Below are 72089 nucleotides of genomic sequence, written 5' to 3' on the forward strand. Positions count from 1 at the left end.
GTTAGTCAATCAATAGGAAGAAGGAGTGCATAATATACAAATTTTGAGAGGAATCTAGACCACCCCATTTTATGAAAATGTATGACTCCAGTATTTTATGTTTTATGGTGTTTTGTGCCAAAATTTACTTGACACACACAATTTTGCTGTGATTAAATTCTGATGAATATTGTAAGGAAAATTAAATTTATTTTATTTAAAACTTTTGCAGATTACTTTTAAAAACTTAAAGTATTTTAAAAATTAAAGCATTCATTAGACCCAGATGGTAAATAGTTATGACTGTTTTCCCTAGGAAATTGAAGGTTAAGGTACATAGATTCTAAATGAGGGAGTTTACATATTCTAAAAGAAAACTTTCTGGCAAATCTAATAAAAGTGCACTTCCACGTCTTGCCTTCTAATGTTGGCTAAAGATAGAAAAAACTCATAGGCTGATTGCTGCTATCCTTGAACCTGCGGGATATGAGAAAAGACATGGCAAGGAGCCAAAAGGAGAGGGCAAAGATCCTCGAGTGACCTAAATTATCTCTAAATGTTTTTGTGTTTCACATATAGCTCTCCATATTTGTTTCATGTGGAGCATATTACTGTCCACTTTGGTACTGGAAAGACAAATGCTGCTGATCAAATTACCAACTAGTTTGGTTTAAGAAATTTTCAGTAACATTTTTTAGACCCTACTCCGCAGTTCATCCCAGGGCAGCAACATCAGCACTTATGACAGCAAAAGAAAATATAAAAGGATCCTTTGTTGTTTCATGAGCATGTGCCAAGCCAAAATTCCCACTGTGCACCTACACATCCAATTATCAAAATCATCATGTCAGTTCAAACATAGTGCACATATTTTTTTTTTAATTTGTTGACTTGCAATTACTTATATTTAGCTCATACTTTTATCTAAGGAAACAGCCACAGAAATTGTTGTGGGTTGTACACATGTTAGTAGGCCACAATTAATCTGTTAAATAAAATTTATCAATGTAATGAAATTAACCAGAAAGCCCTACCAAGTGACAGAGGTCTAGATAAACTAATCCTTTTTATTGTGTGGCAGCAAAACACATCCATCAAGTTCCTAGTCCCACTCACATGTGTCAAGGACATTCAGTCACACAGATAGCCCAGTTCCATTGCGTCTACTTGGTTTCTGTTCGTTAAGCTCTCTCAACTCTGAACCCTTAGTAGTATGAATCAATTTTAAGTTTTGGGGCTATATTACCTCCAGTCTGGCCCAATCTCTTAGTTCCTTTATACAGTTCTAACCTTATCCTTCATGGGTTCCCAACAATAAGCCCAATATTGAAAGCTAGATGTATCTTACTGCTCCTTCTTCTGGAGGAAAGTTAAAAGCCCAAGATCATGTATTTTGATTCTCTCCAATTCTCTAGGTTACTTAGCCAAATTATTACTGGATTTTACTTTGTATTTTCCAGTGAACTTCTATAAAAGAAAAGATACAGAAATAAAACTCATATGTAGGAATGTATACTATAGCAAACAGCACAGATGAACTTGACTATTCTAATTTAAGAAATGATTTAGAGAACCTATTATGTATTGAGTTCTATGCTAGTCTCTTGAAAAAGATGAAAAATAATGCCAATGTTCAAAACAATACAGCAGCGTATGATAATAGAAGTTGTTATCAGACTTCTTTAGCATTTGATGGGATCATGAAGGAGGAAACATCAAGCTTTCATGAGAGTCCAGTTAAGGATTCACAGGGAGGATGACTATTATTGTCACTTCTGTTCTAATCACCTATCTATCAAGTTGTTCAACTTTCCTTTTCACCTGGTAATAGTCCAGCGTCTTCTCTTAACTGGGCTCATGATGTTTCCCTTTGCTTTTAGACCAGAGCCGTCTTCTGTAAAAATCACTCGAATAGTTCTCTTGTCCCTTGGAACAAAAATCATTATTTCTTTGCAAGTTTACAATGTCTAGCCTCACACTTCCTTTTTAGGAAAAAAAAATGTCTATAATTTTGGACCTTTTTCTGACTAAACTGCTCTTGCTCAGTCCATCTAAATGTAATTGTTATTCACTGTAACTTTTCTCTTCCTTAAAGAAATCCACATGCCCTGTCATTCCCATTTCCTTTCAATGACCTCCTTTCACCTAAGCCTCCATCCCTTGCAGCAGTTTGTGGCCTGCCAGTTTATCATTAAGTAAATCTTCTAAACCCATTTTTGTGTTTTATAACTTTTGCAACACAAAAACATAATCCCCAATAATCCTAAGTAAAAGATGACTACTATTTATAAACTCTTCGAGGTTTATCCAAATAACTCTATTTTTTTTAAAACTTTCGTGCTTTTGATAGGCAAGTTGAATGAATGTTGATTCACAACCATTTGCATGAGTATTCGTTTCACTTTTCAAAGAAATGTAGTGCCATATGTAGGAAAAAAAAAAGTTGCACAAAAGCAGCTAATTAGTAAGAAATAACCCAGAGGAAACAAGCCTGGAATTAGTGATGGCTGCCAACCTAAAGAAGCAAATGTCATTCTACCATAAAATGCCAGAACATTCCTTTCTCTTTCTGAAAATCTCAGGATCGAAGGAAACAAATGCTGCAAAGGTAAATAGAAGTGCATGTAGCCACAGCATATGTTGTTTGCGGAGAACAGACCCAAACAACCACATTGGCATCAGACTTGAGCTTTTTAATTGGAGACCAATTGTGTCCAACTAAAGATGCCTTAATGAGACAGAGTCACAAAAGGGAAGGTACATGAACACAAAGCTTGTTTATGAGTCAGCTAAGGATCCTTATTTTCATAGGAAGGGTTCCATGTTTTGTCATTTTCTGCTAAAACTACATGACAACTGAGAAATTTGCAAATAGAAAAATAAGAATAAGTTACAGAACTGTCAACAGTGCAGAATTGCTTTCTGAAAACGTTATTTAAAAATTCAAGCAAAACCACTCACATATGTGAATATGCAAAAATACGTCTTCTCTTTCATTTGTGTCTTCTTGATATTAGGTTGTAAAATGGAAGATGAGAGGCTTCCTTCAACTAATGAAAGTCGTTAGCCCATCTTGTCAAGGCTGTATTAGCATTTAATTCACTAAAGGCATTTAGATAGATTTTGATATTTCCTCTTCAATACAAAGATTCAAAACCACTTTCATTCAGTAAAAGACAAGTATATAGTTTAAGAGACAAATTAAACACAACACCTTTATTCCAGTTACTGCTCAAAAATGCTTGCTCTAGTGTGGCCTCATTTGAACAAATAGCCTATTCAAGGGCTTTCACCTTACTTACTAAGCCTTGGAAATAAAGAGAAAGTAAGACTCTAAGAGGTAATGGGAATCACTATAAATGTTTTTGTCATTCCCTTTATCTTTGTCTTTCTCAACTTCAAGTACATTTCATCAAGGTTTTCTCCTTTACAGTACTATTTCTGCTGTACTTTTCTACTTTTCTATTCTGGGAAAGTCATCGTTCTAAAGGGAAAGGAAAACTGTTATTTTTTTTTTTTCACCTCAAAGTCCAGCTGAAACAAGTTTGGAACTCCAATGTCTTTAGGAAAGGAAGGTTTAGCAAATCCCTAAATTTTTCATTGAATTAACCCTAGGGTATATAATAGCAAAGGGTTTTCTTATTTTGGAGAATGTAGTTCTTAACCAGTTTGGTTGGGAAGTGGAAAGGGGAGTTCAGGGTGCTCACTTTGACTTTACAGCAGGCTCAATTTATGTAATTCAAGACAAAAAGACATTGGTCTGTTAGTTTCTGAGCCAACACACACACACACACCTGCAAGCACACATGTGTGCATGATGATAACAAGAAAGCAGTACGTCACATTACTCTTGGAAGGATCTACTTTAGAGTAGGACCATAGCAACTCTTATGATCTGCTTTTAATATATAATTTAACCATTTGTAGATACGTAGTGAGACAACATAGTTAATAATTTCATCTTGCATTTTGTATGTACTTCGGTTACATAGCACTAAATATTCTATTGTAAAAATTATTATTGTGTATAATAATATATAATCTTCATGCGAAATAGACCCCTATAGAAAAATATGATGCCATATACTTATTTGTGTATTCAATATAGCATAATGCCTTGTGATATATAGGTGTTTAATAAATGAGATGACATGGCTCTGAATTTAAGAGATCATGTTAAGGTTGGGTATAGACTTTTAAATGAATCCCCCAACCACTGCTTCCCTTAACAAATTGTGAAATCCTGCTTTAATTAGTAGTTTGATTTATATAGAACAAACACTGACTTGAATTCTATGATGCCACAACTTCTTGGCTATATTCAGCAATAAAATGCATCAAAGCAGATGTCTAATTTTTAACATGCACTAGTTGATATGTATATCACACAGTATAGTTTTAAAATGCTTTGTTTTTCTCTACTTAGACCTTTTTAATATCAAGCTATACTGTACTATAATTTACTGTGGAAAAAGTAAAGACCGAAATATAGGATGAAATCAAAATCAGCTGAACTGACTCTTGTTTAATTAGCTCTTAAACCTGCTCCCAAATGAAGATGCCTACAGAAATAGTAACATTTTCCTAAGAAATGAGAGGCCTCAAAATGAAACCACACGTCCTACTGAAGCTAGTTATTAAGCTCAGGAAATACCAATTATTTTTGTTGTTGTTTTTTTTTCTTTCATCTTCTAAAAATTTAGAGATGGTTTTGAATTCCAATTTGGCAACTACATGCAATTCCCCATCAATGTCACTTATTCCTATGCCTTTAATTTTTTTAAGTTACATTGGATGTTTCCTCAAATATTTTTTTCTGAATGGAAAAAAATGTGATTTTTCGTTGATAGTTTAGTTTTGTACCTTTTTTCACATACACAAGCTGATAATGCACAGAATAGAAATTCTTTTGTTTGCCTTATAAGCTCTTTTTTGACTGCTGATGTTTTGTTTTCTATTTTCAACTTTACTAGATTTTATGGACAAGAATGTGCTATTTTTTGAATAATAATTTATTACAAGTTATTTATATGTCAATTCTAATAAATAATTTTTAAAATTAGAAATAAAGAAATATACCACATTGCTATTTCTCATTGAAAGGTGAGAAACATAAAGTTTCTTCTTCTTCTTGCCAAAATACCATGTCTAACATTTCTAAAATTACTTTGTTCTGGCCTCTCTATGCATTTTTAAAAACTTTCTGAGCTATCTTTCATTTAGAAAAGATTTATTTGTCACAATATGGGATGAGGAAGACGGTAGTCAAGCATTTGTGTACAGACTCTCTAGCTTGTGCCTTACTATTATTAGACAGTGAAGAGCTTTTATATATTTCTCATTCACCCTTTCACTTTCACATAAACCAACAGGTGGCATATTTTAGAATTTCTTCTGCAAGCTACTCTTGTCATTATTACTGATTTTAGTATTTAGTTTTCAAGTATTTAAGTTTCATTTGTACATTTTCGAATTAATTGTTTAACAATGTAGAAGCAACAAAAGCTAATGGCAGTCACTAATATTGGTGTGGTTTTGTACAGGTTACTGTTTTCTCGTCACAAATACTAGTTGATTTAATTCTCACTGAAATTGTTGGGCAGTGGATTATTATTTCTTCTTGTCAAAGTTGAGTTAACGCATCCAGACAATGACATCCAATTACATATGATTCCACTGACCCAGTACAATCAACGTTAAATCCAGTACTTGTGATTTGTAACTATATTATTTAAATGTTTTCTCATGATCTCTTCTGTCTCTGAGTTACTACATCAAGACAATCCAGTAAATCTCAGAAAAGTAGGGAAAAATATATTTGATGTCTAACCTTTATTATCATACTTATAAGGTATGATAATACCTGCATGTATAATACTTTATAAGTATTCTTGGCTGGGCGCAGTGGCTTACATCTGTAATCCCAGCACTTTGGGAGGCCGAGGTGGGTGGATCACCTGAGGTTGGGAGTTTGAGACCAGCCTCACCAACATGGAGAAACCCTCTCTCTACTTAAAAAAATACAAAATTAGCCAGGTGTGGTGGGGCATGCCTGTAATACTGGCCACTAGGGAGGCTGAGGCAGGTTAACACTTGAATCTGGGAGGCAGAGGTTGCAGTGAGCCAAGATCGTGCCATTGCACCCCAGCCTGGGCAACAAGAGCAAAACTCCATCTCAAAGAAAAAAAAAAAATGGTCTTCTCATACTTTTAAGTACCAAAAGATGTAATTTTTTAGACGTTAATTTTTCAACATATGAGCATAATTATTTTGAACTTTCCTCTTTTATACTTCATTCATCATGTATCTGACCATGAGTTATAGAACATTTAAAAAAATTTTTTTTTATTTTACTTTAGGTTCTGGGGTACATGTGCAGGTCATGCAGGGTTGTTGCATAGGTGCATGCATAACCAGGTAGTTTGCTGCCTCTATTCCCCCTTTGACTATATCTGGCATTTCTCCCCATGTTATCCCTCCCCACCCCCTGCTGCCCCTCCCCTAGCCCCCAGTGTGTGATGCTCCTCTCTCTGAGTCCACCTGTTCTCATTGTTCAACACCCACCTATGAGTGAGAACATGCGATGTTTGGTTTTCTGTTCTTGTGTCAGTTTGCTGAGAATGATGGTTTCCAGATTCATCCAAATCCCTACAAAGGACACAAACTCATAGCCTTTTACGGCTGCATAGTATTCCAGGGTGTATATGTGCCACATTTTCTTTGTCCAATCTATCATTGATGGGCATTTGGGTTGGTTCCAGGTCTTTGCTATTGTACACAGGGCTGCAATGAACATACATGTGCATGTGTCTTTATAGTAGAACGATTTATAGTTCTTTGGGTACATACTTAGTAATGGGATTGCTGGGTCAAATGGAATTTCTGTTTCTAGATCCTTGAGAAATCGCCACACTGTCTTCCATAATTGTTGAACTAATTTACACTCCCACCAAGTGTGGAAGAGTGTTCCTATTTCTCTGCATCCTTTCCAGCATCTGTTGTCTCCTGATTTTTTAATGTTTGCCATTCTAACTGACATGAAATGATATCTCAATGTGGTTTTGATTTGCATTTCTTTAATGACGAGTGATGATGAGCATTTTTTCATATTCGTTGGCCTCATATATGTCTTCTTTTGAAAAGTGTCTGTCATATCCTTCTCTCACTTTTGGATGGGTTCGTTTGTTTTTTTCTTGTATATCTGCTTTAGTTTTTTGTAGATTCTGGATATTAGCCATTTGTCAGACGGGTAGACTGCAAAAATTTTTTCCCATTCTGTTGGTTGCCAGTTCACTCTAATGATGGTTTATTTTGCTATATAGAAGCTCTGGAGTTTAATTAGATCCCATTTGTCTATCTTGGCTTTTGTTGCCAATGCTTTTGGTGTTTTAGTCGTGAAGTCCTTGCCTATGCCTATGTCCTGAATGGTTTTGCCTATGTTTTCTTCTAGGGTTTTTATGGTGTTAGGTTTTATGTTTAAATCTTTAATCCATCTGGAGTTGATTTTAGTGTAAGGTGACAGGATGGGGTCCAGTTTCTGCTTTCTGCACATGGCTAGCCAGTTTTCCCACCACCATTTTTTAAACATGGAGTTCTTTCCTCTCCATTGGTAATTTTTGTCAGGTTTGTCAAAGATCAGATGGTTGTAGATGTGTGGTGTTGCCTCTGATGCCTCTGTTCTCCATTGGTCTATATCTCTGTTCTGCTACCAGTACTGTGCTGTTTTGATTACTCTATCCTTGTAGTATAGTTTGAAGTCAGGTAGCATGATGCCTCTGGCTTTGTTCTTTTTGCTTAGGATTGTCTTGGCTGTTATGCAGGCTCTCTTGTGATCTATATGAAGTTTAAAGTGGTTTTCTCCAGTTCTGTGAAGAAGGTCATTGATAGCTTGATGGGGATAGTGTTGAATCTATAAATTACTATGGGCAGTACGGCCATTTTCATGATATTGATTCTTCCTAACCATGAGCATGGAATGTTTTTCCATGTGTTTTTGTCCTCTCTTATTTCCTTGAGCAGTGGTTTGTAGTTCTCCTTGAAGAGGTCTTTTACATCCTTTGTTAGTTGTATTCCTAGGTATTTTATTCTCTTTGTAGCAATTGTGAATGGGAGTTCACTCTTGATTTGGCTGCTTGTCTGTTATTGGTGTATAGGAATGCTTGTGATTTCTGCACATTGATTTTTTATCCTGAGACTTTGATGAAATTGCTTATCAGTTTGAGAAGATTTTGGGCTGAGACAGTGGGGTCTTCTAAACATACAATCATGTCGTCTGCAAATAGAGACAATTTGACTTCCTCCTTTCCTAATTGAATACCCTTAATTTCTTTTTCTTGCCTGATTGCTCTGGCTGGAACTTCCAATACTATATTGAATAGGAGTGGTGAGAGAGGGCATCCTTGTCTAGTGCCAGATTTGTTAAAACATGAAGCCTAGTCCCACCTCTTTAATGGTCGACTGTGTCTTTCCTACACAGGGCTGGATCATTCAGGGTTCAGCTCAGGCTGAGGCACTGGCTGCGTAACCTGCTAGAGTTAGTGCCTCAGCCCTCTGGGGTTTGTGTGGGAGGGTAGGGACCAGCCCAGCCACACAATCTGTCTCCCTGCTTTCAGCTTCCTCTCTCTCCAGTCATGAGGTAGGGGCCCGCTGAGCTGCTCTGTCTGTCTTCCTGCTTTCAGCTCCTTCTCTCTCCAGGTGGGGGGAGAGGGGGTGGTAACTCGGTCCACAGGCTCTCCTGGCCGGCTTATGGTCTTATGCATTTGCTTAGATCTGTGAGCCAATCCGGGACACTAGTCTGGATTATTATTTAACTCTGTGTCTGTAATTTCCGGCACTTGACTGGCAAAGATCCCCTGTTCTGTGTATTGCTGAAGTTTTGGGGGAAGTGCTGTATCTGGACCAGACTGCCAGGGGGGAGCCTCCGACTCACTGGTCAGATGCACTTTCTGGGTGAAGCGGCACCCCCTCCCCACCTCAGTCTGCCCTGGCTGGGCTTTGCTCACCGTCCGACCAGACCTGTTGAAATGCACCTGGCACCTCGGTTGGTACTAGGAGTTCTCTCGATTTCTGCGTCTCTCTCGCTGAGTGTTGTGCACCTGAGCTGTGTCTATTTGGCCATCTTGACTCCTTCCCAAATTATAGAACTTTACAAATGCAAGAAGGATTAGAGATCATCATGCTTGTAACTCATTCTTAGAATAAAATTGTGCATAAAGCATTATCATATGTATATAGCACATAGAGGGCAATATGGTTTTGTTTCATAAAACCACACACTCATAGTGGTGTAAGGGAATCCCATGCTATTTCCACGAGCTTCAGTTTTTCTTTTATAAAATTTGTAGTAATGTCATCTGCTTTAGCATTTTTAGGTTTTTTTTGAGGATCTGATGTCCTGAACGGCATAAAATAACTTTGTAAATTGTAAAGTGTCATAAAAATATAATCTTGTATGGAGAATGTTTACAGTGAGAAATCTGAAGTATGTTATTTCTAGATAGCACATGCATTTCTGGAAATTTCACTCATAGATTAGAAAACATGATTTTTGTGTCAAAAGAAGGCAAACTGACATTTAGTAATCGGCAGAACTAGGAAAATAGTACCGTCTACTGCCCTCCTGAAGAAAACTTATTATATCTGTTAAATTTATTTTAAAAATTAATGAGAATGTTGGAGTTTATATCCCTCATTAGAACTCCAACTGGATAGACTAGAAAAGGGGCCAACTGTTATCTGTAAGCCTGTTTTTCAAATTTCTGTTTTATAAAACAGACTTGAATCCCTAGCTCTTAAGGAAAAAAAAAAAAAAAGAAAAGTCTTCCAAGCTGCCAGCCGCTCAGAGCTGTGTAAAATAAAATGGAGGTAGGAGGACAAAACCTTTCAAGATCGAGCAGAGGCCATGTAAACAGATGTGGGTGCAGTGAATAGAAAAGGTTGAATAGTTGCTTTGTTTCCTGCTTTCTGTTTGTACCACAGAGGGTTTTCTCTATTCAAGTCTTTCTGACAGATGATGTACCACGTAACTCTTACTGCTGTAGAAACGTGCAGAGTCTGATATTTGCTAAACACATGCACCCTTAGCTCTTGGTTTTTTTTATTTAATGAATGTTTATTTTCATGAATGTTTCATGTAAAACCAAACATTTATGGTAATTATGAAAGTATTTACAAAGAATATAACTGAAAAGCCAATGAAATTTTGCTTTTTCATCAACTGACAGATAACCATCAGTCTCAGACTGCATCATACAAAGAAAAGTAATTGCATGTGAATTTTTAAAAGTTGCATTTATTGTTGACAAGCATTAAATAACATTCTAGCTAAAAGAGAGGAAGGGTATCTTCATAGCAAAAATGTTCCTGAAGAGAAGCCCCATTATGAATGTAGACAATGTGAGCAACTGAGCTACATAACCTTCCCTTTCTTCTTAAAGATTGAAGTAAAAAATAGTACATAGCATTGTAGAAGTACTCTACATATGTCCATGGATTTATTTCACGAGGAACTATTATTGTTGCCTCCTTGTAATAGATCACAGACACCAGAATTTGGAAACCTGCCCAGGTTTCTTTAAATAACCACAGGGGCCTGGAATTTTGTGATCCAAGATACCTTGTTGGGTGGGTGGGTGGGTGGGCGATTGACTGGTGGGGGATGTCTGCTTTATTTTTTATTGAACTGTTATTTTGAATCAAATAAAATCAACATGAGCCTCTAAGGCCAGTAGTAGCCTACAGCAGTAAAGTATAAAATGTTCCTTCATAAATGCATATGGTCATATTCATCTCTTCCCCTGTAGTAGATTTTTATTTCATGTGGAACAGAATAAATGAGTCTCTTGAAAGCTGGTGAATTTGCAGCTTGAATTTACTATTATTCTAGCATGGTGTTAACTTCACTAATAAAAATGTTTGTCTGCTTTGCAGAAATTCTCCACTGAAACAAATCATGCATATCCAGGCATAGAAGAGGGGTAACAACTACAAGAAAAACAAGAAATAAGGAAGAAGGTAAACAGTGAGAAGATGCTCCTTTTCTTTAACGGCATAATAACAAATAATAAATGTTAAAAGACATAATCTTAGAAGCTGCAGTTAACTTGTTATTATCACAGAGAATTCTCACAGTCCTGCCTGTATCTTCTTGTATTATCCAGATTTTATTTTTCATGAGTTAATTTGTGTAAGTATGTACAATTATTCTTTAGAAGAAAGGGGAGAAAGCATATGGTCTTTGGCCACAAAAATGTAGTCAGGTAGAAGGAACAAGTTCTACCATTTGATAGCGCAGTAGGAAATTATAGGTAACAATAATTTATTATGTATTTTAAAGTAGCTAGAAGAGAAAAATCATAACGTTCTCAGCACAAAGAAAAGATAAATGTTTGAGGTGATGAATCGTTCCATTACCCTGATTTAATCATTACACATTGTATACATGTATCAACATATGACAGGTACCTCAAAACATGAACAGCTATGAAATATCAATAAAAATAAATAAATAAATAGTTTAAGGACACAGTCTCCTTGAAATTTATCAGTTTTCCCCTTATATCTTGAAATACTTGTGCAATTATTGATACGTTGTTTGGAGCTAGTTAGAAATGTATGAATAAGGTCACTTGCTTTAATTTCTTGTTCTGCCAGACACTCTGACTTTGTCATTCATAAACTAATCTGATTTGGGCACAGAAACAAGCCAAAAAAACACCAAAAATGGAGGGAAGCAGAGGAGGGAAAGGACATTGCGGAACAGAGTTTGCTGGTTTCTCTGCCTATCTGGAGGCAGCGCCATCACCCTTCCCTTTAGTCTCGCTGACAGGGCTGGAGGCCCTTCTATACATGACCGTGTCTCATGCATTCATGGGCCGCTGTGACACCACAGCGCCTTTTGTTCAGAGCCGGATAATTGCTCTCCCCTTCTCTCAGCTGCCATATGGTGCAATGGAGACCAACTTACAAAGCCAGACAGGGAGAGAAAGAGAGCGAAAGAGGAAGGGAAGAAAGAAACTCAAGAGACAGCAGATGAAACTGATTTATGCTCAGTGTTAATGGGGTAAGTGGGCAAGGTGGGGCTAAGAAGTGAGAGGGTTTAAGGGGGCAAAAGGAGGGCGTGTGAAACTTTTCACAGGCAGGCAACCAGGCTGCTTCCTGTGAGCCAGGCTCTGGTTCTCCAAATATAGGGCTTAACGTGGAACACTTACACTTGAGTTTCTTATCTTTTGTTATTAATATTAAAATTACATCCATGATTCCTAATGGTCAAGGGTTACATTCTTTTATCATCATGATAAATGTTAAAAAATATCAGACATACTTGTTTGTCTCTGTATATATAGTATGTGTTATAGTCAGTATTTTGTGGAGTCACTGTAAGAAAATCAAAATTCACATGTGCTTTTCTCTTCTCAATCATCAGATGAACTACCAAGTAGTTCTATTAACACTATATTAGTTTTGAGGATTTAGGAGACTACCTTTTCAGGAGTCTGCCATATCCTATCATGGCATAGTCTGAGCTTTCTTGATAAATCTCATGAACACTCCTAATTTATAGGTTTGTGTGTGAGGATTTTTAGATTTTATTTTATTTTATTTATTTTTTTGAGACAGAGTCTCGCTGTCACCGAGGCTGGAGTGCAATGGTGTGATCTCACCTCACTGCAACCTCTGTCCCCAGGGGTTCAAGTGATTCTCCCACCTCAGCCTTTGGAGTAGCCTGGATTACAGGTATGAGCCACTATCCCTGGCTAGTTTTTGTATTTTTAGTAGAGACGGGGTTTTGCCATGTTGTCCGGGCTGACGTCTAACTCCTGACCTCAGTGATCTGCCAGCCTCGGCCTCCCAAGGTGCTGGGATTACAATCATGAGCCACCGTGCCCAGATTTTTAGATTTTAAGGTTTCATTGGCCTGAATCCATAATGCAAATGCATTTTGGCACTTTCAAAAAAGTTTATATTAATCATGGCAAAGATATTGATTTTTTACTCCATTTATTTTCTATGTATTAATAATACAATATTCTGCCATATTGATCATGTTTTATAAGTCAAAAGGGGCAGAAGAACAGCACCTTTTAACATAAGAATAGCTTGACTGTTTTATTCATTTCTTCAGTGAAACCGAAATTAGCACAGCTGCCCAATATTTCATATTTAATCCTGACCTAATGTGTAATGATATGTTATATGAAAATATTAATTATTATTACACAAGCACAAATGTCCTTAAGTAACATAGGGAGATAAGTTATGATGTCTTTATTTCAGATATAACTATCCAACTTATTATAAAGTCTATAGTCTTGCCTTCTTGAATTCTGTTTTTCTCTTGACATCCAATATATGACACTCTGCTAATTTTACTCTTACTCATGGGTGATTGCTTCTCAGTTTATATTGCTGATTTTTTCTAAGCTATCTTACAGTGGGAGAGTACCAGTGCTTGAACTTTGTATTTCTTTTTATCTCTAGCTGTACTCTCATGACGTTACATATCACCTATGTGATGACAACACCCACATTCACATTGCCTGAACTATATCCACATATTTCTAGCTCCACCCCCACATATTCTTGTGTTTGTCTAATGGAACTCTTAAATTAGCATATCCAAAACTAAATTCTTGATCTGTAACAACTAAGCCCGCTTTTCCCATAGGCTTCCGCACCTCAATTAATAACAATTCTATCATGTTTGTCTCTCAGGCTAAAATTCTTTTTTTTTAAAAAAACAGTCTCACTCTGCCACCTAGGCTGCAGTGCAATGGCACAGTCTTGGCTCACTGCAACCTCTGGCTCCCAGGTTCAAGAAATTCTCCGGCCTCAGCCCCCACAGTAGCTGGGATTATAGGTGCCAACCACCACGCCTAGCTAATTTTTGTATTTTTAGTAGAGACAGGGTTTCACCATGTTGATCAGGCTGGTCTCAAACTCCTAACCTCAAGTGATCTGCTCACCTTGGCCTCCCAAAGCGCTGGAATTACAGGTATGAGCCACTGCACTCAGCTGAAAATTCTTGAAATCATGATTTTTTTTTTCTTTCTTTCATACCATATGTCCAAAGTATCAACAGTCCCTGCTGATTTTAATGCATTCAGAATCCAGTGTTTTTAACCACTTCCATTGCTATTACTTTGGGCCCAGTCACCATTGTGTCTTTGTTGAACTGTTTTAATATCTGCTTTCTGGTCTTCCTGATTCTATTCTTGCTGTTATGCTATACTCTCAATAAAGCATCCAGGGTAACCCTTATCATACTTTTTATGTAACTTCATGTCCTTATGTGTAAAAAACCTGTGAGCAATCCGGCCACCCATTACACCTCTAACCTTGTTCCTGCCATACTGGCTTCTTTCCTAGTCTGCAAATGCACTAATAACACTCCTGCCTGAAGACCTTTATATCAGCTTTTCTGTCTTTCTGGAGTGCTCTTTCCCAAGATTTACTCACTTCCTGCAAGGTTTTTCTTACATGCTGTCTTCTTGGTGAGACTTTCCCTGACTCTCCATTTAAAATTTTTGCCCATCACCAAGCATACATTTTCCCCTTCCTTGTTATATTATTTCCATAGCAATTTTTACTTTCTAACTTTCAAGTTTGGAAAGAGAAAAGAAGAAAAGAAAAATATTTATTCCTGTGAGAGTAGCAGCATGAGGCAATTGGAGTTATTGAAAATGCAAGATATGTCTTCATGTGAAGTCTAAATTATAGTTACCATGTCAAGTTACTGTCAGAAATAGATCACCTGGAGCAAAATAAATGGTTTTGTTTTCTTCCTGCCTAAATATATATGATTTATCAAAATGTATTGTACATTTACTACTCTTTTTTCTCAACCATTTCCAAATATTGAAGAATTGATATATGTTGGATGCCAGGATCAACTAGACAGTGTTTCCTAAACTGAACTGATACTAAGATAAAAGGAAAACTGCTAACAATGGACAAAAAAATAAAAATTAATATTCTATAAAGAAAAAGGTAACTGATAATAGATAAATAAAAGTAGCAACCTAAGTTTGCCTATTACCACTTTAAAACGGCAAGTTATATGAAAAACTTAGAAATAAAACACATCTGTCACTCTCATAACCAAAAACTATAGTATATTATGTGCATTTAATAAATGGTGAGAAGGTAATATTCCTCTGTTTAGAAGTAGACAGAGGTTCTAACTACCTGTTTTTTATCCTTAATTATTTTCTTTTCTAATCAACACATATCACAAGAACTTGCTATAAACAGCTCTCTAATGAGAAATTACCCAAAATATGGAAAGAAGCTCATTTGAAATCACTATAATCAAGTAAAATCATCAGAAGCTATTTTCAACAATTGGAGAGCATGGGGCCTGGAGTCAGTAGAGTCCCAGCTCCAATGTTTAGTTACCACAGTTTCTTAGTAAACATACTCAGTAACTCTGAGCCTCTGTTTCTTAATCTGTTATATGAGAATTTTAATATCTACCTCAATTCATTATGGTAATGGTATTATAAATGCTTCTGAGATTTGTTCTGGCATATATAAAATGCTCATAATAGGTGGCTGGCAAGATGGCTGAACAGGAACAGCTCCCGTCTGCAGCCCCCAGCAAGATCAACACAGAAGGCAGGTGATTTCTGCATTTCCACCTAAGGTACCTAGCTCATCTCATTGGTACTGGTTAGACAGTGGGTGCAGCCCACGGTGGCGAGCAGAAGCAGGGTGGGGCATGGCTTCACCCAGGAAGTACAAGGGATTGTACTTCCTTCCCCTAACCAAGGGAAGCCATGAGGGACTACACTGTGAGGAATGGTGCACTCCAGCCCAGATACTACACTTTTCCCAAGGTCTTTGCAACCCGCAACCCAGGAGATTCCCTCCAGTTCCTTTGCCACCAATGTCCTGGTTTCAAGCACAAAACTCAGCCAGACACCAACCTAGCTGCAAGGGTGTATTTTCATACCTGGTCTAGCCCAGTGGATCCCAACCCCATGGAGCCCGGCAAGCTAAGATCCGCTGGCTTGAAATTCTCACTGCCAGTACAGCAGTCTGAAGTCGACCTGGGATTCTCGAGCTTGGTGTGGGGAGGATTGTCTGCTGTTACTAAGGCTTGAGTAGGTGGGTAGGTGGTTTTCCCTCACAGTGTAAACAGAGCTGCTGGGATGTTTGAACTGGGCAGAACTCACTATAGCTCAGCAAAGCCCCTGAGGCCAGGCTACCTCTCTAGATTCCTCCTCTCTGGGAAGGACATCTCTGAAAGAAAGGCAGCAGCCATAGTCAGGGACTTATAGGTAAAACTACCATCTTCCTGTCACAGAGCGCCTGAGGGAAGGGGCGGCTGTGGGCGCAGCTTCAGCAGACTTACACATTCCTGCCTGCCAGCTGAAGAGGGGAGCAGATCTCCCAGCACTGTGCTTGAGCTCTGCTCAGGGAAAGACTGCCTCCTCAAGTGGGTTCCTGACCTCCATGTCTCCTGACGGGGAGATACTTATTACAGAAAAGCTCCAGCTGGCATCTGACGAGTGCCCTCTGGGATGAAGCTTCCAGAGGAAGAAAAAGGCAGCTATCGTTGCTGTTCTGCAGACTCCACTGGAGATACCCAGGCAAATAGGGTCTGGAGAGGACCTCCAGAAAACTCCAGCAGACTTGAAGCAGAGGGGATGACTCTTAGAAGGAAAATTAACAGAAAAGAATAGCATTGACATTAACAAAAAGGATATCCATGCAAAAAAACCATCCAAAGGTCACCAGTATCAAAGACCAAAGGTAGATAAATCCACAAAAATGAGGAAAAGCCAAGGCAAAAAGGTTGAAAATTCCAAAACCCAGAACGCCTGTTCTCTCCAAAGGATTACAACTTTTTTGCCAGCAAGGGAATAAAACTGGACAGAGAATAAGTTTGACAAATTGACAGAAGCAGGTCTCTGAAGGTGGGGAAGAACAAACTCCTCCAAGCTAAAGGAGCATATTCTAACCCAATGCAAGGAAGCTAAGAAACTTCAAAAAAGTTTAGAGGAATTGCTAATTAGAATAATCAGTTTAGAGAAGAACATAAATGACCTGATGGAGCAGAAAAACACAGCACACTTGTGTCGGCTTTCTGAAGCCTACACAAGTATCAATAGCCGAATTGATAAAGTGGAAGAAAGGATATCAGAGAATGAAGATCAAATTAATGAAATAAAGCATGAAGACAAGATTAGAGAAAAAGGAATGAAAAGGAATGAACAAAACCTCCAAGAAATGTGAAAAGACCAAACCTACACTTGATTGGCATACCTGAAAGTGACAGAGAGAATGGAACCAAGCTGGAAAATACTCTTCAGGATATTATCCAGGAGAACTTCCCCAACCTAGCAAGACAGGCCAACATTCAAATTTAGGAAATACAGAGACCACCACAAAGACACTCCTCGAGAAGAGCAACCCCAAGACACAAATCATCAGATTCACCAGGGTTGAAATGAAGGAAAAAATGGTAAGGGAAGCCGGAAAGAGAGGTTGAGTTACCCACAAAGTGAAGCCAATCAGACTAACAGCAGACTTCTTTGCAGAAACCCTACAATCCAGAAGTGAGTGGGGGCCAATATTCAACATTCTTAAAGAAAAGTATTTTCAACCCAGAATTTTACATCCAGCCAAACTAAGCTTCATAAATGAAAAAGAAATAAAATCTTTTGCAGATAAGCAAATGCTGAGAGCTTTTATCACCATCAGGCCTGCCTTGTAAGAGCCCCTGAAGGAAGCACTAAATATGGGAAAGAAAAACCAGTACCAGCCACTGCAAAAACATATCAAAGTGTAAAGACCATCAACACTATGTAGAAACTGCATCAACTAATGGGCAAAATAACCAGCTAGTATCATAAGGACAGGATCAAATTCACACATAACAATTTATCCTTAAATACAAATGGGCCAAATGCCCCAATTAAAAGACAAAGACCGGCAAATTGGTTAAAGAGTCAAAACCCATCAGCGTACGGTATTCAGAAGACCCAGCTCACATGCAAAGACACACATAGGCTCAAAACAGAGGGATGGAGGAATATCTACCAAGCAATGGAAAGCAAAAAAATGCAGGGGTTGCAATTACAGTCTCTGATAAAACAGACTTTAAACCAACAAAGATCAAAAAAGACAAACAAGGACATTGCATAATGGTAAAGGGACCAATGCAACAAGAAGAGCTAACTATCCTAAATATATAGGCACCCAATGCAGAAGCATGCAGATTCATAAAGCAAGTTCTTGACTTACAAAGAAAGCAGAACTGAAGGAGATACAGACATGAAATGCCCTTCAAGAAATAAATGAATCCAGGAGCTGGTTTTTGAAAAGAATAACAAAATACATAGACCACTAGCAAGACTAATGAAGAAAAAAGAGAATAGACACGCAAAAAAATTATAAAGGGGATATCACCATATATCCCAAAGAAATACAAACTACCATCAGAGACTACTATAAACACCTCTACCCAAATAAACTAGAAAATCTAGAAGAAATGGATAAATTCCTGGACACAAACCTATCCCAAGACTAAACCAGGAAGAAGTTGAATCCCTGAATAGACCAATAAGAAGTACTGAAATTGAGGCAGCAATTAATAGCCTACCAACCAAAAAAAAAAAAAAAAAAAAAAACTAGGACCAGATGAATTCACAGCTGAATTCTACCAGAGTTACAAAGAGGAGCTGGTACCATTCCTTCAGAAACTATTCCAAACAATAGAAAAAGAGGGACTCCTCCCTAACTCATTTTATGAGACCAGTATCATCCTGATACCAAAACCTGGTAGAGACACAACAACAAAAAAAAATTTCACACCAATATCCCTCATGAACATTGACGTGAAAATCCTCAATTAAATATTGGCAAACCAAATCCAGCAGCATATTAAAAAGCTTATCCATCATGATCAAGTCAGCTTCATCCCTGGGCTGCAAGGCTGGTTCAACAAATACAAATCAATAAACATAATCCATCACATAAACAAAACCAATGACAAAAACCACATGATTATCTCAGTAGATGTAGAAAAGGCCTTCAATAAAATTCAATGCCCCTTCATGCTAAAAACTCTCAATAAACTAAGTATTGATGGAATGTGTCTCAAAATAATATGAGCTATTTATGAAAAACACACCGCCAATATCATACTGAATGGGCAAAAACTGGAAGCATTCCTTTTGATAACAGGCACAAGACAAGGATGCCCTTTCTCACCACTCCCATTCAACATAGTATTGGAAGTCTTGGCCAGGGCATCCAGGAAAGAGAAAAAAATAAATTTGGATATTCAAATAGGAAGACAGCAAGTCAAATTGTCTCTGTTTGCAGATGACATGATTGTCTATTTAGAAAACCCCATCTTCTCCCCCCAAAATATCCTTAAACTGATAAACAACTTCAGCAAAATTTCAGGATACAAAATCAATGTGTGAAAATCACAAACATTCATATACACCAATAATAGAGAAACTGAGAGCCAAATCATGAGCAAACTCCCATTCACAATTGCTACAAAGAGAATGAAATACCTAGAAATACAACTTACAAAGGATGTGAAGGATCTCTTCAAGGAGAACTACAAGCCATAGCACAAGGATGTAAGAGAGGACACAAACAAATGGAAAAACATTCCATGCTCATTGATAGGAAGAATCAATATCATGAAAATAGCCACACTGTCCAAAGTAATTTATGGATTCAATTCTATCCCTATCAAACTACCATTGACTTTGTTTACAGAATTAGAAAAAAACTACTTTAAAGTTCATATTAAATCAAAAAAGAGCCTGTATAACTAAGAAAATCCTAAGCAACAACAACAAAAAAAGGTGGAGGTATATGCTACCTGATGTCAAACTATACTGCAAAGCTACAGTAACCAAAACAGCATGATAATGTCACCAAAACAGATATATAGACCAATGGAACAGAACAGAAGCCTCAGAAATAATGCCATATGTCTACATCCACCTGATCTTTGACAAACTTGGCACACAAAAAAAATGGGGAAATGATTCCTTACTTAATTAATGGTTCTGGGCTAACTGACTAGTTATATGCAGAAAACTGAAACTGGACCCTTTCCTTACAACTTGTGTAAAAATTAACTCAAGATCAATTAAAGACTTACATGTAAGATCTAAAAACATAATAACCCTAGAAAACCTAGGCAATACCATTCAGGACATAGGCATGGGCTAAGAGTTCATGACAAAAATACCAAAAGCAAAGGCAACAAAAGCCAAAATAGACAAATGGAATCTAAACTAAAGAACTTCTGCACAGCAAAAGAAACTGTCATCAGAGTGAACAGACAACCTTTAGAATGGGAGAAAATTTTTGCAATCTATCCATCTGACAAAGGTCTAATATTCAGAATCTGTAAGGAACCTAGATGCTTACAAGGAAAGAACAACTCCATCAAAAAGTGTGCAAAGGATATGAACAGACACTTCTCAAAAGAAGACATTTATGCAGCCAAAAAACATATGAAAAGAAGCTCATCCTCACTGATGATTAGAGAAAAGCAAATCAAAACCACATTGAGATACCATCTCACACCAGTTAGAATGGCGATCATTAAAAAGTCAGGAAACAGCAGATGTTGAAAAGGATGTGGAGAAATAAGAATGCTTTTACACTGTTGGTGGGAGTGTAAATTAGCTCAACCATTGTGGAAGACAGTGTGGCTATTCCTCAAGGATCTAGAAACAGAAATACCATTTGACTCAGCAAGCCCATTACTGGGTATATACCCAAAGGGATATAAATCATTCTTCTATAAAGAAACATGCACACATATGTTTATTGCAGCACTATTCACAATAGCAAAGACTTGGAACCAACCCAAATTCCCATGAATGATATACTGGATAAAGAAAATGTATAAATATTTGTGTATATACATATATACAAAGTATACATATATATAAAATATATTATGTATATATGTATATACACACATATCTATGGAAAAGTTTATATTTTTAAGAAAATTATTGTGAAAAATTTATTTAAAATAATTGAATAAAAATAAAGTATTGAGTAGAACAAAAAAATAAGTAAAATAAAATGCTCACAATAGTGTCCTTATTTATTTAGTTTTTGAGATGGAGTCTTTTCTGTCCCCAGGCTTGAGTGCAGTGGCATGATCCCAGCTCACTGTAACCTCTACTTCCCAGGTTCAAGCAATTCCCCTGCCTTAGTCTCCTGAGTATTTGGGACTATAGGTGCATGCCACCACACCCAACTAATTTTTGTATTTTTAGTTGAGACAGGATTTAGCCATGTTGGCCAGAATGGTCTTGATCTCTTGACCTCTTGATCCACCTGCCTCAGTCTCCCAAAGTGCTGGGATTACAGATGTGAGCCACCCTGCCTGGTCAATAGTATACTTATTGTCAGTATTAATCTAATAAAATATTGAATGATTCCTAAAAGTTAGAAATTTAAAAATTACTTTTAGCCATGTTTCTTCTTTAAATATGTAAAAGTTCATAATATTTTAATTCAAATTTATATAACTTGCCTTTTATAGCTTTAATTACAACAATAATATAGGTAGAAACTATTAACAGTGACACCTGGCACCTTGATTACTATGTTTCTTCCCAAATGAGCCTCAACATACACAATCTCTACCTGATAACATATAAGGACAGATTGTCTGATCCAAACCTAAGGTTTGTCTAATATCTACAACTTGATGTCTTTATGTTTTAAATATGATTGAAATCTATTTCACAGAAATGACCTCTAACTTGTTGAACTCAGACACACTGGCCAGCTTCATCTGATGAGAAGTTGAGGGAAGGCGTGGTTTTAAATGAATTCTTCCTTTTTGCCTCAGGCTGCTATAACAAAATACCATAGACTGGATGGCTTAAATAAGAGTCAATTATTTCTCCCAGTTCTGGAGCCTAGGAAGTCCAAAGTAAAAGTGCTGGCAGATTCACCTGTTGGTGAGGGTTCTCTTCCTGGCTTGCAGATGGCAGCCTTCCTATTGTACAATCACATGGTAGAAAGAGAGAGGGAGAGCTTTGGTCTCTTCCTCTTATTATAAGAATACTGATACCATATGGGCACCCCACCCTCCTAACCTCATCTAAATCTAATTACTTTCCAAAGCCACCATCTCCAAATATTATCGTGTTGCGGTTAAGGTTTGAAGGTATGAATGGTGGGAAGCACAGACTTTCCATCCCTAGCATGTTGTTAGCAGAAGACCTGAAATAAATTTATGAATTGGTGGCAATTATTGCTAACAACAATGTTGATGCTGACTTCAGACTGCAGACCTCATTCTTAGATGGATCCTTTCTTATATGTTTGCTCTTTATGCTTGTAGTTATCATAGCGATTTTGCTTAATGTGGCCACTACTTTTACCTCCTTGTTGAATTATTTTAAGTGCTGCTGTTATTTTTTTAGCACAGTGTTGTTTAAAGCAGATGGCACCAGTTGATGTGTGATTCTTCTTCTCTCTCTTCTTGTGATAGTTTTTGTTTAGCTCACTGAACTAAGCAGCCACAATCTAACCTGGGCAAAATGACCAGTAATATATTTCAAAGATGGCAGAAAGACTAAATTTCAAGGTCTTGTAATCAGAACAACTCACCCTAGTTTCATGTGAGTTCTACGTACGTACTAAGCCCTATGTACAAGGCAGTAGACTGGATATTTTTATTGACCTTCTGTTGTTTAATACTTGTATTAATTTTTTTTTTTTTTTTGACAGCATCTCACTCCATCACCCAGGCTGGAGTACAGTGGTGTGATCTCAACTCATTGCCACCTCTGCCTCCCAGGTTCAAGAGATTCTTGTGCCTCAGCTTCTCAAGGGGCTGGGATTACAGGGATGTGCCCACCACACCCATCTAATTTTTGTATTGTCAGCAGAGACAGTGTTTTGCCATGTTGGCTAGGCTGGTCTCAATCTTATGGCCTCAAGTCATCTGCCTGCTCAGCTTCCGAAAGTGATGGGATTATAGGGTGAGCCACCTTGCCCTGCCTAATATTTGTATTAACTTGTAAGACATGTATTTCAGCCACAGAACCTGAGATCAGCTGTGATTAAAATATCTTGTCCTAAATCACATACCTGACATAAAAAGAAAGCCACATACATCTTGTGACTGCAAGTCCAAGCAATTTCACTAAAATGAGTTTAATATCAAATAGCACTGATAGACAACACGAACCATGTTTTATCTTGATAAAATCAGAGCCGTTAGTCATCTGGAATGTTGGATGCTACCACTGCATTATAGGGTTTATATTTGGAGCTCTTGTTTCCTCTCTGCATATTGTTCTCCCACTGAGCATTCTAACCTTCTTGGCTTACTAAATATTCGTTTCAGCCATGCATTATTACATGACTGAAATAACAATGCAACAATAAATTGATAATAATAAGCCTTTGAATGCCTGGCTATCTCCAGTTTCACCTATCAGTAATTATAACTCAAAGAAAGGCTACTCGAGCTGTCTTATAAGAAGGGTTGGTTTTCTAGTGCAGATTAAAATTATATATAATTTTTTTGAAGACACTGTCCTTTCAATTTCATCTTGAACCCACAGGGATTCTATCTCTATTTGTTTTGTGCTATGTGAAAAATCAGCCCCTTTTATTCCCGATGTTACTGGGGACACTACAACCAGCTGTTGTGCAGTCTGAGTATTTCTTCATTAAAGAATGAATAGGTAGAATATGAGGAATGTGGCCAAGGAATTAAGTGGGGAAAAGAGTAGCAGAGGAGAGGGCTTTGGTATAGAACAAAGAACTATGTTGAGGATCAAATACCTGGTTCAAACCCTAGGTCTGGCATTTATTAGTAGTATGATCTTGGGCCTCTTTAAACTTTATTGTCTTTCTGTTCAAAATGCCTACCTTAATAACATTTAGAGCCCCAAACAATTTCACAATGCTCAGGTTCATGTAGTTTATGTGAAAATGTGTGTAAAATATAATAGGTGCTCAATAATAATTAGTTTCTTTTTTCATGTGTGTATGCTCATTTACCTATTTAGAGTGTAAATTCCTTCAGACCAAGGCCTCTACTTTAGCATTCTTTATTAAACAAGGGTTAGCCTGGTATCTCTCACATAATAGTGACTCAGTAAGTAAAATGACATAGAATTTAAAAAGAGAAGAACAGATGGGTATGGAGGCAAGAAGGGTTGGTATAGTAGGATAACTTTTGTAGATGGCTCTGAAATTTTGCTTAGTTGAAATAAAGAATAGTTGTAATTGCAAACTTTTCAATCAGTAAAATTTTTTTTCCCCACACCTGCTCAATAATAGGTCCAGTTCCAAACACTAGGCTTAAAGAACAAACAAACAAAAAAAAACCCCACATTTTTATTTTTAATGTAGTTAAAATAGGAAAATGGGAATTTGTGCTATTTACCAAAAGATAGGGATACCCATACTACATTATAAGTCACACATACAACATACACTTCAAACTTTGTGTTGGTAAATTCATTCCTCACAAAAATATTTGAAACCCAAGATTTATAGAGAAACTCTCAATTAACTAAGGTGAAATAATTGCTTTCATTTTCTTCTCTTTTTCTAAAAGGACTGACACATGCTGAGATGAGGAAATATGACCCCCTACAGGTGTTTTCCATGAGGAATATGTTAGCCATGCAGCCACTGAGTTAAAAGCAAGCTTCATTCCCTTGTGCACCAAGGTAATTTGGGAAACAAGCCAGAGAAGTCAGGACTACTATTTCTCAGTCTGATTTAACCATTGACAGACTCTTTTTACATCCACTGTGGAGATGTTCAGGTGAGGTAAACACCTCAGAGAACACTTACTTCCACACAGGCAATATATTATGATTACTCACACCTTCTAATAATATAATCTTGTTTTGAATTCAAACCACTTTCATACTATTTAGTATAGTGCCTGCATCTAATCTTATTTCTATCATCTAGCTTTCTCATACGGAATACCTAATGAAATTTGCCCTTCACTGTTACTTGAATTCAATTAAGGTGATGGTATCTCTGTTCTGTGTTCTGATAAACTCACTGAGGTATCACTTTTTCGGATAAATACCCAGGTATCTTAATGAGGTCAATGTCACTACTTGTTTAATTAACTTTTATTCTCTATAATTCACATACTGGTGGTCTCCATTGGGATGTCTTATTAAAATAAAGTGCTGTTATTAACAGTAAAAGTCATTCCTGTGTAACTTCATAGCCGAGAGTACTGAGATCTTATACAAGTCTTTCAATGAAATGTATTGTGAACTTATAAACTAATGCTCACTATTTCAGACATTAAGTAAGGTTGTATCTATGTTTTGAAAAAGAAATGATTTACTGTGCTTTACCTTAACTCTTTGCTAGAAGCTGTCTGCATATTCTGATTCAAAGCCTAGGCGGGTTGCAATTTAGTAACCATAATAGCTCTTTAAGCCTTGGATTATTCAAAATTGTTCCTAAAATTATTGAGCAATTTGGTGCATTGGAAAGAGAGCTTTAGCTTTAAAGGTGATAGTAGTGAAAATATAGAATCTATTGCTACTCTATGAAGAGAGGCAAATGTCCTCTGGGTGTGTATGGCAGATGTGCCTGACGGCAATACTTAACCATACCCTGAGAATGACCCTAATTCTAAGAAGAATGTGTGTTTGGAGTTCCAAGCAAGCAACCTGGGGGTAGCCAACTGGAGATTCATTCCTTATCTATGAAAGACATCTGAACCATTGACCTATTCCTTGGAATGCAGACCATACAGCGGATAGAAGCCCTTTGTTTGGGGTTAAATGGGGGTTGCTACATGTAGTGTGCTAGGTGAAAATTGCTATATAGACCCCATGGCTTTTTAAAATGGTACCATCTGTCCTGTTCAGACCATTACTACTGGACCATCCCACATGTAAGTCGTCAATAAACTTGACGTCTCGTTTGCAGGCTCTGGGTCTCTTCTCTGGCCTCTCAGACAAGTGGAGTCTGAGAGGTCCAGCATGACAGGGCCTTTAAATACTTTTTAAAAATCTAGCATTTATCCCTTTGATTATATATTTCTACATAAAACCTTTAAAATGGTTTAAATCCAAAAGAAGTAGCAAATATTTTCTTTTAAAATGATGTTAATAATCCCTTGAGTAGGTACTCACAGACAGGTGTTTATATGGCTACTTGTCAGTGCCTGAAATTTAAACATATTTTTACCTAATGGGGAAAGTCAGTCACACTAAGGAAATTTACAAGTGAAGGTAACGTTGTATGCTAACAGTCACATCAAGATTTTGTGCAATTTTTGTAGGCACACATTTTCACTCAACTAAAGTTCATACAGTGAGACATATCTGAGGATAATTTTTTTTAAATAGGTATTTTTCCTCTCCACTTTGTTTTCCCAAAGTGTTTACTACTTTAAATATGTTTAATGTCATTCTGCTCAAGCCACTTGGTTAATGGTGACAACTGTCTGAAATTGCATGCTGAAATGATTTGCTGGTATATGGCAATAGCAAATAACAAAAACTGCTATTTCATTAATTGCTTCTTAACATTAAAGCCTATTGTAGCCATATTCCTTAACGATGATTTTTATTTCTGAAAAGAATATCAATATTCTATGTTTGAATCTGTGTACTACAATTATAAACCTATACTTTTAAATCTCATCTTTAATGCATTGAAGCTAATCTTTCACTCTGGATTAGCAGATATTTGATCTCTTAATAATTGAAAAATTTTTATGCCTACTAGCCAAAAATTATTTTTCTCTTAGACATTGAGATAAGAAACAGACCAACTCCAGAGAATTGAAATTATTAAGTCATTTAGATCGTCAAACTTCCACCCAAGCCGCAGCCATTCTAGACGAACAACTTCCTCCCTCCTCCACAGCCCACTCCTGCCTCCTCTCAGTGACTCCAAACTAAAAACAGATTTTAAAAATATAAACCAATACTTTAGGATGAGGTTTGTTTCTCATATAAAATATAAGTCTTCTAGAAATGTTGGAAAGGGTAGTTCATGAGAAGGAGAATTGTTTTTTCCTAGGCTTATGGCTTTTCATGTTAAAACTGAAGAAGAGCAATTACATTCTTCGTAAAATTACAATTTAGTGACTTCTGACCTTTTCCTCATCCGGTCCTCAAGTATTCGTCATTCCAATAGTAATAGCATTGGGGGGAACAAAAGACCCACATTTACAAGAATTTAGCTTCTGGCAAGCATCATTTTAAAGAATTTACTTCCTGGCTCATGGTTTACATGACCTGTCTTTGGTTGCTTATTTCTTTCCCTCCACCCTTCCCCCTCTCCTCTTCAAAGCAAGCTGCATTTTAACTATTGCAGTCACTGCTGCTTCCTGCCTTTTTTGCTTTCTATTTTCATATCCATGGGAATGGAATCTGCTCAGCATTATCTGGCCAATATCTCCTCATTCCCCATCTTCGCCCACCACCGCTGTTACTGCTGGACCAGCCACTTTTGACCTAGAGAAAAGCTAGCATAACTAATTCAGAAGTAAAAATACATCATAAAATATTAGCTGATTAAATCCCTGTACTATGACTTTCAGTATCCCTTGTTTTTAGAAGCTGTTAGCTTCAAAGAAAAACTTTAATTATGTTCATATCTAATTTTGGGGGGGAATAAAAGGGAGCAACTACATAAAATATGTGGTCCTACTCTTAAATAAAAAATAACTCTATCTTATTATTTCTATTGCTAATTCATACTTCTTGTATGCCATTATTTTGATAACAAAAAAAAACTCACTCAAAAGTTATATGTATGAGGATTCAAATTTCCATTGTTTATCAGGAAATGAGAGAATGAACTTTCAGGCAAAAATTGAGGAAAAATAATTTGTTAGCGCAGGTAAATCTGAATATATACTATGCATCTTTAAAACTTGAAGAGAATTACACTGGAGAATGTGGAGAAACTTTTTAGTTGTTTTACTTTTAAATACATAGGAATCCTAGTTTTCTAGTTTAAGAAAATTTTGAATTAAATGTAAAATTACTACCTTTAAAAACATTCATTCAAAAGAAAAAGAGTAACAAAAATTTAGCTAGGAAATTATATTAATTACATGTTTTATGTTATCTGTATCAATTGTTTTTCAAATTAGATTTTTTAAAAAACACCTGTTTTTGATATGTTAAGTCAAATTGTGCCCCCACTTATTAGACAATTATGATCCTGGACTCTGTGGCTCAAAGGTAAAAGCAGACACAAGAGCCTGTGGCAGGGTGAGGGAGCAGTCATTCCCTCTGTATCCTTAGAAAGTCTTGCAAAATCTGTAACAGTTCCTGGAAACAACTGCAGCTGAGAATTCCCTGATTATCAAGAACCACATGGTACAAGCCAACCAACCACCACTCACCTGGAACCAGCCAATTAAGAGAAACCAGTGATTTGGGGCTTAAATGCCATCCAATCAAGACTCTGTTCCACACTCCCCTGACTCCCCCTGCAGCTTTTGCCTTTATCATCTCTAACTTTGGAATCCCTAACCTCAGAGTGCATTACTGGTTTGCAACAAAGACTCTCTCTCCTCAGCCTGCAGATTGTTTTAAAAAAGTAAATTTCTAGGGCTGCCCACAGTGGCTCATGCCTGTAATGCCAGCACTTTGGGAGGCCAAGGTGGCAGATCATGAGGTCAGGAGTTCAAGAGCAGCCTGACTAACATGGTGAAACCCTGTCTTTACTAAAAATACAAAAAAATTAGCCAGGTATAGTGGTGGGCGCCTGTAATCCCAGCTACTTGGGAGACTGAGGCAGTAGAACTGCTTGAACTCACGAGGCAGAGGTTGCAGTGAGCCGAGATCATGCCCCTGCAATCTAGCTCTGGTGACACAGTGAAACTCTGTCTCAGATAAAAAAGTCAAGTTCTCCTTTTTTCTCCAAAGATCTCATAGCCTTATTGTCTTCATTTTTTTTTAATGTCTGAAAAGAAAGTAATGCTTTTCCTATTTTAGTTTTGTTAATATGATCATCCTTCACTCTTGGTCTCTGCCATTTTATGGTCTATTTTCTTGTTTCTATTTCTGCTATTTCTGTGCAAGAGGCTACCAGATTTGCTGACTTAGATACCACTGTCTGATAAAATCGGCTGTCACTTTTCCAAGGGATATCCTAGGTTCTCCTTCTTTAGTAGGTTTTTCAGAAATGGAGTTTTCCTTAAAAGACTTGGTTGGAGATAGTAACTTCTTAAAATGACAGGTTTTGAACAGTGGAGAGTCCGTGGGGGGGCTGCAAATAGTTTTTTGAGCTGAAGTAAATGTGTCCTGAGAAGAATGTTGGAGATGAGGCTACAGAAGCCTCATCAAAGGCCTCACGTGTGATGATGTACGATGGAAAATTCATCCTAAACACTAAGGGAGAACTGTTCTCATTACCCTACATTTGCATTTAAAACCGGACATTCATACAAGTTAAATGTATTCTTTCAAGTTCACGCATGGAATAAATAAGTTTTAGAACCCGGAAAAGGAGCTCAATTGTCTTTCTATGACACCAAAATTTTGTCATTTCAGCCTGCATTCCGCAGAATCTAGTTGTTTTCTATGCTTCACTTAAATGGAAGTTTCTTACATCATTTTCTTTTTAGTGAATGATTTTTAAGATGTTAAAAATTGTCCCATATATTGTATTCTTAATCTTGCATTTTATTCATTCATTCATTTTTTTGCTTATAATTTTTTTTCATTTTTTTTCTTGACATTTTCTGACTTGACTTAGATTAATACCTTTTGTTCCTTGATGAATTTAAAATTCTACATCTATTTCTATTCTGAGTGGTTACTCAAAAATTAATAACTTTATTTTCCTATTGTTAGATATAGTGAATGCCAAGTTTCTCTTCAAAGAACCAGTATATCAGTATGTTCAGCTCTCTTATTCTTTAATTCTCCATTTTAAAGTTTAACCTCCTTGCAGTAAACAACCTTTTCCACCAGTTCTAATCAGTAGTTCACATCTGTTTCCCCTGTCCCCTGCTCTGTCCTGACTCATCTCAGTCATCTGCTCCAATCACCTGCTCCGGTCACTTGCTTTGACCTCTGGCTACTTGCTCTAACCTACCCATAACCGTCCTTCACACCCCACCACTCTGGCTCATACCCCTGCTCCATTTAAAATAGCTAGTTGGAATTAGACTAGACTGTGCAATCAAACTCTAGCCTTTGGGGAATGACACAGCAATAGGGGCAACCTCCGTCAGGCATAAGTACCCGTACCCCTCCCTTGTCCAGTTGTGGGCTCACCATTGTTCCACCTGTAAGCCACACCCTTCTATGGAAGTAAATTGCCTTGCTGAGGAAATTTATATTTGAGTGCTGCTACTTTTGTGGCAGTGAAAATTTTACATTTAATACTGTTGAGTGACCTTGTGGGTCCACGAGGGGTGTGGTTTCAAAGGCAGGAGCTTCCCAGCACCACACCTCCATCCACTGCTGCATCTGGGAACCTAGAGTTCTTTCTCTGACTTTCCGCCGGGCTAGGTGGAAAATCCAGGTGTGCTTCTTTGTTCAAAAAAGCTCTGGGAGGAGGGAACTCTGTTGTGGGCCAAATAGCCAATCTGATATTAGAATCAAAGATCAATCACTCCAGCAGAATTTTGAAAGAACTTCACTCATTGGACGAGAACATGAATGGGGCGGGAATAACTTCAGGGTTAAAACCCCACTGCTCCTTATCTGTGAGGATTCCTCCCTTGCATCCCCTCCCACAACAGTGTGGGAGCTATGTCTCTCTTTCCCTCTCTTTCTCTCTGCCTAATAAATAACTCTGTGCTAAACTCTTTGGGTCCACGATATTATTTGAACGGTAATCTCAGCATGCCTCCATGACCCCTTCCTCAATTCTTGAGGCAGGAGAGGCCAAGGACCTGGGTACATCGGGGAAAACATTGGATTGGAGAACTGGAAGCATCTTTGGGATGCCCCCCACAGCTCTGCTCCTGTCCCCTGGTTACATCTTTGGAGAGCACCGGGAGGAAGCTGAGCTCCTTCGCCCCGCTCGGGTTACGTCTTAGCAAGACTGCCAGGAGGACATTGAACTTCAGAGCAGTGAGTGGTATCAGACCTCTTTTACTTGTAATATGCCCTTTCGCTTCTTTTAAATATTGTTAAGGAGAAACCGGGTGGCCGGGCCTGCGTGGGACCTCTTGCAGTGACCGTGTGCAGCTGGCGGCTGGGCCCAGGCTGTTAAAGCTGCGGTTGCCTATGCAGGCCCTGCCCAGCCTTTCAATAGTGCAGCAGCCGCACTTAAAGACATGGCGCCAGGCTTTCTCTGAACCAGTTTCCTTTTCTTGCTATTCTTTGTTTCTCTGGGCCAAGCCGAGGGCCAGGTTTTGGTGGTGCGGGCGGGCCTGGGCATTGCACATGCTATGAGGCCCCGGTGGCTGGAGGAAAGCCGCCTATGCAGCCACGCACAGCCTTTCAATAGCACTGGGGCTGGGACTTAAAGACACAGGCGCGGCTGGCCCAGGCAGCTGGAGTCAAAGCAACCTTTGCAAGCCACGCTAGCCTTTCCAACCCCAACCTCCTGGGTCCAGATTTCCATAAGGCAAAGTTCATCCTGGCTCTTTCCTCTAAGATATTTCCTACACGTGAGGCAGTCCAGGGTGGCAGTGAGGGACCCATGCCCACAGTGCCCTCAGGCTTATGCCTATGATGACCTCCTATATAAATGCATAGGGCCATTTCCCTTAGTCCGCAGTGCTAGGTTATGTCCTAATGGAGACAAAGTATATCAGTGAGTATGGGAGGCTATAGGACATTGTGTTTTTTCGGTCACCCACAATTTCCCAATCCAGCTGAGTGGTGCCATAATCTAATGATGTACAATTTGTCTTGCCTGGGATCAGCTCCCCGTATGGCAGAACTTCTCCATCTAGAATATCATAGTCAGACCAGGTCTAAGGCTCAAATATTTAATTACAGGTCCCATAACCTTAGGGCATATTCTTATAATGAAAAGTGGGGTGGGGGGAGGAGGCCCTGGTCCTGAGGGTGTTGTTCCGGCCTTGGCCACGCAGCCATCCAGACTTCTTTAAGACTGTTGTGTTTAGAGGTCCCTCTAAAGGAGTCTATCCTCCTAGGGCAGCTTTATGATCAGGCCTTTGTTAATGGAACTCTTGCTAGGGAATATTGGCACCCATCGCTCAAGACTCACTGGCCTAGTTCTTCAAGGACATGCCGGTACAGGGCCACTAATCCTGGCAGTCCTAATGATCTTAAGGTGGCCATAAGGACATTTAGACAGTGAGGGTGTGCCCAGGACACTGGTAAGCATGATTAAACCCGGCACATGGGGGATGTGATCACGCATCTTGGGTCGGAAGATGATCAAGGATCTTGGGCCAAGGAAACTACAGGGTGCTATAACGGGGGATGCCTCAGGGCTAGCAGTTGCAAAAAAATAACCAGGGATGATTTCAGATGGGTGCTACTCTTCCCAAGACAAAATTGCCTTTAAAGTGTAACCTAAATAACTGGGACCAATTTGACGCATGATCTTTGAAGAAGTGGATCATTTCTCTCTGCCAAACAGCATGGCTGCAATACCCACTGCCAAGTGGAGAAACCTGGCCTCCTAAGAGAAGTATAAATTATAACACCCTTCTACAATTAGACCTGTTCTGTGAGAGTGAAGGTAGATGGATTGAGGTCCCCTATGTGCAAGTTTTTTTTTTTTTTTTTTCCTAAGGAATAATTTTCAGCTATGTAAAGACTGTAACCTATGCCCTACTCGTCCCTCCTTAGGACTGCCCTACATTTAAGACTCCCTGTGGCTCCTCCCTCCAGTGATGCTGACCAGATCTCAGCTTCTACAAACCAAGAAGAGTCAGGGAAGGCCCAAATGGCCAAGGCACCTCAGGCTACTAGGATGCCCCAACTCTGCCCCCTACAGGCAGTTGGGGGAGAATTTTGTCCATCCAAGGTACATACCGACTTTTCACTTTCTGATTTAAAGCAAATAGAGGCAGACTTAGCACAATTTTCAGATGACCTGGACAAGTACATAGATGTTCTGCAGGGCCTGGTTCAGTCCTTTCAATAAGATTGAAAAGATGTCATGTTATTGCTCAGTCAAACCCTAACCAGCAATGAGAGAGAGGCTGCTCTAGCAGCAGCTCAAGAGTTTGGGGACACCTGGTACCTTAGTCAAGTGCATGACCAAATGACGCCAGAGGAGAAGGACAGATATCCTACAGGTAGACAAGCAGTCTGTAGCATGGACCCTCACTGGGAGCCTGACTCAGAACAGGGGGACTGGAATCATAGGCACCTGTTAACCTGCATGCTTGATGGATTAAGGGGAACTAGGAAAAGGCCATGAACTATGCAGTGTTATCCACCATAACTCAGAGAAAGGAAGAAAACCCAACAGCCTTCCTTGAGCAGTTATGGTAAGCCTTAAGAAAGTATACTGCCCTGTCACCAGACTCCATCAAGGGTGAGTTAATATTAAAAGATAAATTTATTATGCAATCAGCAGCAGACATTAGGAAGAAGCTCCAGAAGCTGGCCCTGGGGCCAGAACAGAGTATAGAAGCATTGCTAAATCTACCTACCTCAGTGTGCTATGATAGAGACCAGGAGGAACAGGCTGAAAGGAACAGGAGAGGACAGAGAAAACCTGCAGCCTTAGTCATGGCCTTCAGGCAAGCAGACCCCAGGGGTTCAGAAGAGGGACAGCCTTGGGTTAGCTGCCAGTCTGGCAGAGCTGGGTACCACTGCAGCCTAACGGATCACTTTATTTTTATTTTTATTCTTTTGAGACAGAGTTTTGCTATTGTTGCCTGGGCTGGAGTGCAATGGCATGAATCTCGGCTCACTGCAACCTCTGCCTCCCAGATTCAAGCGATTCTCCTGCCTCAGCCTCCCGAGTAGCTGGGATTACAGGCTAATGTGCCACCGCACCTGGCTGATTTTTTTTTTTTTTTTTTTTGTATTTTTAGTAGAGACGGGGTTTCTCCATCTTGGTCAGACTGATCTAGAACTCCCAACCTCAGGTGATATACCCACCTCAGCCTCCCAGAATGCTGGGATTGCAGGCATGAGCCACTGTGCCTGGCTACAGGACACTTTAAGAGAGATTGTCCCCAGAGGAACAGACCACCTCCATGTCCTTGCCCACTGTGCCAAAGGGATCACTGGAAAACACACTGTCCCAGGAGCTGAAGGTTCCCAGGGCCTGAGATGGCTAACCAGATGAACCAACAGCAGGACTGAGGGTGCTTGGGGTAATCGCCCACACAAGCCATCGTCCTCACTGATCCCTGGATAAAGCTGACCATAGAGGGCCAGGAGGTCGATCTTCTCCTGGACACTGGTGCGGCCTTCTCAGTTTTGCTTTCCTGTCCTGAACTGTTGTCCTCCAAGTCTGTAACTGTCCGAGGAGTCCTATGACAAGCAGTCTCCCGATATTTCTCCCAGCACCTAAGGTATAACTGGGGAGATATACTCTTCTCCCATGCCTTCCTCATCATGCCAGAAAGTCCTACTCTCTTACTAGGTGGGACCCGATGGCCAGAGCAGGAGCCATTATCTATGAAGATCATCAGTGAGGAAATCCCTCTCTGCTGCTCATTATTTAAAGAAGGGATCAATCCTGAGATTTGGGCAATGGACGAACAATTTGGACTGGCAAAGAATGCATGCCCAATTAGAATAAGGCTATAGGATCCCACCTCTTTTCCTTACCAAAGACAGTACCCCCTAAGACCAGAAGCCAAAAAGGGACTACAGGATATTGTAAGGAATTTAAAAGCCCAGGGTCTAGTAAAGTCCTGTAACAATCCTCGTAATACTCCAATTTTGGGAGTACAAAAGCGTAATGGACAATGGCAGCTGGTGCAAGATCTCAGGCTTATTAATGAAGCTGTGGCCACTTTATACCCAGCTGTGCCCAACCCTTACACCTTGCTCTCTCAAATACCAGGAAAGGCACAATGGTTTACAGTCCTGAACCTTAAGGATACCTTTGTCTGTGTTCCATTGCATCCTGACTCCTAGTTTTTGTTCACCTCTGAAGACACTTTAGACCAGAATTCCCAGCTCACCTGGACAGTGAGCTTTTGAGATACCCCCAGGGCTTTTGAGATAGCCCCCACCTGTTCAGCCAGGCTCTAGCTCAGGACCTTAGTCATTTTTCACATACAGGCACCCTGGTTCTTCAATATATGGATGACTTGCTTTTAACTGCTAACTCAGAAACCCAGTGTCAACAGGCTACCCAGTACCTCCTGAACTTTCCAGCCACCTGTGGATATAAGATTTCCAAACCAAAAGCCCAACTTCGTAGGCAAGAGATAAAATTACTAGGGCTTGTCTTGTCTAAGAGCACTCAGAACCCTGATGGAGAATGTCTCCAACCCATACTGGCCTTCCCCTGTTCAAAAACCTTAAAACAGTTGTGGGGATTCTTAGGAATAACTGTTTTCTGCCAATTGTGGATACCCAGATATGGTGAAATGGCCAAACTCCTATATACTCTGATTAAGGAAACCCAAAAGGCTAACACCCATCTAATACAATGGGACACTGTAGCTGAGGCAGCCTTTCAGACCCTGAAGCAGGCACTGCTGCAGGCTCCAGCTCTAAGCCACCCTACAGGGAACAACTTCTCCCTATATGTTATGGAGAAGTCAGGAGTGGCACTGGGGGTTCTCACCCAGACTTAGGGGACCACACCACAACCAGTGGCATACCTACGTAAGAAAATTGATGCAGTAGCAAAAGGCTGGCCACACTGCTTGCAGGTCATAGCCGCGGTGGCTATATTGGTCTTAGAGGCAGTTAAAATAGCGCAAGAGAAAGATCTCACTGTATGGACTTCACATGATGTAGCTGGGATTCTGGCCTCTAAAGGAGGCTTGTGGCTGTCTGACAACTGCTTACTCAAATATCAGGCCTTAATGTGTGAAGGGCCTGTACTTCAGCTGCGCATATGCACAGCCCTGAATCCACCTACTTTTCTTCCTGAGGAAGTGGCAGACAAAGAACATGACTGTCAGCAGGTTATAGCCCAGAACTATGCTGCTTGAGAGGATCTCTTAGAAACTCCTCTAACCAATCCTGACCTTAACACCTACACTGATGGAAGTTCATTTATGGAAAGTGGAGTTTGAAAGGCAGGATATGCAGTAGTCAGTGATTAAATAGTGCTTGAAAGTAATTCCCTAAAATTAGGAAAAGAAAAGAGAATAAACATATACATAGATTCCAAATATGCTTAGCTGGTTCTGTATGCCCATGCTGCCATATGGAAGGAAAGAGAGTTTCTAACCTCTGCAGGAACTCCCATTACATATCATAAAGAAGTTTTAAACTTATTACAAGCTGTCCAAGAACTCAAAGTGGAAGTAGTCTTGTACTGCTGAGGAAAAGGAAGCAGAGAACAATCACCAAGCTGACCTAGAGGCAAAAAGGGCAGCTAGAGAAAAATTTATAGAAGGACCTTTAATATGGGAAAACCCACTCCACTCCAGGGAACTAGACCTCAATACTCATCAGAAGAAGTAGAGGGGGCAATCTCCCAGGGATATAATCTTCTCCCTTCAGGATGGCTAGTTACTGGGGAGAGAAAAGTACTCCTACCTGCTGCCAGCCAGTGAAAAGTACTTAAAACCCTACAACAAATCTTCCATATGGGTATAGAGAATACAGATCGAATGGCCAAATCCATGTTTACAGAAAAAGATCTCTTTGAGGCTGTCCAACAAATAGTCAAAGGATGTGAAGTATGCCAGAAAAATAATCCTTTGGCACATCACAAAACTCCTCCTGGGGAACAGCAAACCAGTCATCACCCAGCTGAGGACTGGCAAATGAACTTTACTCATATGCCTAAGTCTTGGGGATATTAATATCTGCTAATATGTGTAGATACCTACACAAACCGGGGTTGAGGCTTTCCCCTACAGAACAGGAAAAGCCCAAGAGGTAACAAAACTCCTGAATAATGAAATAATCCCTAGAATCGGACTCCCTCACTGTCTTCAAAGTGATAACAGCCTTTCCTTCAAAGTTGCAGTGACCCAAGGAATTTCCAAAGCTTTAGGAATACAATATCATCTCCACTGTGCTCGGAGGCCTCACTCCTCAGGGAAAGTGGAAAAAATGAATGAAATTCTTAAGAGACACCTAAAGAAACTGGCACAGGAAACCCACCTGCAGTGGCCTTCTCTATTATCAATAGCATTCTTAAGGGCTTGAAACTGTCCTCGGAAAATAGGACTCAGCCCCTATGAGATGCTTTATGGATGGCCCTTTCTTAATAATGATCTTGTATTAGATAAGGAAACAGCAAATCTAATCAACGATACAACCTCCTTGGCTAAGTACCAACCGGCTCTTAGGACCCGACCTGAAGGACACTCTAGGGAAACAGGGAGAGTTGTTCTGCCCTGGAGACTTGGTGCTTGTTAAGTCTATCCCTTCAGACTCTCTCTCTTGAGGCCCATCTTAGGAAGGACCATTTTCAGTTATTCTGTCTATCCCAATGACAGTTAAGGGGTGGGAATTGACTCGTGAATTCATCACAGTCAGCTGAAGCCTTGGACACCTCCTAAAGATCATAGGCCCTTCACTCCACAGCCTGAAGTTCCAGGAGACGACCCTTCAAACACCTGGTATCCTTTAGAGGATCTACATTTGCTCTTCCGATGAGATCCCCAGGAAAGTAACTACTCATGAGTCTAACTTACATTCTGGCATTCACAGGACTATCATTCTTAACTTTATTATCTGCGACCGGACTCTATGCGCTTGCCCCTACTGGGCCCAATAGCTCTCCTCCCCTCCTTGCTAGTGCCCCCTCCCCCATGACAATTTACACCGACTCCCAGGTGCAGAGTCTTCTCTTGCCAAGGCCATGCTGTACTCTAACAATTATTCCCTTCATGGGAGGTAGGCAGAGTAATAGGAGGACTTGGTACTGGCACTAGAAGCGTTACTACCTCTACTCAGTTTTACTATGAGCTATCTCAGGAGTTAAATGATAACATAGAAAAGGTTGCTAGTTCTCTCTGCAGAAGCAACTTAACTCTTTAGCTGCCGTAGCTCTTCCAAATAGAAGGACCCTAAATCTTTTAGGATTAGAGAGAAGGAACCTGTCTTTTTCTAGGAAAATAATGCTGGCTCTTTATAAACCAGTCTGATATTGTCTTAAACAAAGTTAAAGAACTCAGGGACCAAATAAAACACAGGGCTAAAGGGCTTCAAGAAACAGGATGGTGGAGCTTATTTAACAACTGGCTGTCCTGGCTGTACCCTCTTCTAGGCCGGTCTGTAACCATTCTATTATTGCTGGCCTTTGGGCCTCTCATCTTTAACCTTCTTGTCAAATTCATTTCATCTAGAATTAAAGCCATAAGGCCACAAATGGTCCTGCAAATGGAACCCCGGATGTCCTTGGCTCATAAGTTGTATTGTGGACCTCTGGATCAACCTGCACCCCCGGAAGACTCCCCTCTGGAAGAAACATCAACTGCAGGGTCCCTTCTATTCCCCAATTCAGCAGGAAGTAGTTAAGGAATGATCAATGCCCGTGTACCAACAGCAGTTCGACTTCCCTTTTCAGAGGGGGACTGAGGGACTGTGTGGGTCCATGAGGGGCGTGGTTTCAAAGGCAGGAGCTTCCCAGCACCTCCATCCACAGCCCTATCCAGGAACCTAGAGCTCTGTGTCTGACTTTCCTGCTTGTGGGCTAGGTGGAAAATCCAGGTGTGTTTCTTAGTTCAAAAAGCCTGAGAAAGGCTCTGGGAGGAGGGGGCTCTGTTGTGGACCAAATAGCCAATCCGGTATTAGAGTCAAAGATCAATCACTCTAGCAGAAGTTTGAAAGAGCTCCTCTCATTGGATGAGGACATGAATGGGGCAGTAATAACTTCAGGGTTAAAATCCCACAGCTACTTACCTGTGCAGATTCCTCCCTTGGATCCCCTCCCATGCAGCATGGGAGTTATTGCTCTCTCTCTCTCTTTTTTTCTCTCTCTCTGCTTAATCACTCTCTGCTAAGCTCTTTGGGTCTGCGATATTATTCAAATGGTAAGCTTATGGCGCCTCCAGGGCCCCTTCCCCTGTTCTTGGGGCAAGAGAGGCCAAGGACCTGGGCACATCAGGGAAAACATTGGATGGGAGAACTGGAAACATCTTTGGAACACCCCTACAGATCTGCTCCAGTCTACTGGTTACACCGTTGATGAGCACAGGGAGGGAGCTGAGCCGCTGCACCCCACCCCGGTTACACTATTGATGTCTAAAATTAATAATACTCTATAACCAAAAAGTTAAGCAAGGCTTATAATGAATCCTCTCTGTGTTATCCTCAATTCATCTGAAAATTTACCTGCAGGAAATTATTTTTAAGTGCTTTTAGAACTTCTAATAATGTTTTCTTTCCAGACAACTTTAAAGCCTCATTATTGCTAAAGTTTCATATGGTGTAGATTTTTAACACTATACAGTAATCCATTTGTAATAATAATACATCACTTATCTATCTTACATGTTACTATTGCAAACAATATAGAAACTGAAATAGAATTCCTATATCGTAAGCTATATGTTTTAGTTTCAATTGATGTGGCATATGTATTTACTCAATTAGTTATAGAAATGCAATATATGAGATTTTTCAAATGCTTACCATCTTTTAACATTTTATTTTTATTTTTCTGATTGATAGGAAATCCTTTTATAAGATGATAACCATTCAAATTTCTGTCTTCTGTGAATTGCCTAATCATATCCTTTTAAAATTTTGTTAGATTGTTGCCTTTTTCATGTTGACCTAGAAAATTTCTTTATATATTTGTGCTGTAATACATTCCTTCAGTCTAGAGTCTAATATTGTGTATGGTGTGATTTGTCAAGGTGAAGTTTTAATATTAACATGGTCATACTAGAGTACATTAATAGTAATAGAATTTTAATAATGTTAGCCTACCTATTTGCTTTATTTTTGTTTCTTCTCATGTGCTAAAGCTGTCCTTCTCTAGAAGATGACCACAAACACACATATAGAAGCATATATATATATGTACCCACATATACATTCTTTTACAAATTCTTGTTTTAAAATCATCTTAAATTTACATTTTTTAAAATTTGCATTTTGTTACTTTTCTTATTATATAATTTTAGAACCTAAGTACTTGTTTTTAACTATTCCTGGAAATTTTTCCTTGTCATGAGGACAGACGTATAGTTCAATACACCTACCAAAAAAGTTTTTAAAAAGAGAGAGTATTGCATTTCTTCTTAAGTATGAAAACAATCATTAAAAAAGCAATACACTAAGTAACCATAATATGAAGGAAAATTATTTATAGCTATGACAATTGAGATTCTTGATCAAAAATAATGATTTTCAAGTACTGTCTCTTTAAAGAGAGCATTTAGAACCTAAGTACTTGTTTTTTAACTATTCATGGAAAATTTTCAACTATTACTTTTCCAAATATTGCTTTGTCTTTATTTTCTCTTTTCTTCATTCTCAAATTCCTAATAAAAAATATGCGGATGAGGTGTGGTGGCTCACACCTATAATCCCAGCACTCTGGGAGGCCAAGGTGAGAGAATCGCTTGAGTCCAGGAGTTCAAGATCCACCTGGGCAATATAGGTAGACTGTGCCATCTCTACAAAAACTTAAAAAGAAAAATAAATTAGCCAGGCATAGTGGCCTGAGCCTATAGTCCCAACTACTTGGAGGCTGAGGTGGAAGTATCACTTGCTCATGAGCCTTGGAGGTTGAGATGCCACTGAGCTGATTGCACCACACACTCCAGCCTGGGCAACAGAGTGAAACTCTGTCGCAAAAAAAAAGAAATGCTGACTTCCCACTTTACCCTTTGTAGCTCTTAACTTTTGCTTCATATTTCTCATTTCCTTATGTCTTTTTGCAGCTTCTAGAGAGTTTCTTCAGGTCTTTATTGTAGCTTACGAGTATTCTTTTCCCATGTTCAGTTACTTGGCCTGTCTATACAGTATATATTTTTCATTTCTATATATTCAATTCTAAAAGATTGTTTGTTTCCCTTTTCATGTCTGCCTACTTTCATTCAGGATTTTTCAATATTGTTTAGCTTCGTTTTTGCAACACTTAACAATTACATTCATAAATTTGCAGAAGTATATTTTATATTGTTCTACTATCTCAGAATCTTGGAGAGCTAATGTTACTCTTGTCTGTTGACTTTACCTCATGGTACACTGCTTCTCCTGTGGTTCATGAGTATTTACAGAGATATCATTTCAAAGACTTTCCCTTTCCACCTGACAATCCTCATTGCTATGGATTGTGGAAGTGTTCCTATATAGCCATTTTGCTTTGCTTTTCCTACTAAGTAGTTCCGCATGACTTCCCCTAGATAAATTTATTCAATGTAATTCCCACATTTATTCCTTCCTCCATCCTCTACCTTCTCCAATCCCTGATGGAAACTAATTGGTTTTCTCTTCCTAAAGAATACCTGTTAGCATGACAAACATCCTAAATCTACTTGTATTATTTTTTTCTAATCCAATTTGGGACACCAAGCTTGCTATGAGGATGAATATATAGTTCAATACACCTACAAAAAAAGGTTTTTAAATAAAGAGAATATTGCATTTCTTCTTAATTATGAAAACAATCATTAAGAAGGCAATAGCTAAGTAACCATAATATAAAGGAGAATTATTTATAGTTATGACATTTGAGATTGTATATCCAAATAATGATTTTCAATTACTGCCTCTTTAAAGAAAGCATTTAAATTTCGTAGACTCTCTGGCAGGCTATTTGGAAGTAACTCATTGATGGTGCAACCACCAGACCCTGTTTCTAAATCTTCAGATAGTGATGTAATCTTAACTTTTTCTTACCTATTCTAAAAGAAATAAACAATGAAGTACCTAATCTGAAACATTTTGGTTTGTACGTAAGAAAGTGGTTGATCTATTTTAGGCATATAGCTATTATTTTTTTGACATGATTTTCTCCATCCAATTTTAAATTAGATTGCATTTCCTGAGAGTACACACATCCCTGTTTGGAGAAGGAATGAAATCTGGCTGTAGTCTCAACTGACAAAATCAGCCATGTATGAAAAATGCTCACTAGTAATGTAGTTAATGAGAATCCATTAAGATGAAAATAGGTTTGATTTTCCATTCCAGTATAAGCTCTTTATTTTAGGTAGTGTCTCTCCAGAGCTTTAGATGTCTTCCCAAGGATATTCCATATTTTACACAGCAGTTTATTCTTGGAGCTCATAGTTCAAGCTGTATCAGTCTGTTTTCACACTGTTGATTAAGATATACCTGAGACTGGGTAATTTATAAATAAAAAGAGATTTAATGAACTCACAGTTTCACATGGTTGGGGAGGCCCCACAATCTTGGGCAATCACAGTCTTACATGGGAACAAGCAAGAGAGAATGAGAACCAAGCAAAAAGGGAAACTCCTTGTAAAACTATCAGTTTTCATGAGTTTCCTTCCCTACCACAAGAACATTATGGGGTAAACCTCCCCCATGATTCAATTATCTCCCACCAGGTTCCTCCCAGAGCATGTGGAAATTATGGGAGCTACAATTCAAGATGAGATTTGGGTGGGGACACAGTCAAACTATATCAGTGATTCATCTAGAATGTTATATAATTTAATTCATAAAAGTTTAAACACAGTGGTTAACATGTACAGTTACAAGATCATTATCATTTACAAATTTAATCTTTACAACAACCCTAAAAGTCAGGTATAGCTTTTAAGCATCATTTTACAGATGAAGAATCTTGCCAAGTGGTACAGTGAGGCTTTGATGCACATGCTTTGCCTGCAGATCCCCTGCACTTAGGGGTTGTGCTGTACTGTTTACTGGGTGCAACTGGTCATTTTACTATATGAGAAAATTGCAACTACTCTATTGAATTGAATGATGTTGCATCCAATTTAGATTCCAGTCTAGTCTTTGTGAGATATTTGTGATGAACAACTTACCAATATGATTAATTATATCTCTGTTATTTTATTAGACTCAATATTTCCAAAAGCATTGGGAAAAATCTATTATCCAAGTAATCTCTTTATGCAGGAAAATAAGTTTGGTATTGATTCTCCCTTATGACACCAGAGCAAAACTGATTAGAAAACTTAGGAATTAATCCATAAATTCAATTACAAAAAAAAAAGAAATGGTTAATTGTGTTAATGCACATTCCTCTTTGTAACATGCAGATGTTCTAAAGTAATTGAAGAAATAAATTTTCTCTCTCCAACTGATGAAATGTACTCACTACTAGTTGGTCCCCCTGCTGCAACCTTTTATTTATCTGACTGTAGGAGCTGGGAACCAATCAACCAGTATGAGAAACTCCTCCAGCTAAATAGAAGGAGACATCTTTTTATAAACTGCAGACTCCAGTGCTTGGTTTTATCATAAACTCTTATGATGAAAAACAACAGACACTATGCCACATCCATGGGTTTAATTCTAATGTTTGAAGACATGCTTGTCATTATCATATAACTCAAGCTACATAAAATATTATTCCGATTCCCTAAGGGAACATTTCAAAATGTTGTAAGGTTAGGTTCTCTCATTTCCCAAAAGGTAATTAAAAGAATGAGAAGTAGAAAAACGGTATGCTTGGCAAATCTTTGACTTTCACACCCCCATCACCCATTTTTGCATTTAAACTGATCATTTGCTGGCAGCAGATGGGTAATAGGATGAAAGTTTTCAATATGGTGTTGTGGGGATATATATTTTCAGACACAACATGAAAGAGTACAAAGCAGAGTTCTTAATGTGATTAACAAAGAGGCATGGAATCTGCTATCAATCTTCCTTGTTACTGTCATAGTACTTCCAGGACTGTTAGAGAAACTTTACAATAGCTGAATACGTGTTACACATATAGATGAAGACGTGCCCTGGGCAGTGGAGCACAATTTACTGCAAGTGCGTTTTTTTGGATTTCTACCTTCTGAGTCACCATTGTCAGTCTGACATTTTATCTCAGAAGTCTTCCTACCTTTATGTCGACAAGGCAAATAAAGGTTATGCCATCAACCTATAACAGTATTTAGTCCATTTGAAAATTTTATCCTGAAAAGTACATTTCACTGAGATTAACACTAAGTTTACCAGATAAAAGTTTATTGTCATCTTTTAAATTCCTCGTTGAACTTCAATTTTTGTAATTGTAGAGAGAAAATAAAGCATATTTCTATCACAATAATTTTATTTTATTTATTATTATTATTTTTTCAAGATCAGGAGTTCGAGACCCTCCTGACCAACATGGTGATATTTCATTCATTTTAACACAATTTTACCTATGAAGCTCTTAGTTTTGGTTATGCATTAAGCTCTGGTTTTAATAAAAAACATAATGTTAAAGAGCTGACTTTAAATGCTTGGGATTTCCTGAAGAAAGTCTTAGAATAATGTCAAAATAATGTTGATGCATTTTTGACACAGATAAACAGTAGAAGAATTTTCTTTGTTGTTGTGGTTGTTTCAGGATGGAGTCTCTCTCTGTTGCCCAGGCTGGAGGGCAATGCATCATCTCAGTTCATGGCAACCTCTGCCTCCTGGGTTCAAGCAATTCTCTTGCCTCAGCCTCCCAAGTAGCTGGGACTACAGGCACCTGCCATCATGCCTAGCTAATTTTTGTATTTTTAGGAGAGACGACCTTTCACCATGTTGGTCAAGTTGGTCTCGAACTCCTGACCTCAGATGATCCACCAGCCCCAGCCTCCCAAAGTGATGGAATTACAGGCATGAGCCACCGTGCCCGGCCTAACAGTGGTAGAATTTTCTTCTGTTTGCATTACTGCTAAACTAGGTTCCTATTTAACCCAACAGTATTTTTAGTATCAATCTAAAAGAGAAAGAAGATAAAATTAAGAGCCTTGGTGGAGGGTCTGACATGCATTCAGAGAGATGGAAAATGAAAAGAAATCATTGACAAACAAGATACATTTTTGGAGTGAAACAGAGAAGATAACGTACACCATTTCATTTAGCATTAATAGTCCATATAGATTAGGGAGATAGAATAATTTCACAAGGTGTATGGGAGATCAGGCTAGAGTTACAGAAATGTGAAAAAAGTTTGGAAGAGAAAATATTGAAATTTGGAAATACCAAATACAATTTTGGCTCAATAAGGAAAAAATAGAAAGTTTATCTAGCAATGAGGCAGGTCAAAATAAAATTTGAGAGACTGTATTTGTAATGTATTCAATTAACCTCTTTTTGTATAGATTTCTCCTGCAACCGTCAGAAAATTAGGGAAAAAGTTGAGAGATTTAGTGGGAAGTTATGACAATCAAGACTATGGAAATTCCAGTCAATCAGAAGAGTGGAAGACCAAATCCCGGCTTGCAGATTGAGGACAAAATCCAGCTTATGAGAGACTAAGAGAACTCAGAGTATTAAGTAGAGATCAGAGAAGAAATTTCAGAAATGATGATCCTGGAAGAGAGATATTGGAATGATGATGACAATGAATGTGTGGACTGTTTATACCATAAACTTTATATCATTGTCCAAATTCATACACATTTGGAAATTATAGAGTTGTGAGGTCTAGTTATGAGGCCACCATATTTAAATAAGGTTTGATGTTTATTTTTAAAGGTTATACTTATTAACAAAGTTCTAGCCCTAATCACCAAGTATATTCTTGAATATTAACTTCACTCAAAGAGTATTTGAAGGGCACAAAATTATTTTTATGCATTCTTATTTTATTCAAGGCATAAAACCAGCAAAACTATTCCCTAGCAGAGGACTGTGTGTACGGGGATTACATTTTTTCTTACCTGGGAAAAGAGAGAATCGGACTTTTTAAAATATTTTTAAAAATAATAGGCCAGGCGTGGTGGCTCATGCATGTAATTTCAGCACTTTGGGAGGCTGAGGAGGGCGGATCACGCTGTCAAGAGAGGCAGACCATCCTGGCCAACTTGGTGAAACCCCGTCTCTACTAAAAACACGAAAATTAGCTGGGTGTGGTGGCGCATGCTTGTAATCCCAGCTACTTGGAAGGCTGAGGCAGGATAATTACTTGAACCTGGGAGGCAGAGGTTGCAGTGAGCTGAGATCGCGCCACTGCACTCCAGCCTGGTGAGGACGCGAGACTCCGTCTCAAAAAACAAACAACAACAACAACAACAACAAATAATAATAATAATAATAGTAATAAAGTTACCCATTGCTTTAATTACATCTTTTTTCGATCTCATCCTTCCACAAAAATACTGGCTGGTGTATTTGCTTTTGATATTCATTAGTGACCATTTGGTAAAGTAGTTCACCTTCTCTTAGCTTTTATTTTTTCCTTTTTGCTTTGATATTTTAATCCTGCTGACATCTTTCAATGCATAATGAAAAACAGCTCTGCCTTTTCCTGGCTTCCTTATTTCTGAGTACTATGGCAACGGATGCTAGTTGACTTAGTAAGACTCGAAAATGTCACATTGCTCTTCATTCTTTGATGAATGCACATTCATGAACATAGCTGTATGCAAAGGCAATTAAAGGCAGCTTTAAAAAGCACCATAACCAAAGTCACCCTCAGATGATATTCCCCAGGTGGTGTATTCAGAGCAACCCATTCCTAGTATTAAAAAGAACACATCTTCTTTGTCTCTGAGAATGATTAGCAATCACTTCTAGAAACACTTCTTATGAAACAAAATGATTTCTGTAAATAAATCTTAATTCCAAATCACTGAATTCACTGAGAATGTGTTTTTTCTCCACAACTAGTGAAACCTATCAAAAACATAAAATAAGAAGAAACAAATAGACAAATTATTTAACACAATTATGAATTACACTTAAACCTTTGTTGACTCATATAAAAAACATGAATACACACACACATGCATACACATATGCACACAACTTTGACTTACCAGATTTTAACAAGAAATTTCAATGCAGAAACATATTTAAGGTTGTTTGTGGTATAATGGAAAATATTTACTTACAAAGTGACATTTATTCTATATTTAATAATGCACACCCCAAAATGGCTATATGGAATTACAACAACAGAAATATTGAATTTTTTTTATTTAAATACAAATAATTTATTAAACTTATAATGAGTAAATGTTTTGTCATTGTCAATACATATTTTCTTGTATTGCTATAATTTTTATTGCTGATTTTATATTTAATAACATGTAGGATCTTGTATTTATATAGGGTGCTCTAGGACAAAATGCATTCACCCACCATTACTTGATGTCTATTCTAATTATTTCAATATCTGTGCCATGTATAAATGGCATATTCTGTTATTTACATTTTATAGTTGAGGAAACCAAGATTTGAAAACCTAATATTTCAAATCACAACGTTATGAAATAAAAAAATAAAATGTTACCTAAGCCTTCTGACTTTATATTCAGAGCCCTTTTCTTATCATATTATCTCATTCATGTATATAATTTAATTAAATAAATTTTCTAAATAGTTTAATGGTTCTTGGAAAAATTGAGCTGTTGAATAAGAATATTCTAAAGACGGCCGGGCGCGATGGCTTACGCCTGTAATCCCAGCACTTTGGGAGGCCAAGGCGGGTGGATCACGAGGTCAAGAGATCGAGACCATCCTGGTCAACATGGTGAAACCCCGTCTCTACTAAAAATACAAAAAAAATTAGCTGGGCATGGTGGCGCGTGCCTGTAATCCCAGCTACTCAGGAGGCTGAGGCAGGAGAATTGCCTGAACCCAGGAGGCGGAGGTTGCGATGAGCCGAGATTGCGCCATTGCACTCCAGCCTGGGTAACAAGAGCTAAAACTCCATCTCAAAAAAAAAAAAAAAGAATATTCTAAAGTCACCAGTGATGAAGACAATGAATCAATGACTGTCAGCCATAATACTGTGAAGATCAATGAATATCAACTATAACACTATGTGATGTGATCTCTAGCTATGTAATACAGAGAAGTATTTGAATTCCTTATAAATGCCATATTTGAAAGAAGTAAAGTAATGATAAGTATACCCAGGACTTGTTCACAATTATTAATCGATCACATTTTATGGAATGGTATAATAAAATGTACAAAAAACTTAAAGTTTTAGAGAGAAAGCTACATTACTGAATAATTTGAATGTATCAAAGAATGTCATTCTATTTAATGTCAGCATTTAAGTGTACCCAGACAAAGGAGTAAAAGAAAGTTTCCTTCTGATAATTCCTAGTGGTCCAAGGAAAGACAAAAAGCTTCAAGAGAGCCTATAACAGAAGCTAAACATGGAAATTAGTGCAGCTTTAAAATGCAATCATTCTCTGCAGGAAAAGGTCATATGTGAGGTTTATGTAAGTGAAGCTTAAAATAAACAGTTTGAGCTTCCAAAAGAAATGCATCTTAGCCACTCAGTCACTCAAGGGACCATAGAGGAAGCTCATTAAAAAGAGTGCCAAAACTTGCTCTAGAGGCGGTGATAGAGAAGGGTTAAGTGTGTGAACTCTGAAATAAGACAGATTGGGTTTAAACCTCAGCTCTGCAGATTTCTACCTAAGTTTACATAAACGTATTTCTAAGTTTGCATAGACTTAGAACAACATCTTAACATTTTGTGCTCTAGATTCCTCATATGTAAGACAGGAATTATAATAGTAACCTATATCACGGAATTGTTGTAGAAAATAAGTGTGTTAAAGTAAAAACAAATAGACTGAGTACTTGGCTCCATCAATAGATATCACTTCAGGCTATGTAGCACTCTGGGGATAGTCAAATTAATAGGGCAGCTGTCAACAGCTGATATTCCTGATGCTTCCTCAGTACTCCCCACTAACCTGCAAAGTAATATAAAAGCCAACAATTAGATTGCACTGAATGCATTTCCAAATGTATTCCGATCTTCAAAAATAAAAGTAGAAAAATGATTTCAAGTATATAGAAATAAACATGAATGGCTAAAATACTATAATCAAGATTGAAAAACAAGTGAAATATTGGAAAAGTGAATGTGTAGAAAATAAAGAAATTTGAACACTTTTAATGTATAAAAAAATTGCTAAGTCAGTTAAAATGAAAATAATTTCAAGAGATAGATACTTCATAAAATTTGACATATAAATGGGGCAAAGAGATGTGAACATTTTTTCCACTATATGGTCTAAAGTTAAACATTAAAACACTGTAATAAGGCATTATTGTGCACTACAAATGACAAAAATTTAAGAGACTAAGAACCAATAGAGAAGAAGATACAAGGCAGTCTTGCATTTTTTTTGGTAGAAATATACAATTAAAATAAAGTTTCCAAACGGCAATTTGGCAAAATTGATCAATAATCCAAATGTGCATACCATTTTACCTATGCATTCTATTGTTAAAATTTACTGTTAAAAATTACCAGCTTTACAATATTCTTTACAATGTTTATAGTTTCAAAAACATGGAAACAAAACAAGAATACTTCGATAGGATTTATTAAATATTCTGAAAAATATATACATATACAAATACAATAAAATATTGTTACCATTTAAAATAATGTAAATTGATATTATAGCTTAGAAAAAAATTAATAAGTGAGTGATCTTTTTTAAAAAAATTTATATTTTTAGACACATTGATAATAAAAATGAGAGTCATTGTTAATGTCTGCTTTCCCACACACATATGGGCTTGCTTAGGTGACTATATATTGCTAGGATATATAGTCCTATATATCCTAAAAGTCCAACTTTTTAAACTGATTTGAAAAATCAATTTCCCAGGCAGAGACAACTAGAAACAAAGCCACGAAAATGTTTTTAAAAACTGACTTAATGTAAATAAAATTATTTTAATGAAAAACAGACACTCAAAAAATATTGTATTTGGTGGATTTTATTTTCAAAGTTAATGTTGCAAGTAGCAACTAACTACAGAAAATCAAGTTTGAAAGATGAATACAGGGAATCAATTCTGAAGCATATGAATTTTTTTCAGATGTTTAGTTCACTTATAAATTTATAAAATATACAACTGCAGTCGCCTTTATCATCAAAGAAAGTGTTTTGACACGTATTTTGCAGAAATAAGAAAATGCATGGGATGACTGGTGGATCAGAGAACATTTCTGTGTGCTAATATAGCCAAACAATTTTACAGTGCACTAGTTCCTCTGAGCAACACTTTTCCTTTAAAGCCAATGTTATTAATTTCTAGCCTCTTTGAAAGCCACTATGAATATAGTATACAAATAATACAGCAACATTGATATTGAGATCTAATATTTTAAGACTGCCAGAATCAAAGTTTTGTCATTAAAGTAGACTATATATATTCTTTGCGGCTTTCCCTGTCTCTCACCAAGGTGACATACAGAAGGCATTTGTTGCAAGATTTAATTGATATGGATTCAATAAGTAAATTTCTCTTACCTATGCCTTTTCTTTTCGAAGTCATCTCATGCAACCTTGCTCTACCCCACCTGCAGTTTTCAATGGAAGATAGACGATCCAAATGGTCTGGGCTTTCTTATTGGCTCAACATGAAATATGGGTAAATTGGTCCCTTTTCCTTTGCAGAATGTTATATCATTCAGAATAATATCAAACTCTTTGTGCAGACCTGAGGAATAATATGAGGCTGTTTCAATAGAGTAGTTCTTTTCTGTTCCTTGACATCTCGGTTCTTTGTATCTTATAGTAGGTACAGCAAGTAAATTAACTTAATAAGTGTAAGACCTGAACTCTTCTTGAAAATAGCAAGTGCTGTTCTCTTCCATATCTTTTTTTCACTTTTTCCTAGCCTTATCACTCCTCTACCGCTTTGACATAAAAAAGATCTACCTGTGAGACTTTAAGCAAGTCATTTAATGGTATTCAATGTCTCTGTCAGAAAAATAATATTAAATGGTTGGATTACAGAGTTCTTAGGAAAACTTAATTGAATTATGTACCTGAAAACATTTTATAAATTGCATAGAATTCAACAAGTTGGTAACACCATAAATGGTTGTTTTCTTTGTGATTTCTTTATTATTCCATGATATAAGCATTTTTTTACAGACTGTTTCACATTTCTGTTGCATAACACCTACATATTACAAAGCCATTCAACATTTCACTCGTGTATGAGTCTGTATGCAGGATATGACATTTCATTCAGAAGTACTGAATGAAACAATGCAACCATTGTCTAATCCTGTTTTTTCACCTTAGCAAGTTGCTTATTGAGAAGAATGATTTCATATGAAAAATGATTAGACTTTTATCAGTTAGACTTCCACAAAGAATATTTAAAAAGCAGTCTTTTAAAAAATGATGTGAGTTATTTATAACTTCCCGTATTCCTTTCATCTTAATGGCAACACAATATATGATATTTTATAACCCCTGTAATTTCCATTATCAGTCTGCAACTCTGCATTTCTTTCTTTGTTGACTCATATATTTTCAAATTATTTATTCCTCCCAAGGCATATTCACGCAGTTGAAAGAAAAGAACAATGTTAAGGCAGAGCATCAGTAAAAGTGGTTCAGTAAAAGGCACATAAATCTCCCCTTTCTCTACCCACGTCTCGAATTAGAGTATTACCAAAGTTTTAGAACAACTTCTGAAAATACTGAAGGATAATTTCTGTGAATTAAGCGTCCATCTTGCAGACTAAAATGTCAGTTTCTTTTCTACCTTGCTAATGTTAGTTCTTCTTCATTCTCTGTTGCAGGGAGTGTTAACCTGTGTTTCAAATAATCCTGTTTTGTCATTTTTTTTTTTTTTGAGATTTGCCATGAAAGCTTGAATCCCTCTGTTTTGGATGTTTATTTGTTTTCAGGAATTTAGCATTTCACAGGGATTTCTTTTTATAATAACATATCAGGATATCTTTATTTTTTAGACTATTGTTTCTATAAGCTTCCCTAGCCTCTGTTTCTTTCTATATCAACTGGTTTCATTTGATTATTTTAATTTATGATCCATGCTCTTAAAGATCACCATCTTCAAACTTATTTCCCTGGGAACTTTCTTGTTTCACAGATTGCATTTATAGGACTATAACTGACACTCTAAAATTATCTAATAATACTATCATAATGCTCAATTACAGGGTGTTCAAAAAGTATTAGATTCAAGAATTGTTTCTGTGTGTAGGCATTCTTTGGAAGTAAAACTCTGTGCACTGACATTGAACCGAGTCTGGAACATATATTAGTTAATTTACAATTTATTATCTTCATAAATGAGAGCTATACATTTCTACCAGTAGCACCCACATTTGACTATTCTTAACATTGAGATGGCCTCCTTGCATGAACATAATTTTCGAGTTACATATGTAATCAAAGTATTTATGTACATGCCTAAATCCAGTTATTTTTCAAATTTATAACATACTACCAATGTATAGAAGAACAGAATAAAATAAAAACACGTAAGGAAACTAGCTAATTTCATACATATTAAAGTATCCAATGTACATCATAAACTTTCAGGTAGAGGAAATAGCTTACAGGAAGTGGACTTCACATGGAGTATGAAAGTAGTTAAGCATTATAGAACAGCACAAAGAAGAGGAAGATCATTGGATTCCATTGAACTAACATCTATCATGAGCAAGACATTCAACTAGAAAATAAAGTGGATGTAAAGATAAGGAAGATACGCCTTTTGTTCCTAAGAAACTCATAAGAAGATACAGAGGTGCCTCAATATATTACATTGCATGTTGTACCGTAACAAAATCTAATGTAGAGGAACAAGACAAGTGCTTTATAAACAGAGGAAAAAAATTAATCGTGACCTGGAAGGTCAGAAAAGAGTGAAGTTGGGTGAATGGATAAGACTCTCACTAGCAAGATGGAAGAGACGTTCTCTTCAAAGACAATGGTGTGAACTCGGAGATGAAACTAATTATACACCTATAGTGCATATTTAAGAATGATGAGAAATCATGGATACCTAGAAAATAGTAGGTGATTGGCACGATTTAGATCCAAGTACGAGGAGAAACTTAAATAACATTCAATCATCATATGAGTTTCTATATGTAATGTGAATTCAAAGACTTTAAAACAAGAATGTTAGTGGTCAGAATTATGATTTAAAAAACAATTCTGGGGTCATATAGATGGATTGAATGAAACACCATGAAAAGAGAATGTACTAAAGAGACAATTATAGCAATCCAAATAAGAGAGAATGACAGCTTCAATAAGAAAAACATCAAGAAATATAGCAATAGAGTAACTGATTTATCAATTGATTTTAAATTAAGAAAGAACAAAAGAACACATTTAAAAGTGACTCTAACATTTCAAAGTTTAAGGACCCTGATGGGCAACTGAGAATGCATGGGATATAAGAAAAAACAATTTTGGATGCTATTGTTATCATGTTCTTTTCTTCCACCAAATGCTGGAATTATTAATGGCTTTGCGTTCCCAATAACATTGTACTACAGTATTCCTGGCTCAGTCTTTACTGGGATGTGTTTGCAAGTAGCTCCAGTGTCCCATTTCCACTAATCTCTTAAATAAAAGGATAAATTCACACTCACAGACTCAGGAACCATAATCTTTTGCATAAATGGCACACTCCCATTTTGCTCCTTGAAGTTCATTTGATGCCAATTACTCTAAGCATATATGTCTCCAAAAACAATCACTCTCAAATGCTTATTTTAAAAATCACTATGTCTGCTTGGACTTCTATCTTTTTCCCTTAACTTACTCTGTCTAGAATCTTGACTTATCATCAAAATTTTAGCGTAACAGTACAGTTCTGGATTCAACCTCAGGACCTGAATGCCCTACATTATATATTTTTTGTTCTTCTTTGATTCTCAGAATTAACTTTTTTCCCATTTTGAAAATGCTTAACTTTTTCTAATCCCAGTCCCTGAGATTTGCCTCCCATTTTAGTAAGTGTCCAGTCTGATGTATGCTATATAAATGTTTTAAGACTTATTAAAAGAAGGAGAATTGAAGCATAAGTGTCAAACATGCATAGCTATTACTTTTCATGGCAGCAATGATTACTTTTCATGGCAAAAACTGCAATTATTTTTGCACCAAACTAATTGTTTACTTCTCTGGAGTTAGTCTAAGTGTCTGTCAGTATCTGTTCCATCTTTGTGGCTGTCATTCCAGGTGCTACATAAAGTCTTTTTCCTACCTAATATCAGAATGTGCTTTGAGATTTTATAGGAAAAATGGTAAATTAAGTTGGAGGTATATTGATTCCAAGCAGAAATAGAACATTAACATAGAGATGCCCAACTAGAAGTTAGATTTATGGCAAGAGATCAATAATGTGATTACATACTAGATATTAATGGGCTTATGTTTCAAGATGCTACACTTGCCACATTCATTTAACCACCTTCTTCTTAGATACCACTAAAATGATCATGAAGGAATTAAAAATATAATAAACCTATCAGATCAAATATTGGGAAAAAAGACAACAGAAGATAACATTTCGAAAGATATACAGCAAATCAAAGACTGATTTGTACCCAAAAATGTGAATGAAGAAATAGTGGCACAATAGTCATGCATCACTTACCGGTGAGAATACTCTCTGAGAAATGTATCTTTAGGTCATTTCATCACTGTGCAAGCATCGAAGTGTATACTTAGAAAAACCTAAATGATAGCCTACTACACACCTAGGCTATATGGTATAATTTATTCCTCCTAGGCTACATACCTGTACATATTCTTGTATTGAATACTGTAGGCAATTGTAGCACAGTAATAAGCATTTGTGTATCTAAACATATTAAAATGTAGAAAAGGTACAGTAAAAATATGGTATTATATCTTCTAGGACCACTGGTTTATATGTGGTATGTCATTGACCACCATCATTATGCAGTACATGCTGTATTTAGGAGTTGACATAAGAAAGAGAAAATTTCTTTTTCTTTTTCTTTTTCTTTTTTTTTTTTTTTATGAGACAGAGTCTGGCTCTGTCACCCAGGCTGGAGTGCAATGGCATGATCTCGGCTCACTGCCACCTCCTGGGTTCAAGCAGCTCTCCCTGCCTCAGCCTTCCGAGTAGCTGGGATTACAGGCATGCGCCACCACGCCAGGCTAATTTTGTATTTTTAGTAGAGATGGCATTTCATCATGTTGGCCCGGCTGATCTCAAGCTCCTGGCCTCAGGTGGTCTGCCTGCCTCAGCCTCCTAAAGTGCTGGGATTAAGGGCTTAAACCACTGTGCCTGGCCAAGAAAAAGAAAATTTGTTTCATGAATCATGCACAGAATATATACCACCAAATCTCTAGTGTCAGGCAAGAATATTGGAATTTAATTCCTGAAAACACTAAAATAGCAAGACTTAGAGTTTAGAAACATTTGCATGTGCAAGAAAGTAATGTTGAGAAACAGGTCTGATTAAAAAAAGACTCATTGGAAGTCCAGAAATGTACAAGTTCATAGGAATTACCAGGCAGATTACAGATGTCCAAAATAAAATAATAGATTTAAGTGATTAATTCAGAAGGTCTAAATTTAAGTACTTGAGACTTCCAGGAAGGGAGACAAGACTAAACAGAAGAAGAAAAATTATCAGACACAATGTAGGAAAATTTTCCAGAATTGAAGAATATGAGTTTCCATAATAAAATAATCTATGGGATATCAGACAAGTATGAAGTTATTAGCATGAAGGCACAGCATTACACATTTTCTAAGATAAAGGGAAAAAGAGAAAAGACTGATAAGTAAACAACTGACAAGTAAATACCCTAAAATCTGAAGAGATTAGAACAGGACACAAATACAAGCATTAGGAAAAAAATGGCATTGGGCTTTTCAATAACAATACTGGACCCTAAAGGACAACGAAAGAATGACTTTACATAATCATGACTGAATATTATACAGTTTCCAATCTAGAAAACTAGAATTCCAATGTAGTCAGCAAAACTTTCAAACTATATGAGAGTGGAATAGATTTTCGTACACACAATGACTCAGAAAATTTAATCTCTGATTAGGAATCTAATTGAGAAAATTTGTTTCATATTCTAATACTGGAAGACAGCTTGATTTCATCTATGGGCCAAATCAATGCTGTCCCTGTATTCATACCCTTCTGTACTATGCTCCCAAGCCAAGCTTCTACTTGGCTATGTGACTTTCTTTGAATAGTGGGATAACAGTAACTATGATGCAAGCAGGGCTTTGAAAGAGTGTTGCACAGTTTCCCATCCTCTTGCTTCTGTAAAATGCCATTGGAGTATGTCATGAGAATAGGGCTTGGCTGTTACGAGAGACTTGAGTATGTGAGAGATATGTGAAGGGTAGCTGAGTCACACAGCAGAAGCCACACCAGACCAGCATGCCCCAAGCTGACCTACCAGCTAAACATAAATATATGAGTGAGCTCAGTTAAGTCCATCCCAACCAGCAGTCAGCTCAGCCAACCCATGGCCTGGAGAAGAATTTTAATAACTTATTAAAAAGATTTTACACCATGAAATCACTAAATGTTGGAATAGTTTTAAATTTATTTGATGCAATATCAAAAATAGCATAGCATGAGGGAGTGAGTACTATGTATACACTACAAAAGTGTGGTCAAATAAGAGAAATTAAAACTAAAATGTGTTAAGCTATGGGGAATGAACTCATGGGTGAGACTGGTATATTTTATTTCATTATAGCCTTTAGTAGCAAGCGATTTCTTAAGCCCATGAACATGTTTTACATTTTTAAAGTGATGACAGATTAGGTTCCACATGGAGTTTTATGTTAAAGGAGTTTTGTTGTTTATATTGCTGTTTTGTTAGTTTTGAATGAGAGAGGAAAATAAGAAGTCAAGGAAAAGGCTCGAATTAAGGGAGATGCCTATAAACGCTGTCTTGTAGCTTGAAAATATGAGACTACAAAATAATAAGTAGCTGACAGGAACCCACTATCCCTTGGGAATATGGACAGGTTTCTATTGGGGCAAAGACTGAAATTGATTTAGTTTGTATTGTAGGAAATGCAGCTTCCTGGGGAACACAGATCATGTTGGGTAAGAGAGTTTTGGAGACAGAATTTGACATAAGGGACTGCATTTTTGCCTTTGACTGAGGAACTAGGCATGAAAGATATGATCACCTTAATTGACTTGCCAATCCTCAACACACCTCTCTTTAAAGTATTTGTGTGTGTGTGTGAGAGAGAGAATTACTTGAAAATCCCAGGTTTTTCTGGGCCTGGATTTCTGCAAAAATTTTTATGAAGAAAGAGTTAACCATGCCAAAGTTAATTTTAGCTTAGACTCTAATTTCAGTATTACGTATAATACTGATTCTGAATTAATAAGCTGGCGTTTAGAAACGAATGCATGAATTACAGCTGTTATCCAAGAAAAAAACACTTCTTTTAAGATAGCGAAATGGAAGCTTTTCTTTTATCTGAAAAGTATATGGGAAGAAAACACATGAGTGGAATTTCAAACGTATCATTTAAAAAAGCAAATTTAGGCTTCAAAGTCTCATTTAACTAAAGGATAAAGCTTTTAAGTATAATGTGATGTAAATGTGCCCAAGTAAATCACTGTGCTTTGATGGAGCAAAGATTATCATTTAAAGTAAACTTGTTTCTTCTTCCGTATGAAACAGACATTACAACAAGAGATAAACAAGCTAACAACACAGTCATTAAATGAGGACAAAAATGTTCAGTGATGCTGTATTTTATGAGAATATATTAATAACTTCAAGTGTATCAGCCCCTTGTAACCTCCTCTAGTTTCCCTCAAACATGAAGAAGCCTTCAATTTGAGTAAGAATAGGGAAACACAAGTTTATAAGAAATCAACTAATCTCTATTGTCAACATTCCTATCCTTAGCTACCTCACACAGACTCCGAGTAAGTGATTTCTCTGCCACCCAGCTCATTTCCAATCATATCTTAAGCCCCAAACCCCTATATTTATGCATGCATGTATTCAAATCACCAGTAATCTCTTATCATAATTTGTCTATATTTGATAGCTTATATAATTCAAGTTGATCTCATATAAATTTTTTTGAATAGTCAATGCTCTTCAATAAATAACACTTTGGAGATAAGGTATCATGTAGTTACACAGAGAAAGAAAAGCAATGTGAGTGAGTGCACCACTTTGTAACATATATCTGCTTACATGTGATTTCCCATGAGAACAATGTAAAGAACTGTGCTGAATGTTTATTTTCTCTGTAAGATGCTTAATGAGATCCCTACTGCTGCAAGTTACAGTGGATCAGTGGATGCTACAGACCGAATTCAACTAAAACATGTATTATTTACTACTGAGAGAGAATAAAAGAACTGAGCAAAGTTAAGATATAACAGATGACCGAGCGCTCTTCTCAAACCATCAAAACTCACCTAAGAAATTTATAAACTTCGATATAAAATAAGATGCAGTAAAAAAATTAAGATTAGAATTATACACAAATCTCAACTTTGCTTAAACTGTACTTGAACTTAACATAAATGAGATACTTCAATTATAAGTATGTTGGAAATTTTTTACTTTGATTATACCCTAATTATGTGTATGCTCATGAGGCAAAAATGAATCTTTATTATATTATCATGTGAAGGATCTTCTCAAGAGCCTTGTTTTCTTGTATATTTATGATCCTGGATATAATCAAAGTTATTGGGTATTTCAACTGAATTTTCACGTTTTTCAGTGCTCACCAGCTATTGATAAACTGTTATTTGATCACACCTACTTCTAAATGATCTCATAAAAGAGTCGTTTAATAAGAACCATAATGAGACATGGATTAATCGCTTTAGGTGAATCTTGGGCTTGGTTGACCTTCTTAATAAAACACGTGTTAAAATTACTTTAACACTTGGCAAGGCTGGCTGGTGAGCCATAATTGTGCTGTGTTGCTTGGTTCTGTGAGTGTCTACTTGTGTGCTTGCAGGAGGATGGGGGTTATCAAATGGGAATCCAGGGAGGAAAACTCAGCTATAATCTTAGCATACTCTCAACCTATAAGAAAGAACATTTTGCATCAAAAGTAATAATTTATATATATTGAAATTTTAAAAGTGAACACATTTAACTTAATTGAAAATTCTCCATAAGTCCTTAGTTTTCCAGTTTCACCACACATCAGTGAATACTTGTTCTACACAGTGGTGCAGAGGCAAGCACAGGTTAATGGCCATGTTTGCACTGGTCTCTTCACCAGTGACAGAGAAATAAGCTCTGATGACAAATGACTATAACTTGTGTAGCTACTCTAATTCTATCTATCATAGAGTGCCACTGTCACACTGCATGGGTAGAATTGGTGATCAGTTAGTCTGATAAGCAGCTTTATTACATATATGACCTTATTTTGAAAAAAAAAAGAAAAAGAAAAAAACTTTGTAGGACTTAACGTGATAATGGGAGTGAAGTAATGAATATCATTATTAATGGGAGAGTGGTAGAAATATCACACAAGGAATCCTCTAAAGCACTGGTTTATAATCTAAAGCACTTTTTAAAAAATCACACTATTTAAAAGTATATCCAAATGAGCTCTTATGTCTGAGAATGTTATCTTACATTTCTATTAAAAATTCCTGACTTTCTCTCCCCTGTTTTTTTTATATATTTAGATCAAAAGTCTATGATCTGTGTGAACTACAAAACATCTATGTTCACATAGAGTTCAATGACAAAGAGGAATTTTGTGAATTCCTTTAGACTTGAACAACTTAAGGTCAAAGGGAAAGGCTAAAGGAACTAATTTATATGGGATTATTTTATGTAAAAGAAAACAAACTAATACAAACTCTCATTGTTTGTTCATTCAGATTTAATAATTCCCACCCGCCATTTCCTTACAATAATAATTTACTCTTTTTTTTTGTGGTTTTTATCTCTTCTATCTTTTCCAAAGTTGAGTATTGGCAATTTTTAAAATGATTAAATATTTGTTAAAACATGAGGTTTTAAATTTTATATTGAGATATCCCTATACTTTTTTACCTAGATTTATTTGATATTTTCAAGCATTTCTTATGTGTAGATAGAATATTAAAAGATTATATCATCTGCTTCTTTCATATCAAAGTGTACGTATTAACTTACAAATTTCTACAAGGGGAGAAAATAAGCAAGCTCACGTAGATGGGGCACAGTCTACTTATACATACTATAAAAGAGCATTTTAGTGATTTATTAGAAATTGAAAACTGTTCTTTCTCTTGTAGTCTTAGGATTTCTCATTCTCTAGAATTAATTATGTTTTCTGAACAGTAAAGTTGAGAACCCAAGAATCTGTTGAAAATTGAAAAAAAAATTGAAAACTGCTTTTTCCCTTGCGTGCTCTCAAAATGTGTTTCTTCTGACTTAGTTGACTCAACTTTAGCAAATGAAAACTTAGCAGAGATCAGGACAATATGTCTTCACAAGAGTTTACAGAACAAATTGCTCCATTTCTGCAGCTGGAAATAGAAGTTCAGAGAAACTCTAAATGTCAGGAAACTTACAAAATGGAGGCATTTTTACAAATTTAGATTTTTTTGTGTATTAAGTAATGTCAAGATTTTTCTCATATCCCCTACTGATTTCATTCCATTCTACGTGTTACTAAATACTCCAATAGAACAATGAAACATATATTGAGATACATCAACTTAGGAAAAAAACTGACAGAGTATGGAATATTTAAACTATTATGAATCTTTTTGTAGCTTTTAAATTGTCTTTATCATTAGGATAATGTTCAAATAAATTAATTTCAGTAATAAGTTTTATATTAATAATCCTGTTTAGAAAATGCAACTATGCAGTCAAAATGATCAATGCTATTATTATAAAATTGTCCATGTAATGTAAGTTATTTATGATATAGCAAGTGTGATAAATACATTTAAGATAATGTAACAAATAATGTGGTTGAGAGCTAAGTTATAAAGGAATGTGGGGCTATTTTTTTTTTAAGAATGAGTTCAAAGATTGATAACCAATACCTGCTGTGGGAAAGAGGCAACAGCATTTCTGCTTCTTATTTGTCATTCCTGATATAAAGTTAAATTTAGAATGATTTATTACATTGAAAGTAAACTATATATGATCAGTTGCTCTTCAAAAGATTTCTATATTTGCCATCATATTTTCAATGTCTTCTGTTAGCTGGTGCTTTTTTCTGTGTCTTCAAATATTTGTTGATTCAGCATTCAAGGGAAACCTTTCTTCACCTACACCCATAGCCCATTCTGGAATTTTTCATTAGCTATAACTCCTCTGCCTTCAAAAAATGTAAGGTAATCCATGCTAACCATTCTCAATCTCAGTTACACCTAAGGTTATTATTCTTTGTCTTTATGAAGGCTACACATCTGGATTGCCATGTTTCATACCATTCTATCAGCCCTATGATCGTCATCCTTCTTCCCATATAGCTTAGATGCTCTCATTTTAGATCTCTCACTTTAGATATGAGATTTTCACAGAGAATAAAGGCTAGCAAGATGGCTGGTTCCTTTTCCATGATTCTCTCTTCCTTCAATTTCAACATTTTGCTCCTTTACACCCATCCTTATGGCTCGCTCTTCTGACCTGCAAGAGAATGCCTCCATCTTTACAGCCTATTTCTCGAACTGTGCTTTAGATCCCATCTCTTCCAGCTTCTTCATCATCATATTCTATGAATTTTCCTACTCTTCCTTGTCTTCAGCTCTATCAACATATTGCTCTCAGGAAACAAGCTGTCTCAAATCTGCTTCCTCTTAAAACTTAAACTACAGAAATTTACCTCCCTAAATTTTACTCCTGTAATAGACCTGTCTCTTTCTCCACTTTCTCAGGCAAAATTCTCTAAAGTGGGGCTTATATTATCTGATTTACAAAAGAGACAGTCTACCATGATGCTGAAAAAAACGGGCTTTGAAATCAGTGTGGGCTGGAATCCTGTTCAACTAATTCCTTGCCATATAACACTGAGCAATTTATTTAAAAACTTTCCATATCTATAAAAGGACATAACACATGCTCATCATAGATATGTGAGGATAAAATTATTTAAATTTAGTAAGAATTTTAGTATATATAAGTGATTATTTGGTATTGACCAAGCGATTCTTCCTAATTAATACTTTCCATATCTTTTGTCTACTTCCAGCACTGCCATAGGCCAGACTTGTATCATTTCTCACCTAGGTTATTTAACAGCTTCCTAATTTGTATTATTTCCCATTACCAACTTGTTCTAATCCATTTCTTCACCCAAATATCAGAGAACTTATTATTTTCAAAATAAATCTTTCCTTGTTATTGCCTGGTGAACACCTTCAAGACTCTCAACACCAAGCAATGTTTCAAAAGATTTATCTAATAATATCTGATAAATTTGAGGCAAATAGCCTCAAAAATCACCTGAATTGTTTGCTAAAAATGAATATGCCAAAACCTTACCTAGTAAATAAGGATCTTTCAGCAATTACTATGTAATATTGCATTAAATATTCTATTCTCATTTGCTTTGCATTAAATATAAGACTCATTATTATCTGGTCACTATTCCTCTTGCACAGATATTGCACCATACCAAAATTCTCTTGAAGGCCCCCAAACACAGAACATTCTGACATATTGTACTCCCTTTGTATGGGGAGTACTCTCCAGCAACCTGGAATATTTCTACCTTTATTTACTTAATTTTGCAAGATTCCCCAGCTTCAGGAAATTTCTATTGGCCATCAACTCCCAACTGTCTTTCTCCACCTTTATGTGGATTAAAGAGCCTTTGTGTATCTTATGCTTATATCTACCATTATACTTATCACTTTAGAGTCTTTCTTTCCTATTAAATGTTATTTGATGGGAAAGACAAAATCCAATCATATTGTATTGTTTATAATAAAAACTGCATATTTTTCTCTTAATCAACAAAGTTACTTATATATTCATCTACTTATGTAGTTGTCTATGTTTCTATTTATTTATATATTATCTGTATATATATGTGTTACAGTAAGATCAATTAGTTTATATGACTATATAAAACACATAATAAATTTATCATCTATGTAAAATGGAATGAACAAAGAAAGTGAGGCAATGTATATCCAATTCTAAATCTAATGGTGCCTTCCATAATGGCTTACATACCTGCATTATGACAAATGAAATTTGTCCTTTTCAAAATAGCCTGTTCATAAGAAACAATGTTTGAAAGAATATTATGAGATTTCTGAGAACTCTCCTAGAGCTCAGAAATGATGAAATTAATAAAGAATATCATCTGCAATAAGATTCTTACTAAACTGTGCCATGTTTTTACAGAACGTCAGCTATTCTGGGCAGGTGCACTGGCTCATGCCTGTAATCCTACTTTAAGAGCTTATGGTTGGGGGATTACTTGAGGTCAGGAATTTGAGACTAGTCTGGCCAACTCGGTAAACCACCATCTCTACTAAAAATACAAAAATTTGCTGACTGTGGTGGCGGGCACCTGTAATCCCAGTTACTCAGGAGGCTGAGGCAGGAGAATCGCTTGAACCTGGGACGCAGAGGCTGCAGTGAGCCAAAATTATGCCACTGCACTCCAGCCTGGGTGACAGAGCCAGACTGTCTCAAAAAAATAAAAAATAAAAATTCTACATTATACACTAGTTTGATGGAGCCATTTGATTGAGGCTTGTTTAAATAATATGGAAAGAAGTAATATCATCCAGTTTAGGCACAGCCTCTAAAATACCTTCCCTGAGACTTCCCATGCTTGCTCTCCTTTCTCTCGAGTCCTGATGCCGATGGTCCGGTGGAGAAGTCTGAGGCCCTTAGAGTGGGCGAGTCACTGGATAGAATGACCCTGAGTTTCTCAATAATCACCCAGAAGGCTGTGCAAGTAGACTGATATGGAAGACATAAAGTTCCACCGCGTTAAACAACTAAAAAATTATTTGCTTTTGTTTTTAAGTTTTTAGCAATTAGCCTATAATATCTAATGACATTGTCACAGTAGATCCTTCAGTGAGTTCCATAGGTTTTTTTGTTTTCACAATAACTGTCGCCTTTTGACAGTGTATCAGTGGTTATCCCTGAAGTTTAGATAAAAGTAGCAGATTAATTTAATACCTCTATCTTTAAGGTGTGTGTGTGTGTGTGTGTGTGTGTGTGTGTGTGTGTGTCACTATTGGTATAAGAGTAAAGGAAAAACATGTTGGAGAATAAAATAGAGGTCAAAAATCTTTTACATAGGAAGATGAAATACCTGCTTTAAACTGATTTAAGAAGAGAATTTTAGGAATGTTTTTCTATACTTTAAAACTGTAGCATTAATCTTTCTGTTAATTCTTATTTCAGCTGTATTTTTTTTTTCTTTTTGAGACAGAGTCTCACTGTGTTGCCCAGGCTAGAGTGGAGCGGCGCACTCCCAGGTTCAAGCAATCCTTGTGCCTCAGCCACCCGAGTATCTGGGATTATAAGCGTGTGCTACCATGCCTGGCCTCAACTGTGTTCTTGATGTAAGCTCTAAAATGCTCTGAAGATACAGAGTCACATTAGATATAAATCTAGCTAGTGATTGGGGAAAATTAAGTTTCTCTTCTATTGTAATCCTAATGAAATTATAGATATTTAAATAATGCGGGAAAATCTTAGAAACAGCAATATCTTTATGTGCCTTTTGTCTGAAACAGCTTTACAAGGTGACTTGTGTATTTTGGAGAACACTGGTAACTTAAAGCACATATAGAGACGCAGTTCCCACAAATTCAGCGTAAATGCATTCGAATCAGGAACGATCACTGACAGGTAACCCTTTTAAGGATTAGTGATTAGGGTAAATGTCAATGAAGACTAAATTTTATACTATTTTTAAAAACACTTTCTCCTTTAACCAAATAAAAATCGAAAAGAAAAAGAAAAAAAGAAAACACTTGCATTGTAATCATCACCTCTTTCACCCAACTTGATGGCGTAATTCTCTCACAATTCAGATTTTCTCATGAGATTTTGAGTATTTTGTGTATCCTGCTAATAATCTGGAATGTGCGACAGGAAGTTCTTCCCAATTCTTCCCACTGTTCTTTTTCTCCTACACATGCTAAGGGAAGGTGTAGGCATGTGAAAATAAAAACTAATGGGGAAACAAATGGTAATAAATATTTGCTATGTTTTGAGTAAAGGATAAGGTCAGATTTTCAGTTCATTCTATAAAAATCCCACTGGTCCTTGGATTTTAAAATAACCCAACTGCAAAGTTCAAAGCAATGACAGAAAATCAGAATGCATAATACAAGTTTTCATAATGAGATATGATACCTTATCATCTTCTTCATTTATCAAAATAGAAAAAAATACTACAGCTTTTTTTTAACCTTTAAATAAGTGCTATGGCTTTAATTATTTCACTAGGCCAAAGAAAAATTTTATCTATGACGTTGTGAAAGCAGTTTCCATAAACTAAACACAGAAAGCAGTCTTAGTCTCACTGCCCTAGCCTAAGGGAAGAAAAACATAGGTACAAGTTGCCCTACTTGCCCATTTTAAATACCAAATATGGTCATTGCCTTATCAGTCTTCCTCTCATTTGCATGCATCTTGGCCTTCATTTCATTAAGCTGTCAGTGTCAGGCTAAAAGAAACTTTTCCTTTATCTGAGCTGATAGATAGCAGTGAAGCTTGTTCCCTTGCGTCTGCATCTTTCAGCAAGGAAGCATGATTGGGAAACAGATTTATAACAATACATGGATGCACTGAATTAGAAAAGACAGTTTCAGAGCAATGACATGCTTTTTTTTCCCCTCTGATGCACATTCCACTGAGGTATGTCAAATACAGTGTATAAAAAGTTTACAAATTTTGAAAGCCTTTCCAACCCCTTTCTATTGTTGTTTTTGTTGCCGTTGTTCTTTTGATTTTCCCTTATTTTATTGTGTTTGTATTTCCTCTGAATTAGAAACACCCTTTCTACATTGTTGTGTGAGGGAGACGGTTATAAATTATAGTTTATCCTCTTACATTCTAAGCTTAATTGCTATATTTCTTGAAGGGAAACCTTACAAAAAAGCAAATTTGTCATGTCAGCAGAGGAGCCCACATCCATCAATGGAGGATGAAGTTATTCCAGTTTATCACAAAGAGCCACTGCTGGAATAAAATTACTTTGAGGACAATCCAAAAAATGAACTTACACACTCACTTGGAGGAAGTGAAAAGTTCAGTACAGCCCAGTTTTATTTAAAATTTTCAATCTTCATAGCCACCATAATGAAAGACTGAGCATCCGACTGATGACATTTTGTAACTAATATTACCTGCATTCACAAGTTCTGTTTAAATATCAGGGTTATTCAATTCTTAACATATAATGAGGCAATAAATGTTCTATTTTCAGATTTTATTTACCAAGATATTAAATTTTTCTGAGCAAAATCAAACTAGGTAATAAATTTCTATTTGGTGCCTGGGAATGTTCTTGAGTCCAATATTCCTTATAATATATGAACCTTTTCAACAATATTCCAGACAAACAGTGCATACAGTCTATTTAGCTTCTCCTACTACAGAGCACTATTAAACTGAAAGGCAGTACAGAGAGTTAAAACACTCACATGGCTGTTGGGTTGAAAATGGACTTCCATCCATTGCAGATAGAATTTGGGTTGCAATACTGAAACAAACTGCCAAGCAGTTTACCACCCTTACCTTCCCATTATTTCTTTGCACTGCAAGCACATTTATTCAGAAACACGTATTAGAAATCAATTGTGGTCTAGAAATGCTGTGAACTCACTGGTGAGCAGCACAAATCTCACTTTACCCTTAAGAAACTTAACAGTTGGCTGGACACAGTGGCTCATGCTTATAATCCCAGCACTTTGGGAGGCCGAGGCGGGCAGATCACCCGAGGTCAGGAGTTTGAGACCAGCCTGGCTAATATGCTGAAATCTTGTCTCTACTAAAAATACAAAAATTAGCTGTGCATGGTGGCAGGTACCTGTAATCCCAGGTACTTGGGAGGCTGAGGCAGGAGAACTGCCTGAACCCGGAAGGTAGAAGTTGCAGTGAGCCGATATAGTGCCGTTGCACTCCAGCATGGGTGACAAGGGTCAGACTTTGAAAACAAACAAATACCTTATAGTGTGATTTGGGATGGGATTTAAAATATATGTGAGTAATTACAAAAAATATGATTTTCAATATGATGATATACACAGATAGCTATGTGAGTATGTATGAAAATGATGCTTCATTTTGTACTGAGGTTGTGGGGAGGTTTCTTGGGAAGAAGGACATATAATCAGATTGCAAAATTATAAGGAAGAATTTAAAAAGTGAAGTGGAAACACCAAAATTAAGCAAAATTGTGTCTGAAAGTCAAATCTAACATGACTGCTGGTAACTATGCTAAACAAATCAGAGTATTTCTACATTTATTCTTTACAACAGTCTAATATATTAAGAAATTTAAAATCCTATTTACACATAAAAATAAAGCTCAGGGAAATAAGCAGATTATCCAGTGTTGCACAGCTAATAATTAGAATATCCAATTGACGAATATATTTCTCCAGGAACAATCGTAAACTCCAGGAACTATGGTCACTGCACAGAGTAGGCACTCAATTATAAAGAATGTATGAATAATTTCACTGTCACTCATTTGCTGTTATATTGTCTTTATCTTAAAAGACAGAGAAAGCAGTTTGTATAAAGGCTTGGAGGCTAGATAATACATGATTGATGCTTTTAGAGATTTGAAAGTGTTTTAGCTTAATGTAAACTTTTGCTTCGTACTTAAAAATTCCCAAACGTAGTATAATACATTTTTTTCTTCTTAAATTTTATCTACATTGCGCAGTAAGACAAAAGTCTGCTGCATATTATTAGGTGTCTCCTGCAAATGTGATTTAAAAAGTAAAAAGTTAGATTGTAGTTTCAGGGGAGCCATTTACCAGAATTGTGATCATAGAGAAATAAAAATATGAAAGTTTTCCCATGTGTAAAATGCCATAAAATATTTCTCCTCAAGCTTATTGTGAGGTTTAAGCTGAACCACCTATGTATGTTCTCTATCATAGTACCTGCCAATACCGAACACACAATGTTAGTATCCTTTCCCTTGCTCAATTTTCAAATTGAATTTATTGCTCTTCATGAATTGCTAGCATTTTGTTATTTTACAGATTAGAAATGCTTCAAGGCAGGTATTTCCAACCTATACAATTATTAACATGAATTCTAAACTTTTGGTGGTAGAAAGCATCATGTAGGGTTGGGTTCTACGGTTCCTAAAATATGGCTTTAATATTGATTTCACATCTAGTTACGCAACATTTGTTGAAGGGAAGCTCCAAACTATAGCTTATTTCTCTGATAAATGAAGACCACAATTATAAATTTTGGCGCTTGCATACAACTTACTTCAACAACTCTATATGTTAAAGCCTAATTGATATAAGGCATTGTACAAAGTGCTGCAAGGCATAATGCTATGAGGTATACCTAAAATCTGGTAAAGAATTTGTAATGAATAGGGAGATATTGTAAATAAACAATAAAGGGAGGATAAGAAGTGTATGTTGGAATTTAGAATCACATGATTTAAATATTAAATCATTGTGGTTAGCTCAAGAGAGTAAGGACTTACGTATGACTAGGGCTTTACATCTCACTGTGGGAAGGTTGGCAAAGTAACTAAGAAAATGAAAGGTTTTGGGAGGATACTGAGTTACTTCATTACAATGCAGACTATCAATGAGACAAGTGGTGTAAGTTTTACAAAAAGTTCATCTGGAGTTTGATCTAGAAATGAGAATTTTAATGCCACCTAAAAAATGGTTAGTGTGTGGGGCCAAGATGGCCGACTAGAAGCAGTGGCAATCAGAAGCTGCCATTGAAAAGGAACATAACGGTGTGTGAACAATGCACCAGCAACTAAGGTCACCATATTCTCTCATCAGAACTGACTAGGCCGCTGGTGTGATCCACGGAGTGGAAAGAAGAGCAGTGTGGTGTGGTGGCCCACTAGAGAGCCACAGGGGGCAGAGGAACCTCCACCCCACAACCGAGGAAGGCAGGGAGTGAGCATGCTATCCAGCCAGGAAAACTGTGCTTTTTCCACAGAACTGTGCCACCCACAGATCAGAAGCTCCCATTTGTGAACCCATGCCACTGAGGCCTAGGGGTCTCAACCACAGAGCCGTGCATATTCTTAACAGCCTCTCAGCTGGAATCTCCTTAAGCCTGACAACTTTCCAGGGGGAAGAGGTGACCAGCACCACAGCTTCTTTGGCTGGCTGTTAGCTAAGCAGTTTGAGACCTTTCTGGGAGGGACAGAAGCCAGCCCTGGGACTCATAACTGCCTAACAGGCTAAACCCCCTGGGTTGGAGAAGGGCAGCATCCATCTCCATAGCTCCAGACCTTGCTTTTCCCCTGCTGGAGCCAGGAAGGCTGGATGGCTTGGTTGCAAGCGGTGTCCCCAACAGCCCAACACACTGGCTATGGCAGATGTCAGCCAGAGCGCCTCTTCAGGCCTGACCCTGACTCATCCTTTTTCAATGGTTGGGGCCTCCCTGCAGGAATGCCAACAATGCCTCGGGGACAGAATCCTGATCTCCCAGGGCCTGAGCCGCTAGGGGGAGAGGTGGCCACAGACCAGCAGACTTAGCCTTTCCTCCTGATAGTTCTGAGGAATCCAGGCAGCCCAGATAAGTGGGTTTCCCTCAGCAAAACACACCCCCTCCACCAAGGGACAGTCAAAGTGCATTGTAAATGGGTCCTCTTCCCTGTGCCACCCAACTGTGTGAGACCCTCTAACAGGGGTTGTTACACATCCTATACAGGAGAAGTCCTACTGATATCAGGTTAGTGCCTGCCAAAGTCAGAGATCACAGAAAAAGGAGTAGGCATTCAACTTTGCTGTTTTCCAGTCTCCTTGAGTGACTTCACTCCAGGTGCAGGAGTGAAGTAGATCAACAGGGCCAGAAGTGAACCCCCAGCAAACTGCAGCAGCCCTACAGAAGAAGGACCAAACCACTGAAAGAAAAACAAACAAACAGAAAACAACAACAGCAGCATCAACAACCACAAAAAGTCCCCACAAAAACCCTTTCCAAGAGCCAGCAACCTCAAAGATCAAAACTAGACAAAGTCTAGTTAGGTAGGCATCAATAAGAAGGTAGTACTGAACAAAACTTTCAAGGAACTGAGGGAATAACCTTGCAGATATATGGGAGAAGAGCGTTCCAAGTACAGAGAACAACCTTTGCTCCAAGTTTTGCATTTATGAAAAAGGAAAAGTAACAGTACCTACCTCAACATCATAGGGTTGTTATAAGAAAAAAAAAATCAAACTAGATGAAGTCATGAAGATCAGAAAGGATGAATGAAAAAATGCTGAAAAACTCCAAGGTCAGAGTGCCTCTTCTCCTCCAAATGATTGCAATGCCTCTCCAGCAAGGGCACAGAACTGGACAGAGGATGAGATGGATGAACTGACAGAAGTAGGCTTTAGAAGATGGATAATAAAAAAAAACTCCCCTTAGCCAAAAGATCATATTCGAACCCAACGCAAAGAAGTCAAGAGCCCTGATAAAAGGTTAGAAGAACTGCTAACTAGAAAACCCAGTTTAAAAAGGAACACAAATGACCTGATGGAGCTGAAAAACACACCGCAAGAACTTTGTGAAACATATGCAAGTATCAATAGCCAAATCGACCAAGGGGAAGAAAGGATATCAGAGTTTGAAGACCACCTTGTTGCCTTGTTGCATGCTGCATGCCCTGTTAAAATAAGACATGCAGACAAGATTAGAGAAAAAAGAACAACACGGAATGAACAGAGCCTCCAAGAAATACAGGACTACATAGAAAGACCAAAACTTTGATTGACTGGAGTACCTGAAGAAGACGTGGAGAATGGAAACAAGCTGATTAAAAAAAAGCACTGTTCAGGATATTACCCAAGAGAACTTCCCCAACCTAGAAAGGCACGCCAACATGTAAATTTAGGAAATACAGACAACACCACTAAGACGCTCCGGTAGAAGGTCCACCCCAAGAAACATAATGATCAGCTTCTTCAAGGTTGAAATGGTGGAAAAAATGTTAAGGGCAGCCAGAGAGAAAGGCCAGGTCACCTACAAAGGAAAGCCCATAGACTAAAAGTGGACCTTTCAGCAAAAACTCGACAAGCCAGAAGAAATTGAGGGCCAATACTCAACATTCCTTACAGGCAAGGAAATAAGGGGAGGATTAATAAAGAAAAAAAGAAGAAAAAGAATGGTAGAAAAGAAAAGATTGTTATCAGAATTAATTAAAGACTGAAAATTTTAAGATTAAAACTAAAAAGGGGCCAATGGATTTGGAAAATATACTTTTGTTCATTACATAGTATTCAATTTTTACTGCTTATGTCATAGTATTTATTATTAAATTATTACACCTAGAAATATGAAGATTTAAAGATGTTTGCAAATAACAGAGTAAATAATCCTCTTATGTTTTTGTTTCATATTTCCTAACCAGAGAGGGATCATTAGAACAGATTATACTTACCTTCATCAATCTAATTTTAGGAAACTTTAAGAAAAGGGTATTCTACGTACGTAGAATAAGTAAGTGAATTCACTGAGATTTTTATATTGATTTGTTATATATTAAATCTGTATTAGTCTATTCTTTCATTGCTAAAAATACTCAAGACTGGGTAATTTATAAAGAGGTTTTTAATTGGCTTAAGTTTCAGCAGGCTGTACAGGGAGCAAAGTGGCATCTGCTGCTGAGGAGGCCTCAGAAAACTGCAATCAGGCGGGAAGGCAAAGGGAGGGCAGGTATGTCACATGGGGAAAGCAGGAACAAGAGTGAGACAGGGTCCTACATGCTTTTAAATAACCAGATCTTGGGGTAATTTACTCACTATTGCAAGGACAGCACCAAGGGGATGGTGCTAAGCCATTCATGAGAAATCTGCCCCCATGGTCCAACCAGCTCTTACGAGGCCCTACCTCTAACATTGGGGATTATATTTCGACATGAGATCTGGGCAAATCCTAGTTTATTATATTTTTTTCAATGTAATAGCTTAAGACACACTAGAATAAAGTGTAGTAGGATAGCTCTAAGCCAGGAGAAACTCTCTTCATTAAAATTACAATGTTAGTCATCGTTAAAACAATCTCTACTTGAATCTTT

The sequence above is a fragment of the Sapajus apella genome, unplaced genomic scaffold, assembly GCF_009761245.1.
Source record: "Sapajus apella isolate SASKATOON/1434 unplaced genomic scaffold, GSC_monkey_1.0 scaffold27, whole genome shotgun sequence".
NCBI classification, from domain to species: Eukaryota; Metazoa; Chordata; class Mammalia; order Primates; family Cebidae; genus Sapajus; species Sapajus apella.